A 62,761-nucleotide genomic window follows, 5' to 3' on the forward strand; every position below is an offset into this window, starting at 1 on the left:
TCCCCTCTTCCTTTTTTTTGATTTGGAAAGTTAAAAGGTTCCTAAAATAGAAGCTGAGAATTGGATTAAACATCTCTCTGTTAACTCTTAGCAGTGCTCCAAGTCTGCAATTATCATTTCTTAAGGTGCCTGGCTCCCATCTCTCTTAGACTTCCAGCTGCCACTTTTTTTATTTAAACAGCTGCTAAAATAACACCAAGGACCAGCTCATCTCTGGCACGGTGTGAAGAGGGAGCTTTGCTGAGAAAACTGGGAGAAAACCCAGGTTTGGCCCAATTTTGTGTGACTCCAAAATTGACCTGTGAAACTGGGGAAGGAGAAGGAGATTGCAGGAGCTGGGGAGCCCTAAATTGGGAGGAACCCCCCTGTGCTCCTCGTGACTCACCAGCATCCTTTGGCCAGAGGGGCAGAGGAACAGCAGGGCAGTGCCAAGTGCTTTGGCCTGGGCCATTTGGTACTCAAATATGTATCATGAGACCTGCAATGTTAACAGAGCAGAAAAACAGCTCAGCCAGTTCACTGCCAGGAAGGAACAGATACCTCACAGGCAGCTTTTCTGACCTAAATCTAGCTAGAAAGGGACATGAGGAATAAAAGGTGTAGTTATATCATATATGTAGAATATGTAGTTATTTAAGAAACCCTGTAATACTATGGAAACTTTTTCCCACCATTTCTCTGTTTTCCAAGATAAAGCTCAAAAGAGTGGCTTCCAACAGAAAGGTTGTGCAGGATCATAAAATCATAGAATTATTTAGGTTGGAAAAGACCTGTAAGATCATTGAGTCCAGCCATTAACCCAGCACTGCCAAGCCCCCACTAAACCATGTCCCCAAATGCCACATCCACACACCTTTTAAATTCTCCTGTTCTGAGTGACCCCTTCTTGTGCCGATGAAACATCTTGCAGTTGCTCCCAGTTTTGAACACAGAGCAAACAAAGCCCTGGGTTGCTACAGGAGGAAAGCCAGGTGGGATTTGTGAGTGTCTAAGGAATTTCAGCCACCCAAGAGAGCTGGAGATTGAGGGGGAGCTGTTTGTGACCTCTGGAAAGTATTTAGTGAGAGCAGCCCTCCTCGCAGAGGAGCCGGACAGGCTCTGAGCAGATGGATATGTTAGTCAGCTTGGCCACTATCTGCTTTAACAGAAAATTATATGCTAAATCAAGCACTGGGAAACAAATTGCACACTCAGCATGGCTGGAAGGCCAGCCTCTGGCACAGACAGCTGTTCTCAGCACAGGCACATCCACTCCTGCAGGACGTGGTGCCAGGATCTGCCTTTAGCAGCGCTGGACGGAGGGAGCAAAAGCTGGAGTCACAAGGGCAGCCTCAACACCTGAGTGATGGATCTGCTGACAAAGGGGGGGTGTTTTTCCAGGTTTTCCTCTAAAAGGAAAGTACATCGAGGGGCTGCCTGCTGGAAGCTTGGCTTGGGGTGGAAACAAAGCAGGGGGTTTGCCCAGGGAAGAACTGGAGTCTGCTTGACTAAAGGCCTTTGGGCAAACCAAGATGTTCCTGGAGAGATGAGATATGGATTCCAGGGGCAGCATCTCCTGCTCTCGAGCTGAAGGCAGGAAGGGCTAAAGCAGAAACTCACTTTAGCCTCTTAGCTGACAAAATCAGCAGTAACACCCCCCCTATTTGCACCTACTGTAATTCCTCCCCATGCTCTTGCAAGCCCAGTTAAATTTCCTTTCTAATCCTGTGCGTGTATCTGCAAATAGCTGATTACTCGTGCTGGGCCCTGCCAATAAATTGTGTGCTTATTTGTTTCCCTCCCTTCCAGAGTTGGTTTGCATTAAGCCCCACTGCAGCCTGTGGCAGGGGCTGAGGCAACGCCTCAGCGGCCACATAAAACAACTTCTTATTGAGCATGGCCCCCCCTTTCTCGCAAAATGAGCCCTCAGAAGACACAAGCAGCTGGAATATGGGTATTTTCACGGCCATGAAAACTTCATTTTACTTTTATTGCTACTGAAAAGCCCTCGATAGGTGCGTTTCTCATCCAGCGGATTAATCGGAGGTTCGAGGCTGCCACACCAACAATTACACAGATATGCACCTCTGGGTGTGTGAAGCAGTGTACCTCAACCTCTTTCCACGAGAAAATCAAAGGCAAAGTGTTGCTAGCATGGAGACACAAAGAATACCCTCTCTTTTTCATCTGAGGCTCCAGCACAGACTCGCTACACCCACTTAAGGCTCCTTTCAGCTCCCAGCGTGCCTCCGGGTTGCCTAGCAATCCTAACAATATTTTATGAGGCCTTATTCCAGAGGCACATTTTGCTAATGCTGAATTTTAGATAGAAGCTCCAGGAGAAGCACGGAGGAAGCCTGAGATAGTATCACTCCAATTTATTACAGCCAGGATACGGGGAGGGGGGGGTAAAATAAAATTATCATGCCAGGCATTTAGCAATAAGGTCTGGCACTGTGGCCTGTGAGTCAGTGCTGCCAGGGGTGGTCTCCGTGCCATGGGCTGGCTGCAGCAGCACAAATGTGTATCTGTGGCTGCTGAGGCTCCAAACAGGCCCATCCCAAAGGGAGTGGATGCTGGTGGCCAGCATGCCTGCTGCAGGCTTCTGAGCAAACATCTCACGGAAAGAAATGATGAGGGAAAACAACTTCTGGGTGAATGGGACAGAAGGGATTCAGTACAACCAGTTGTTGCCTTCCTAATACTGGGTGCCTGCAGGGGAAGGCTGCCTCCATCACCCAGGATCGTGTGCCAGGGTGACTGATGCTGGGAATTCAGTGGGCTGGAGGGACTGGGGGCTCCAGGATGGCTTGGAGAGCCTGGAGGGAGCTAAAACTCCCTGTCCCCTCCCTGCCTGGGCTGGCTGCACTACTCCACTCTGGTGAGGCCCTTGGTATATGCACAGCTCCCCAAAATCAGTGGGTTTGGGTTTCTGGGTGCACAGGTCCTGCAACAGCAGATGGAAAATGAAGGTACCAAAATACATAAATGTGTTTCAAATCACATTCCCTCCGTTTCTCCCTTTCCAACCCCAAGAAAATGTATAACCCAGGAATAACAAGCTCTTGGGGTTAGGATCAATGTTAGAGTCAATGTTTCTGAAGGCTACAGAGTTCCTATTTTTAACTTTTAGTTTGGCTAATGCAAACTTTGTTCAAAACCCAAACTTTCTGTAAGTTACTTTTCATGGTTGGGGTTTTTAAATCCTACCTTTAAAGAGAAAAACAACACCCTCAGTTTCATCAAAGATTGCTCCATCACAGTGATCTCTTGCTAACATAAACTGAATTCGATTTGACCATTAAACTCTCACATGATTATTATTTTGTTGATGAAAAATGACTTTTGGTTAAATTCAGCAACTGTTTCATTTCTGTAAAACATTTATTGAAAAAAAAAAAAAGCCCTTAATAGTCATGTTTTCATGCTTTTCTATTTCTTTCTCTCCCTGTTTTTGGAGAGGTTTTAATTTTTTTCAATTTCAAGGTGCACAGGTGGGTTTTTTTTAAGTAGGTAAACATGTCCTCTCCTGTCTGTAAAGCAAATTCATTAGCATGAGGGAACTTCTAAGTGAAAACTGCTCCAAACTGAAGTGAGACACATCTCATTGATTTTTTTTTTCCACTGGCCAAGCTGAAGGACAAGTAAATTGGATTTTTAAAATCCTTTCACTTTTAATACTGTATGGTATTATTAGCAATGTGAGTAAGTAAAACTGTTTATAGCAGATGTTTTTCTCCAGGTGACAGTGTGCCCTGAAAGTGATGCATGATGGTTGTAAATCCAGGGTTTTCCAGCACTTGCAGCAAATGTCCTTATTGCCCTAACATACCCAGCTAACACAACCGACCACAAAGGCGAGCACAGAATGGGAAAAGGAGAGAGTTTCACACTTAATCCAGGATTTTACTGGGAACCAGCATCAGTGCTGGGAATATAATCAAAGGTTGGCTTTGCTCAGTATTTTAGAGGTGTCTGCAGAACAGCAGGATATTTGTAGGAGAGTCCCTCCCACAGCATCTGCTCCCTGCTGAGAGGCTCCAGTGATCCCAAAAGATGCTCAGGTCCCACTGAAAGCAATTATGGTTTACAAGTGCCTTTGCTAGTCCCTACTTCAAGGATAATCTGTCGGCAACCAAAGCCAAGAATAGATCACAGCAACTTCAAATTTCCTCTGCTAGGCACTGGCTGAAGTCCAGGGCTGCTTCCACATGGATCCCTGGACACCTTGGTTGGGTCTGTGTCGGGGCACTGTGCCCTTCACCATATTTTCCTTATTTTCCTGGCATGGTTTGGCCCAGTGGGAGTTTTTTCCCATGTGAAAGGAAAGGTTTTGGTGTCCAGCAGGTTGATAGGTGATAGCTGATTAAAAGAGAAAAGGAGGCTTTTCATTTCTGATGGGGGAATTTGTTCAAGGAGCGCTTGCATGCAGCCATCTCCAATGTCTGGGATAATGTGGAGTTCACGCTGCTGGGTCATGACACGGAGGTGACATAGAAACAGCCCATTTACACACATAATATGCTGGTTATGGAACCGATTCCAGATTGCCCTGACCTTCCCTGTGTGGTTTGTGCCTGTGAAAATATAGGAAGGAAGTTGGGATCAGGCGTGACCGCCGCGGTTTCAGCAGCACGTTACGCTGGCTGCATGTCACGACAGATGCACCACCACGGGTGCGAATCATGACAGCAGCTTTGGGACAGCAAACACACAGATTCTGTGGCTTTTGTTTAAATGTTTTGTAACAATACAGGGCAAATTCTGCAGCTTTGCTGGCTCCTCTTGCTTCTCAGTCAGGTTGTAAAGCAAGATATTTAAGATCAGCTGCTTCCAACCCTCCAGACAATGCATGGAGCTTGTTTCCAGCAGCGACAGGCACTATATGATGCAGTTGCTCATAAAAGTCCAAAACCATATTCCTTTTGGGCTGAAATGCTTCGTGGTTGGTATCAGATTTTGTACTTACTGGTTCAGTTGTTTGTAGCTGTTGAAAAGTGTGTGGGTTTTTTTCCCCTCTGTTCGCGTCAATGGAAAGTGAGAAAATGAGATCATTCAAAAAGAACTAAAGCAAATAATTCAGACCTGGCTTGTATTATGCATTTCAACGAGGTCTAAGTTTCAAGCCAAAATGAAAGTTAAGTTAGCTAAGTGGGTTTAAAGCTCAAAGCACGCAGGCCAGGGTAAATTTTATGAACTATTTTAACTGCGACCCATGAAATGGTATTGCTTTTGTAAAATTATCTTGACAACAAATGGTCTTGTTCAAGGCTTTTCAAAATGGGCTATCATACATCAGACAGGCACTGGCTTGGATTCTAGAAAGGGAGAGCATTTCTGCATGGGAAATGAGCAGATCATATAATATCTTAGGGAATAACAGAGTCTGGGCATCAGATGTCCCTAGGTCCTTACTGTATTTCAGAGAACTTGCTGTGAAAATAGATTCTTGATAAGTGTGATTGGAAAAAAATCCCTGTGAAGCCTAAATAAACTGTGATAGAAACATTTCCAGCATGCTGGAGTTTACAGTAAACAGGATCACAGCTGATTTATAAATGAAAAAAAAAAAAAAAATCATTACTATAGAAAGCACAGTCTTTCCAGGCTGTGCTGCTCTTGGGAGGGAGCTAACAGACACAGCATCTCATTTAGCCCCATCTCCCCAGGCGCCAAGGCTGCTGCTCAGCACTCAGAATGAAGCACAGCACCTTGCAGGAGGCAGCCCTGGGCGAGCAAGGTTTGAGCAATGCCCCCATGCACTTGGTCCCACCATCTGCCTGCCTTTTTTTTTGTCTCTCATCCCTTCAGCTCCCTTCAGCTCAGCAACTTACTGGCGTTTGGAAAAAAAAAAAAAAAAAAAAGGTGGGTTTGTATCCTTTGTGAGCTTTCAGGACCGTGAGTGCTCCCACGACGTTTCTGACTCACTGGTGTTGTTTCCTTCAACCTTCTGCTGATTAGAAGCTGTGAGAGGAGAAGGAAGGATTTCTCTATCAATGGATCACCTCCTCCACAGGCCAACCCTTTTTTATCAGCCCATCTGGATTAAAACCTGGCTCAGAGTCACTGTGAAAGACTTGTAAAGCTATTCTGACTGAGGAGAGGTATTTATGGGTGTCACAGATGGGATTAAGGCACTGCCGTGCTCCCCAAACCCTCAGTGGCAGGTCACATCCTCGATGGCACTGCAAGCCTTGCAGGTGTCCCCCACCAGTCGGAGATCAATGTTGTGGATGCAGATTTAAAAGGCAGGCACATTTACATGGGTTGTCTCAGATCAGGCTTTACGGTCATCACTGAGAGACATAAGGATTGAGGTTAAAATCACAGATCCTGCAACAGAATTGAGAAAACAGGTAGAAATGCCTGGGGAGGCTGAGTTAGACACCATACAAACTTGTGTGTGCGTGTCAGACAGATACCATCGTGTGCCTGAATATATTTCAAAACAATGCATTTTATTTAACTTCTTGCAGTTGCTTGGTGAAGAAGAAAATCCCACCAGACACATGTAAGTGCAAACCCCTTTTTGCTCCTGTGTCACATCACAGTGATTTCCCTGAGACACAAAGCAGGATTAAAACCCAGCCAGCTGGAGAGGGAAGTGAGGCTGCTCCCGAGCGCAGGTGTGCTGGGGAAAGTAACTCCACAGATACAGGGCACACTGCTCATCACTTACACTGCTTCAAATCAGTTTGGACAAAAACCACAACAGCGTTTAAAAACCTACTCGATGGCTGAGGGAAGGGAAAGGGAGAAGGGTTGCGGGGAGCTGGGCAGGAATTTGAGGAAACACTGCCCTCTTCTTTTGTATGTTATTGAAGTGTTTGTGTGATGCAGGTCCTGAAGCCTCTGCTTGCTTGTTAATGATGCACACTTTGCATCAGTAGAAGCCCTGCTACCATTAACCCCATCAGATTGGCACCATGCTCAGGAGAAATGCTGGACTGGGCAAATGCGGGGACAGCAGAGCCTGTTTTCCTCAGAGTAATTGCTTTCCTTCACTCCTCTCCTCCTCCTTCCTGGGTCAGGGCCGTGCACATTAGGCTGGCTTTCATTGTGAGCACCACCGTGTTGTGTAGCTGCTGGGTAAGTACATCAAGAGGCTCACGCCCAGCGTGCAGCTCTCATCGTTCCTTTCTGTCGAAGCTGCTTTCCAATTACGCTTCGGTCTGGGGGTAGAACAGATTTCCTGCAGTGCTGAAGCCAGGCAGATTCTTTGCTGAACTGAGGCTTGATAAATGTGTATTCAGTCTCACGCACCGGAACAGTGAGCAACACCAATGTGAAATGCCATAGAAATGCAGCATTTCACTGAGAGAAACGCAGTGTTTTTAAGCAGACGCCGTCCAGCAGATAAATACAGAAATGTACCCTTTTATCACTGTTTCTGCAGGATTTGTGTTTGCCCAATGTGGTGGTATCTGGGTGACCATAACAACCCATTACATTCATTTGCCCACAATTGATAGCACAAAACAGACTCCTGCCGTGTGTCGCTGTACTGGGACAGTCAGCAATGACACACAGCCAAGCAAATATTTGACAAAGGACAGTTGGGTTTCTCACTGCTCTCTGAGTAACGCCGACTCTATCCCAGCTATTTTCTGCTCTCGCAGCTTCTTTGTTTGAATGTTTAATTTCTCCTCCTTCCTCTGTTGCACAGAGCGCTGGAGCAGCTCAAAATGGCTCAAGGTGTCTCTGCAAAGTGCCAGGAGGGATTATTTCTGCATGAGCACAGGCAGTCATTGCTTGCACAGGGTGTTGGCCTCACACCACACCTGTGGCTGAGCACAGTTCTGGTTGGAGTGGACCCACAGGTGACCAGTTTGCATGGCCAGGGATGGCCAAGGTGCCATTCCCATATCCACATCTCGGATGGCACAAGAACTATGCTCAGCTCCCCACAGCTCATGAAACCTGGCTGGCAGCTCCTGGCCATTTGAGTATTTTAGCAGGCAACTCGCAGAGTCAGGAAGTTTGGCCACACCTGCCGACACATCCTTGTAAAACCCTGCTGAGGAAAAGGCACCGCTGGGAAGTCAATCCAGCCATGAGGGATGAGATAAATTTAATTCAAACAATTTTGAGTGCGTTTACATCAGGCATTTACACCGGGGCAGTCAGCTTGGCTTTAAGCAGGATTAGCTGACTGGAGGAGCACAAAGCGTTTCCGAGGCTGAAGGGCCCTTGGTTTGATGCTGTTGCAGGCGGATTAGAGCCGAGCGAGCGTTGGAGGCTGCCGAGCACAGCGCTCTGTTCCTCACGGCACAAGAAGCTTAGGGAAAGGATGCCACAGGCAGATGAGCTGGTGAGACACGATGCTAAGCACAACCCATCAGGCAGCTCAGAGGAATCCTGTTTCTGAACACCACTTGATCACATTTTGCATGAAGCTGCGATTTATCTCAGCAGCGGTGCTGGCTTAAGCAGCAAATTCCACTCAGAAGAAATTTGCAGGTTTGAAAGGAAAAGAGCTGTAAGAAAAATCTCACCGATTGGTGCTGCAGGAGTGCCCCGGTGGCTGCAGAGTGACCGTGGCACGTGTGGATGTGCCCACTGACATCACCAGCTTCGCAGCCCTGGATGAGTGAGGCTGCACCAGCTCTGCCCTGGGGCTCTGAAGCAGGGTGAGGATCTTTGCAGCCAGCCTCACGTGTCAGCCCTGGGGTTATGCCCTGACTGGAGCTGCAGAAATCTGTAGCCTGTATCCAGTGAGGGAGCAGTAAACAGCCCTGGCAGTGACACATCTCTTGGCCCCACATCAGAAGAGCCACGTGGGTCCACGGGGCTCCCTGTAACTCCTGAGTTTGGAACCACCACCCTGCTCCTGCCCTGAGCCAGCCGGCCCACAAAATGTTTTCCCATGCCGCCACAGAAACATTTACTGACAACACCTGGTAATAGCCTCACCCTATTTCTGATCCTTTCAGGGCCCTCCAGGTCAAATGACACAATTTGAGGTTTTAGAAAATCTTTAGACGCCAACTAAAATCTCTCTGGTGCTGCTTTCTCTTTTATATTTTTTTGACAGGACTAAAGCTGCTTTGATATGAGGTCTCACCTTTCCTGCTCCCACTCACCTGCCTACCACCTTGGGTCCATCTTTAAGCAGAGTTACCAGCATGCTCATCCTGATGTGAAGGGTCTAAAGGCTTGAGCTAGTTCTCCCATCAGGCAGAGTGTTGTTCTGGCTCTCACCGACCCCACGGCCACATTTTTGCTTTCTAGCCGAGCACTTCGGGGCAGGAGAGGAGCTCAGGCAGGCAGGTGCGGGCAGTAAAGGTCCCCACTGGGGCTCAGGTTATGCCACTGCTGCATGTTGGGACCCCACTTAATTGCTCCTCACCACTTCGAGCAGTATTTCAGATGTAATGTAATTCCAGGCCTCCAGCGTGGCCACTTCTCGTGACCACCTCCCTCCTCCCCATGCCCCCTCCAGGGATGCCTTTCCTCCCTCTCCTGCAACCTTTTGCTGTGCTGGGCCTCACTGCAGAGCTGACACTGCTGTGAAGGAGGTGAGATTGGTGTTTTGTTAGTCAGGGCTTTTCTTTCTTCCTCTCGTTTGGTACTGAACTGCAGAGGCAAAGAGCACTCGCACTGAAGACGGTGTCTCGGGTGAGATGTCTAATGCAGTCCCAACTGCTCAGCAGTCATTAAACATCTCAGGGAAGATGTTTCAGGAACAGGGATGTTAACCTTGTGGTCCTGGACTGATTCCAGCTCGTTTAATTACAGTTTTCATCGCTGAAATTTGCTCTGCACTTTTGACCAGTTATGGGATTTTTTTTTTCCCCGTCTCCTCGAAGCTGTTGAGCAGCCTTGCTACGAGCTGCCCCATTACCCACACGACCTGAAGAAACATGCAATTACTGCTGCTCCCTCCCACAAGATTCTCAAATCCATTGTATTTTCTGGTTACTTAACAATTCAGGATTCTGCACAGTATCACCAGCTCACCTATATAGAAACATTTTACCTGTTTAACCTGGATAGATTGGATATATGTGCATAGCACAGACTATATACGAGGCAAATGCATGCCATTGATGCAAAGAACGTGTCCTTTATCATTAATATAAACATAGATAAAAACATCATATATAATCATATATATAGAAAGTAATCCAAAGCAAGTGATAATGTAATGCAAGCTAAACAACCTACATACTCCCTTATAATGAGAAATGGTGTAAAGCTATATGAGTATAAAAACACTATATGAGTATATACATTCATATATGAGTGTGTGTGTGTGTGTGTGTATATATATAAACTCTATAAAAATGAATTAAGCTGTTTTAAACCTTTGTGAATGTGGGATGAATCTCCCCCTTCAGCAAGCCTTGGCAAACAGTTCGGGGGTAATAAAGCTGTATTGCGATGGAATTCCCATCTCACAGCACGGTGGGACTTGGTGGGGTGTGATGACAACCTTAGAAGTGTTCAAGGACAGGCTGGACAGGGCTTGGAGCAACCCGGTCGCATGGAATATGTCCCTGTCCACAGTAGGGTGTTGGAACCCAAACCATACCACGGTTTTATGATTCCCCCAGCTTCAAACTGTCAGAGGACAGGGTTAGATGGGATATTGGGAAGAAATTCTTGGCTGTGAGGGTGGAGAAGCCCTGGCACAGGTTGCCCAGAGAAGCTGTGGCTGCCCCTGGAAGTGTCCAAGGCCAGGCTGGACAGGGTCTGGAGCAAAGTGGGATAGTGGAAGGTGTCCCTGCCCAGGGGTGGTCCCTTCCAACCCAAAATTCTGTGACTCTGTGGCGCGGCAGCAAAAGGCCCCCGAGCCCAGAGCCCCGCCGTGGGGTGGATGCTCCCCTGCCCCACAGAAAGCCCCGGAGCACATCGGTTTGAGGCGGGGGGGTTGGTGTTCCCGAGGTGACCCAGCGCTCGGACCCGGCACACGGAGCGGTTTAACCGCCGAGCTCCGGCCCCCCCCCAAGGCGGGACCGCTCCCTCACGCCGGGGCTGCGCTGCCCGCCCTGCCCCGCAGGCGGCGCCGCGCGGCCGCCGTTGCCGCCCCCGCCCCGCACCCCGGACCGCGGCGGGGCGGCCGCGCCCGACGGAGCGGCCGGGGGGGAGGCGGCGGCCGGCGCGGCTCCCGCCCCGCCCCGCGTCCCCGCCATCCCCGCCCCGCCGGCCCCGCCCCGGAGGCCGGTACGCTGGCTCGCTCGCTGCCGGGGAACATGGCCGAAGTCGGGGAGGACAGCAGCGGGGCGCGGGCTCTGCTGGCGCTGCGCTCGGCGCCCTGCAGCCCCGCCGCCGCGCCCCCTCCCGGGCCGCCGCCCCCGGCCGCGCCGCCCGCCGCCTGCGCCGGGCCGGTGCTGGCGCGGCTGCAGGGCCGCGAGTTCGAGTTCCTCATGCGGCAGCCGGCCGTCACCATAGGCCGCAACTCCTCGCAGGGGTCGGTGGACGTCAACATGGGGCACTCCAGCTTCATCTCGCGGCGGCACCTGCAGCTCAGCTTCCAGGAGCCGCACTTCTACCTGCGCTGCCTCGGCAAGAACGGCGTCTTCGTGGACGGCGCCTTCCAGCGCCGCGGCGGCCCGGCCCTGCAGCTCCCGCCGCAGTGAGTGCCGGGGGCGGCGGGGCCGGGCCCGCTCCGGGGGGCAGGGGCGGCCCGAGGGGCCGGACGGGGACCCTCCGCCCCGGGGAGGGGACGCGGGGCTGGGCGGAGAGGGGGCTCGCAGGAGGGGTGTGAGGGGTCCCTTGCCCCCACCGAGGGGCTGTGGAGGTGTCCCCGCGCAGGGGATGTGGGTCTGTCAGGGCCTGAGGTGACGGTGAGGGCCCACCGCTGATGAAGGAGACAGTAAAGGGTCCCCCTTGCCCACTAAGGGCCTGAGAGTCTACCTCTGAAGAAGTTGGGGGGCTTCAGGTGACGGTGAGGGGGCCACAGGTGATAAGGGGGCTGTGAGGGATCCCCCTGCTCACCCTCATGGTGAGGGTCCCCTCGCTTGAGGTTGGTCACAGTGGGTGAGGGACACTCAGCTGATGGACAGCCTGAGGTGGTGGTGAGGAATATCTGCCTGGAGACAGCCAGGGCATCCACCTCAACTTCAGCAGGGGTGTTCTCGCCTTTGCTGCCATCTATGACTGAGTAAGGGGATGATGTTCATTGGGCCTGGGGCTGCTCCCTCTGAGGGAACCATGTCTGGGCAAAAACTGTGAGCCCCTTACTGCAGGGTGTTGCCCAGGGTTATTATCCTCCATGCCCGCCTGCCAACAGACTCATGTTCAACTAGTGGACTCTAAGGGTTTTCAAAAAGACGAATCAGTGAAGAAGGATTGTTGTCAGTCGGCTAAAACGTGCTACACCCAGGCGTTGCCTTCCCTGGAAAAGATCTAGTGGAAAAAGTTGGAAACCACTTTGCCAGAGTGCTTATTTAAGGGTTGGCAAATTGAGTGTTGTTCCTGGTGTTTCTCTGAGGCAACAGAAAAATGAAGGAGTCAGGCCAGGCCAGGGGTGATGCTGCTCCCCAGGACACCTGGACAGCAGGTGCTCAAGGTGTCTTTCCCTCCTTGGGGAAGGGGAGAGGGCTGCAGAAGAGTTTCTCTGCTGGCAGGGAGGTGGTTGTCTTTGGTCTGTTTAACTCTCTTGCAGGAAGAAGAACAAGGTTGACATGCATTTCTTTCTTCCTCTGCAAACATTGTTTATGTTTGCTGAGCACTGTCCAGCGACTGCAGTGCTTCACCCCGGGGCAGCAGCGTGGTGGTGGTGGTGGGTGATGTAATTCCTGCCTGCATCTCTTCAGGTTGTACCAGGCAGACTGTGTCTAATGCCATCTCTGAGTGAAAAGGTGCTGAAAAGTCAGGAGATTGGGGTTTTGTTGTTTGTATAAAACAGCTGTTTTCGTCTGTCGCGTCTTGGTACTGTTTACCTCCAGCACCAGGGTCCTGGAGTTACCCCTCGCTCACCAGCCTGTAGCTCAGGGGAGGGTTTTTTAATTACTCATTTCCTCTGCAGGCTGCTTCATTTTGTACGTAGTAATTTAGTTATAACTCCCTAGCTGCTCGCTCTCTGAGGCGTTTTGGTTTGTAACGTGTTTCATTTTCTAAAAGAGATGTCCTTTAGTGTCTCTTTAATTAATCTGGCTGTGTAAAACAAGACCACCCAAAGCCCAGGGCATTTCTTGTTGTCGTTCCCTCTGGCTTTGGGTTTATCTGTGCAAGCTCTCTCCTCCCTGCCATTCTGTTTCTTCACTTGGTTAATCATAAGCATTGTGATAGAAAACTCTCTCGAGCAGCAACTTGGTTGTGTATTTCTCTCCCCTTTGCTCGTGACTTCTGGAGTGGGAATGGTAGTTTTCCTTCTTCATTGCTTTAAAAGGAGGAGTTTAATGTTCAGTTATGAACTCTGCACAATAAGACATCCTCTTAGTTTGACCGCTGTTTGAGCTACATAAATAAACTTGATGCTCCTCCCTTTCTGACTTCCAGAGTAGGAAAATGTTTTGCATCAATCTAAAGGAATTTGCCCCCTTGCTTCTAACAGGTAAACAACTCCTTACTGGCCAGTCAAGGGTTTGTAACCCAGACCAGGAAAAAGAAAATCCTGGTATACACAGTCTTGATTGAGGCTTTAAACTGTCTGCTGTTATCTCGTTATCTCCGCTCTTGAAAAATCAGACAATTCCCTCCCAGTCACCCTGCTACACACACACACAGACACACCAAAATCTCCCCTCCCCAGTAAACACGAAGTGCTGGCTGGTACCATTTCCTCTCTGTACGGAATCCTGGGTGCTTACTGCCAGCTCATATTGTCGAAAGGAGGACAGAGTGAGGACAGGTTGTAATACACAGACTTTGCAGAAGAAACTGTGGATTGTCCTGTATGTTATGGTGACACTTCTGCCCTGTTTGATACAGCCCCACCTTCTCGTGGGGGCAGAATGTACAGTTTATTTTATATTTCAGAAATTAATGGTCATTGCATTAATTTACAGGGAGGTCCTTGTGGGGAGCTCTTGCTGTAATATTTTAAGAACCAGTGGTTTTGGATGGTTGCCCGCCTTTCTTCCACCCCCCCACCTGCAAAGGATGGCAGAAATGTGCCAAGTCCTATTTCTTTTGGACCACTGCAGTCACTGCTGCTGTTATATTACATGCAGAGGAAATGCTTGTGCATCATGAGATCATGAATGGAAGCAGAGGGTTCCAGGAAAAAGTGCCTTTCAGCTGTAATTCATAGTATTTGTTAAAAAAATAGATTCTGAGCTCATAAGTTCTGTTTCTGAGGTTTCTTCTCGCTTCGCTGTTTCCGTGTAGAAGTTCTCTTTGTGAAGTTTTCTAAGTTTAGGAGTGGTTATTCCTGAAATGTGCAGAAGATTTTTGTCAGGAGGGGTGGGGAAGGGAGGAAAGAGGAAGAATTTGAGGCCTCTCTCTTGAAGACCCTACGTACCTCCTGTCTCAACAGACCTGTTCAAAATCAAGGGCCTTCGAAAAGCTTCCTATCACTTCCTCCATCAGCATCGTGTGTACATTTAATCTGCTGTACCCAGGATTTTACTGCTGGGCAGGAGTGTCATATTCCACAGCTGTGTTGTTAGGGGAGGCTGTATTTCACAGATGTGATGACATAACTATAAAGCATAATTAAAGAATAATGACCAACAAGGAGGGCTTCTCCTAGAGGTTAATGACAGTTAGGAGCAAAGTGGGTGGAAGAGTGGAGGGCCCAGGGTACAGCTGAAGACCCTTAATCAGTTTAATTAATAAGTGCCACACTGCAGCAGGCATTACAAATATAAATCAAGATGAAATTATGGAAGTACTCACATCAAAACCAAGTGCTTCAAATCAAATTAAGGATTGCTAGAAACTCTTTTCTTAGCTTGTGGTGGGTTTTTTAGCTGTGCTACTGGGAGCTGGAAATCAGTGGATAAATATCTCGGTATTTTTCTATAAAAAGGAGCGAAACTCAAAATTAGCAGGATATGCACTGGGTTTTAAAAACTGTTAATACCAGCGAAAGTATAAGAACAGGAACCCTTAGCTGGAGTACTTTTTTCTGTGGAAGACAGTAATTTCTTCAAATTTACAGTGTAACCAGATGTTTACAGGATCAGGTTAATGCTGAATTATTAATGTTGTTGTCTTCAAATGGGATTCAATTTTTAAAGTAAGTGACAATTACAAGTTAGAGACTTCCAGTAACTAAAATAAGCTATTTATTTATTTATTTATTTATTTATTTTTCTGTCTCGGTACCAAAGGAACTGATACAGTTGAAAGTTAAACTTGCTAACCTGAATTTTAAGCAGGTATGGGTCAGGTATTCAAATGCTCCTAAATACAAAAGTTCTATTGACTAAAACCTGCAAATATTGCTTGAGCACAGCCTGATAATGGCACTTGAGCTTTTCGAACTAGGAGCTCGATAGATTGGAAAATGGTGCTTGTCTGGGAATGCTTCATGGGATATTTGCTTATTGCTTCTGTGACCGTCTTGAATTTTTGCAGTAGCGCAATTAATGGAGCCTGAGGTTGGTGTTTTTCAGTGTAAATGGGTTCTTCCAGGATGAGATTTCAAAGCATAAAAACAGGTTTTTTAAACATGTAGTTCTTTTAGTGTTTAGGAAATGGAAGAAATAAATGGAGGAGCTTTTTTAGGTTGAGCGTAAATACAGGGGAAGTAAATATATGAACGCATGAAATAAAATTAAAACGTGGAGTTAAAATAAAAAAATTTATTATGTATATAAACCCCAGTATAAATTGAAAACTTACCATGCATGTGAAGTTTTATTAAGAGCATGCTGCTTTATTTATAATAGGGTTTTCCTAGGCACTCAATAAACTTGACAAAAATAAATAGCCCAGTACTCTCCACCACATATCAAGGTGCTGATCCTGCAGAATTTTACTCGTGCATTCATCTTTCTGTATTGGGAGTACACAAGTTCCCTTCAGCGTTTGGGCAGTGGGGGTGTCTCTGCAACTGGGCTTTAGTAACCCAGCAGAAAATGGAGAGTCACAGCCAGTTTCTAAGGGACACGACTGTACAGTCTGTTAGCCAGTAACTCGAGGCACTAATTCAAGCAAAAAAAAAACCAAAAAACCCAAAAAAACCACCAAACAACATATTCTAGAAAAATGGAGATATGCACAATTCCCCTCAGTGTTTTGGTGACCTCACCAGCCTCTCGCCCTCCGTTCTTGTGGTTTTGAGCGATGCCATCACGGTGGGCACGAGGCAGGGTGTCCTCACATCTCCGAGGGAGCTGCCCACCCTCCCTGCACACACCAAGGAAACGCCTTGACCACATCACCACCACTACAGAGCTGGTTGTTTCTGAAGTGCTGCATATGTATGTTGTCTCTGGTTAACTCCTCAGGTAGTTTGACTTCTTAAATATTGTGTAATCTGCATTTGCAACCATTTTTTTCGTTCTTTGTTTGAAACGCGTCGTTTGCTGTGCTGCAACTTGTGGATGGTGGTTTTGCTCTCGCTAGAAACTCTTCAAAGATTTGCTTTCTTAGTGCTTCGTCTTGTATTTTTCATGCTCTTACTTAATTTCAAAGACTGCCTTTGAGAACAGGTTTTTTTGTTGCACGGCAAGATGTGATAAAGGATTACTTGATTTTAATTATGGAATTCGTGTCAAGTAATAATTTTTGGCTAAGCAGCTCAATTTGTCATGAGTTATATTAAACGTTTAAGGAAAGTTTCTCTCATGTGAAACTGCTGCTCAATTTGTTGATTCAAAAATAGCTGTGCTGTAAAGTCAGGCTGTGAATATAAACTAAGGCTATGCAAAACTCAGTGCATGTCCTTATGGATTCTTTTAAACCAGGCTTGGTTCAGCTTAGCTGATGTGTTGATAATGAAAAGATTAATCTAACAAGAACATGCCACACTTGTCTTGTACATTTTTGTGCAGAGCCTCAACTATAAAGGCTTAAATGTTGTTTCAAGTTGTGCTGGTGTAACTTCTTTGTGTTTGCCAGCTCAGGTATCCTTAACTGACTGTGGGATCCTTCCAGTTGGTACTGTTGTGTTTTTATATAAATCTAGGGGATGAATGAGTTTGGAGGTTTTTTGCTTTTATGAAAATGCAAGTAAAAATGATGAAATCTGTAGTAATTCATATCTTAAGTTATTTTGGTGCCAGATGTGTCAGCATCTTCCCCGTAGAGCATCTGTTTTGACTTCTGGTGACAAATCAAAATAATGCTGTTTGCTTTTTTTTTTTTTTCCTCTCCCCCTCTAGAAAACGGGATAGGCAGCCTTGCACTGAATAACTGAAAGCAGAAATGACAACCAGATTAATGTGATTGTTTTCTTTGTAAGCAAGCTCCTGGTAACTGCTCCGAAAGCCATTTGGCGTCAGAGCTGTTCTGTGGGACGCCAAATTCTCTTGCTCGGTGTTGCAGTTTCCTGGAGGAGTAGATGTGGCAACAGGATGTTGGTAGAGAACAGGAAACTACTTGAATTTGCCACTTATGCCATGCAAATAAAGGCTCATTACTGGCCCAGGTGTGGTAATTAGTGTGTGTTATTGACAGGAGTTTGTGCAGATTGCGGAGTGATGAGCCTGGAGCTCGGGAAAAGTGTCTGGGGGGGCTGCTCTGTGACAGCGTGGGGTGACAGAGGGGACACAGGCTGGTGAGGTGCTTGTTAAACCACTCTGAGATCTGACAGCTCCAGCTGGCTTTCCTATTCAGGGTGGATCTCTTCTAGCACTCAGCTCCATATCAGCTCCTCTGACATGTGGTGATTTACTCGGAGCTCCCTGTAACTCTACTGAGTGTCGGGGTGTTCTGCTGTCAGAGCCAAGGGGCACCGTAGCCAGAAATGCTTCACAGACCAAGCTTCACCTTTCTGCTGCTTAGATGTGGATGAGCCAGCCTTCCCTCCCCAATCCCAGTGGAAATGTGGTTTAAAAAAAGAAAAATCATGTGCGCTTGAGCTGGTGATGTTAATGAAAAGGGAGAAAAATTCTCATTTGCTTTTAGCACGGATTCTTTCCTCTCCTTTTCCTTACTAGCAGTCCAGAGCACAGAGGCCTCTCTCACATGTAGCCATACTCAACACCAGCTTTTGTTTTATTTTCTTTGGTTCAGTCCCCGTGCATCTGGGAGTTTCCTGAGGTTGCAGACTCAAGGCTAGGATATCCACATTAAAAAAAAAACCCAAAGTGTGAAAGGTAAATGTGCTGTGGAGCTTGTGTATTCGGTGGTTAAGGTCTTTGAGGTATTTATTCTCTTAAACGTGCATATATTTTGTAGCAACTGTCTGAGCAGTCCACTGAGCTTGTGCATTGTTTTCTGACTGGTAAACTTATGTAAAAAAGTCAATTTGTGCATTTGAAAATGGCCGATCTGATGTAACAGACTGCAAGGCTGAAACCAAGAAAAATGTGGAGCTGAAGGTTTGGGTGTCATTTTGCAGTGATTTTTTTTTTTTTTTTTTTTGTACAAACCTGTAAGATGGAAAAAGTGAAGCATTTTTTTTGTCTCCTGAATGTGGGCTATAAAAAGACATCTTGATGTACTTCCAGACATGGTTAATCGACTAATTGTGAGTACAAATTATTGTCTGGTCTTAATGCATTCGCTTCAGTCAATAATTCAGTATTAATCACTGAACAGTTTTGTCAAGTATTTAGAAGTTTCCCTATTTCACTTGACTGCAGACTCCTCATAAAAGCAGATTGATGAGATGCTTATAGGGCAGATTAATTTCTTGCTTAAGTAAATGTGAGTGAAAATTTCCATCCAACAGCATATTCTTTGTTTTCATAGTACAAATACAATTTTCCTAATGTCTACTCACTCTTGTCCACAAATGTTTTTCGCTAGTAATTCTCATCTTGGGCTTCTTCAGAACAGCTCAGTAAATGCATGTGTGCATTCCCTCTGCATGGCACTTAAGTTTTATGAAATACATATTTTATTGGACAGTTAAACATTTAAGTATCTTAATGGCCTAATTAATACTCTGTATCCTCTTCTGTCATGTATTTTGCTTTTCATTATCCTACTGCTCCTTTTTTGCATGTCTTCGTGCATTTTTTAATCATAAAAATTTCAAGCAATCTTGAGAGAGCAGTCTATTAGGAGGCTGTTCTTTGAATATTCAGCGACTCTGAGATTTGATTGATAGTCCCTTCCCTCCCATCCCGTCTATTTTTAGTAATTTAAAAGCGAGTTTAATTTCTTGGGTTGTCGTTTGTTGTGTACGCGCAATTTACTTACGGTGGTTTTTCCTCCCTCCTTTAAATGTACCAGATATGTAATTTTCATGTTCTTTGAGGACATCTTGTCAGTTTGGGAGAAATAATGTAGACGTTAATTGGGAGCTCTGCCTTAGCTGAGGGAGCAAAGATGGACAGTCTTTGTCTGGATCTGTTAATCCATGCTGTGTGATTAGGACAGGAGGAGAAATGGAAGAAAACTTCAAGCACATTGTTACCAGTTATTATCCTGTTTCAAGAATCTTCTAGCATCACAGCCTGCTTTCATGTACAAGTACAATCCACTCCATTTTTTAGAACAGAATGAGGAGACAAAAAGCCTTGCAGAGGTGGTGCAAGCCCTGTGGACAAGGATGTCTCCTCCCTTTCTCTCTGCAATACAACATTGTAGCTGTACCCCTTTTTTCTGCTTCTTGCCACTTCAAGGAGAGCCTTGGGAAGTCTTCCCACACAATCTGTTTTAATCTTCCATCTCCCTTAAGGCCACATACAGAAGCCACCAACACTTTGTCTAAGCAGGACTGGACTCCCTGCAGAGCCAGTTTGTGCACTTGCTAAAGGAATTGTTCTTGAGCAACTTAAGGCCTTTCCTCTCTCGAGGGCATAAGAACTCTGGACTCTTACACACTCAGGATCCTGAGTGCGTGGGAGGAGAAAAGGACTAGACACAGAAAGCAAATTTTGTTTCCACCCGATGGGTAGACCAAAAATGACTTTGCTTTTCATATTCAGTTTGAGGCGTAGCCCAGACTAGCGAGGGCAGGCTCTTGGTGTGGGCGATGTGCCAACTGCTATTTATTTATTGATCTGGTTCCGTTTTTAATTGTCCCATGGCCGGTGTAACGTGGTGTACCTTGGGTTGGCCGCCTGCCCACCGTGCGTAAAGGGGTGTTGACTGTCAACAAGCCTGGCAATTGGGTGGCTTTGCCTCCTTCTGCCTCATCCATTCAGCTGGATAATTACTCCATCTCTTCCCATGTCTCCCTCAGACACCGTCTAACGAGACAAGCCGTAACGAAACTGTTTTAGCCCTGGGAGGGCCTGCAAAGGAAGTCAAAGGCTCTGCTGCTAATGTGAAGTTGTCTTCAGGCATAGCAATTCTTAGGAGAAAATTCCTGATGTGTCGTGGTTCCTAGCAGTTTTTTTTTTTTTTTCTCTGTGTGTTTTGTGTAAACAAGGCATATGCAAACTGGCTGCTGGAAATAGGCACAGCCAAGTAGTTTAGACTTGCACATCATCTGTTTACAGTTGAACGTCCCAGCTCAGCCTCACTGCAAACGGCCACGGGATGAACTCAGGAAACAACATTTGTTTTGATGGACAGTGATTCCGCATCTGAGCTCTCTTGTCACCAAGTGGGTGCATCCTCTTCTCCAGGCAGCTGTGGTTTCTTCTCGATTTCCTCCTGCCTTGTGCTCCACCAGACAGTATTGCAAATGTGAGAATTCCTGTTAAAAAAAAAAAAAACAGAGAATCCTCTCTCCCAAAAAGCTGATATTGCAAACTATGAAGTGCATATCTTCTAGGTAAGGTAGTATCTGAGGGATCTTCATCAGTTAAAGTAAAATGTTTCCCTGGTAACTGTCACTTATGTTGTTCTAACTCCTCTCAAGAAGAAACCCCTCAGCACACTCTCCTATGTGCTGGCAGGATTTAAAACCCCTTAGCAATCTTGGGATTGTTTTATATTGTTTGCAGTCTTAGCCAGGTCCTGCTGGGTGGCCTTTCACAAGCCAATCCAGTACATCATCATCTCCTGAATCACAGTAAAATCATTCTCTTTTCCTCTGCTTTAGTAGGAGGGACGTTTGTGCCTTTTCTAACCTTTATTTTCAGTGTCAGTATTTTGAAGGCTGCAGGTAAATGTCACTTTGTAGACATTTGTGTGAGAGGCTCTGTGCTGCCCCAAATGTTTATTTGCCTCCGAGTCTACAAGATGTCAGCTTTTAAAACATTCAAATTACCCTCAGAGCTGTTTTAAAACAGTAATCCTGGCTTCCTCTACTGGGTATTGAATGGATTGTGAAATGTCTTCCGAGGGAGTGGAACGGACTTGTGTGAACATTTTGCAAAGTCTAACTCCATATGGATCGGTTTTTATAATGTACATAAATAGTACATTAGCTCTTTCAAATCACTTTCTAAATGAACTGAACCAGCCTCAAAGGAAAATACATCACAGTCATGCTCTGTGTATTAGAGCCCTCTTAGAGAGTGTGATTGAATTCAAAGGTTAGTAGCATCCCACACACAAGCTTTTTCTGGCATACGTATGTGGAAATTAGGATCTTTTCCTGAGCTTTGCTGAGGTTATTTTGTTTTGCACAGCCTTTGCTAATGTCTTTATAGGTAGTTCCCTGGCTTTGGAAGGGTAAGTCTGCTAAATGACTTGTGAGACCTTTCAAGGAATTGGGCTGACTCCTTGAAAGCAAACCCTTCCATGATGAATGGCCCATTAGAAGAAAGTTGATGGCACTGTAAATGAGATTTTAAGTGAGAATCAAACTGCTCCAGTGTATCCAGCAAAGATGCTGAAGCAAGTGCCTCTTTCCGTGATGGTTATTAGAGGATTTTATGAACTGATATTTTCAAATGGTTACTTTCTCCTTCTTCTCCAGGGTATAAAAATTTCCAAGGATCCAGATACTTGTAGTAATAAAGAGTCCTCTCAAGAAGAATGGGACTTAGGGTGCAAATAGGGGTAAGAGCTGAAGTTGCTGCTTGCCTGAGGCCAGATTGTGTGGTGGAAGGGGCAGGATCTGCAGCCGGCTGGAATTTCCATGGCAGTTGAGCAAAGATTTAAAATTCTTGGTATTGAGTGAGGTATGGAAATAAATAACCAGTGCTACTTGCAGAGGCCAGCTGTGGCTCTGCAGTTAGTTCCATACTGTCACTACATATTTAATTCTTGGTGTACTGCTCGATTTCTTATTGAAAACAGAGCTCTTTGTAGAAGCTGGTATAGGGAAGTTCCTCAGAGCGTGGGTGCAGGTGGGGCTTTTCTTTGGCACAGAGGTAGGTGTTATTTGTGGTTTATGACTGAGGCAGAAACATAGCTGAGTGCTTCTGCCAAGATGAGCAAAGAAGGAAAATAGTTAATATTGACCTTTTTCATTTTAACGAAGATCAGTGGGATCAACAGAGGCTTGGAAAGCCTCTCAGAAGGGCTCTTGAATTTCACAGAAGCAGGGAAGGAGTGAGAGATGCTGGCGGTGGCCACACTCTGCTGAGTCATTTCTTGTGGTCTCTGCTGTGGCAGAATGGAAGCCAGACTTAGGCTCTTATCGTAAGGTTTGTCTTGGAGAAGGGAAAAATTGAGTGTGAATGGGGGCCAGGCAGCCCTTTCTGGTGCAGAAACGCTGTGGGTAAATATGTGTGTGTGTTGCAGAGCTGGTGTTCACCATTTCAGTGACATCTCTGGAAAACAATGTCAGTCTGACTACTCACTGCCTGCTCCTGGCCACAGTCCAGGAGCCTTGAAGCAGCTGGGGCTACGTGTTGTCAGTGGGGCTGGGAGCTGTGGTTTGGCAGGACTTCCCTAGGACTGGGGGAAAGTGGGATGTGAGAAATCCTACAGGAAGGTGAGGCACATCATAGCTCTGAGCCCTTGCAAGGCCTGAGCAAAACTTACTCCTGGTCCAAGACTGTGCAGTGTGTGCCGTTCCAGTCTTACAGTGTAGAATATGGTACCTGATGAAGGGTTGGTGGAGGACAAGGGTGGGAAGAGCAGAATATAGAATTAAATACCATCCTGCTTTGTTTCATATGAGATGCACTTGAATTAACTTAGTGGGACAGCCAGTTAGCAGGGGGTGGATGGACTAACCTTGTTTGTCACTGTACTGTGTTTTTCCAATACCATGAAACCTTGGCTGCTGTCAAGCACATGCTTGAAGAATATTTATCTCCACAGAGTGCTTTTCTCTTATGAGCTTCTGTTCCACTCCGTAGTTCAGCCAATTTCATCTGTATTTTCGCTTTGTTTAGTGGGTGTTATCTGATAGGGTTGGGATTTTGTTTTGGTTTAGTTTTTTTCCCTTGAAACATCTCATCAGGACCTAAAATGGAGCTGCTTTAGAATTGAACACTGGGATATGTGTGTATTTTTTATACCAGTGCTGTCAGAGTGACAACCAAATAAATGGATCTCTGTGTTCTCTGAATATGCCCCAAACTTTTGGGCATGAAGAGTCCTCCAAGGCTCTGTGGAGATGCTGGCTTAAGACACATTTTAGCTCTCTGTCAAAGCAGGAATAACAAGTATGATGTTGATTTTTCTAAGATGGACACTGGCTTAACAGGACTGAAATTCCCATTTTCATGCAGCCCATTTTACAGAGGTCTGTAGAGGCCAATAATGACTAGAAGGTGTTCAGAAGTGTTTTAGTGTAAGATCTACTTGTTCTGTTGCCCACTCTAAACAGCTATCCAGCCCCATGATAAATGTGATCAAAATCCCAGGAGAGATCCTGTAGTTCCTAAATGCACATTTACCATATAAGCAAGGTGGGCTGCACTTGTGGAGAGAAACAATCGATCCTGCTGCCCCTGTGTTGATTTTTGTGGCTCCAGCATGTGTGGTAAGCAAGAGAAGAGGTAATTTTAGCTTGATTAGCAACACAGAAGGGAATCGAGATGACTGTTGTAAATGGCAGTGGGATGAGATCAATGAGGGTAGTTTATTTCCATGCATCTAAGTGGGTGTTCTGAGCAATTTAATTTTTCTTTTTTGTTTGTTTTTAGGAGAACCCAAGAATGTTAATGCATTTAGTCCTTGAAATCCTTCCGGATACTTTAATGTTGTTGCGTGGCCACTGTTTTAAATGATTACCAGGTGCTTGTGTTCTGGTCCTTAGCAGTTCCTTGTTTCTCTGCTCTCTGTTACCTGGTTCAGCAGCAAGTGGTGAGCGATTCTCGGGACTGGACTCTCCATTTTTCTCCTACTCACCTTTGTTTATATTCTGGAGCATGTTCCGAACTGTTTATGATTAAACACTGCTCAAACAGGCAGGTTAAGATTTATTGACACAAAGGAGGCTGGGAGGAGGGAGTGGCTGGCTGGTCATCTGTGTCTACTTGCAGCTGATAGTGATGTTATTGGAGCTGTACACGTGTCTATGCAACGGCTGGGGGGTGTCAGAGATGCTGCCAGGGGACTGATCCCTGTCAGCACCGCCTGTTTTGCTTTGTGTGACACAGGAAAAGCTCAAGCAAGGGATTCTGTGTAGGTGATGCACTCCTTCCCCTTGAGCTCGGTGTCCTGGGAGCATCCTGAGGCTCTTGAGCAGGGGACAGCTGTTTATCTCGTGGTGGGAGAGGGTGGCACATCTCCAGGGAGAGAGAGAGATCAGGCTTTGAAACGTGGTAATAGGGTTGTGACCTACAGGAGTTTTAAGCAGTGATCCGTTTAAAAAAGACACACGCAGCTTAAAAGACAATGCTGTTCTGTGGGAGGCAGGGAGGTTCAAAATGGAAGATTGGAAGGTGAGCATTATTTAGGAAAATAAATTTAACTTAAAATACAGAAATATCAGAGTTAAAAAGAGACTGAGTTTCTTTTAAAAAGTCTTTCCTGAAGCTGAAACAACTTGTTTCCTGGCCCCTCTTAGCCATGTGCAGACCAGAGTTGTTAAATAGCCACTTAGCTTTTAAAGGTGTCTATATGTAGCATTTTACATATACATCAGTCCCATACAGCATTTACATCAGTCCCAAATACTGATAATTTTCATGCTTTAGGAAAAAAACTTAAAATGCAGTGTTGACAATATACTAAAAAAAAAATTAACAGATTGATCAGCCTAACATGGAAAGGCATTTTGCACTTACAAGATTTGATGCTGTGAAATACACACACATGTTGCACGTAATTTACGTTTTCTCTGAAGATCAAATGTTTCTTGGCTGGGACAGGAATGGTTTCGATAGGATCTCGACCTCCACAGGCTGGAATACCTGATTAGAGCAGCCGTGGTACACAGGCTGTTGTGTGTTATACAGAGTCTCTTAACTCTGTTATTTTTATGTATACAACCACACACTCAACAAAATAACATAATAGGCTTGCTGTGTGTTACAGATGGTATCAGGCATCTGCAGTGCTGATAGCAAGACTTTCTGGTGCTGCCAGCCAACCTCATTTCAATAAAAGCATTGCTGCTCTCTCTGCCTGCCCACTTCTTCGGTGGCAAACTCTCCTACCTGGTTTTTGATGTCAGGCCGCTCGTTCTGACACATGAAACACCTCCCTGTTCCCAAGCTTCAAAATAAACAGTAGCTTTATGGCTAATTTTAGCCTTTAAGGACATCTTAGTGAATTTTCTCTGCTCATCTGTTAACATCCTTGGGAATGCAACTGCAGGGCTTTTCAGCACTGTCACTGTACTGAGGGGCAGGATAAATGAGATAGACTCGAACTGACTGGCAGAGTGGTGCTGGGTGAAGATGTGGCTTTCCATATGACACACGGGGAAAAAAAACCTCACTGTAACTTAACTGTGCTCTGAGACATGAAGTTGTTTATAGTAAGGACTAGACAGGAACAGAGCAGCTTCTGTAATGGTGTGGTGGAAGTGGGGCCAGAATTTATCCTCGGGAACCTTTAATAAAAAGCTCAAACAAAACCCCCACCCAGCACTGATTGAAAGGTAGATGTCACTGATGCTGCAAATCAATTTATATTGACATAAAATCCCATCTGATCTTTGTGGGTGTAGGTAAGACCTTCCAGGCTCATACATTGAACGCTTTGGCAGGCTTGAGTTGAGATCTTGCGATGCTCCAGCCTGGCTGTGCTCCATGAAATGTGCCCTACGTGCTGCTAAACTGCATCCTGCTGGTGTGGGAAGGAATAGGAGCACTTGGGAAGGGAGGAGGAATTTGTCTTCTGATAGGGAGCCCTGTGCCCAGCGCTCCTGGTCTGGAGTGAATGGCATATTTTGAAGGTGACTCCAATGTTTTGAAATGTGAAGCTGGGTGAGGTACAATTACAGCACCACCTCTTTGTTTCTCTGTGCCCGTGGATGGGCACCAAGTAACGACCATGTTCTAGTGCAGTAGTGTTTAAAAGCTGGTCCTTGTGGTGGGCTTAACAGAGACCCTCACTGATGTACCAAAACTCTCCCTTAATGGTATTTGTCATAAAAGCCAATTAATTATATTCATTTGATTATACCAAGGCTTGATTTCTGAGGTCATCTTCCTTATCATTTGTCTGGAAGTAATTGTCAGGATTTTTCTGGATTAATTTCAAACGTGAGTTTTTATGCCTGACATTTTTCATGTTTAAAATAGATAAGTGAATTAATTCCTAGTCAGGTATTGGGGTTGTAAATAGCTGGTGAGAATATCCTTCAGTGTTTTGCAGGCATTGCAGTGACTGGAAAGACACTCCGAGCTGCCTTACTGTGGTTTCTGCTGCAAAAGTTTCAGGAAGGTGACTTTTGAAATTGCACATTCCTGACCCTTTGCACTCTGATGGCTTTCTGGAGGAGATTGGAGCAGCTTCTGGTAGTGGGGGATTTGGTATTGGACTGAGCAGGATTAATATAAAACCCATCCTGCAAAGCTGGGAGAAGACCTGTCAATAATGGTAATTTCCCAGGCAGGGTGGCAACTTCAGAGGGAGCCTCCTGCTATTCCCTCTGGCTCCCCATTAGCTGGTTGAAACACCCTTCTCAGCAGTTTTAGCAGTTTCTTTCCTGTTCTTCTACAAAATGCTCTTTTGATACTCCATGAATTTATTCCCTGACCTTCCTGTGGTATTTCATTATACTGAAAAAATGGCAACTGCAATATTTTACCTGGTTTCTTTTTTTTTTTTCCTTTTTTTGCACTGTGCGTTCCCCTTACTCAAAGGGGAGAATCTAGAAGTGAAACTGTGCTTGATGTCTCAAATAATTTTCAAAGAGTAAAATCAGAACATCATTAAAGAGATGTCAAGAATGTAAAAATAAAAATACAGCTCTCTGTTCTTCACTGCTAATTCCACAGTGTGAAACAGCCTTGAATGTTCTCACTTGTATGAAAAATTAACTGTGCTTGCAGTGGTTTGCCTCAATTTATCAGCTTGCTCTGTGACAGCAATTAAAAGGTTTGCTAAGAAAGATAAGAAATTGTGGGGAAGACATGTAGAATAAAAGGATTGTTGAAATTTCACAGCATGGGGAAGGTTTTGCTTTTGACATCCAGTTGTTGGAGCCTGAAGTCCAAATGCTCGTCTTCTCCTTTTAAAGAAGATATATTTGAACCAAACCAGCATTTTGAAGTTCTTTGGGCTGGGTTTCTGGTACCTCTTTTCCTTTTTAACCTTCCTGCTCAGCCTGGGGGTGTTTCTGCTCTTCCCCCTGCACCACCTGCTTGGCTCAGTTTCCCTGGCAGCCCTTTCCCGGGATGGGCAGTGGCCGAGAGCTCGCTGTTCTCCCAGCTCTGCGAGGTGGGATGTCTGCAGAGACTGCAGGAACACAGATATTTTTTGTGCACATCTGTGTGTGCCTGGTGCTGGCAGGGAGGAGAATCCCAGAGCTTGGCCAAACTTTGCTGTCTTCAAAGGAGTTTGTTAAAATACCTTCTTGAAAATCTGCCTGTGTGTGGAAGTGCATCTCGATGTGTTTGAACCTTGATGGAATGGCATAAAGGGAAGCCCTGTGCAACTGTGCTCAATAGAAACATTCATTACAGCTAATTTACTTGGTGCTTTTAAGAGACATAGGTATTCATAAGTTGTGGTTTTGCCTGATGCTGCTGGTAGTATTTGTTTTAAATAGATGCACTTGCCTGCACACGCTCTTTACCCATCTGAAATCTTGTCTGGCTGTGTTGGAACCCTCATTTTAAACATGGTGATGTGCAGCGTTAGGCAAATCCCAGGGTAACCTGGGGTCCCTTCTTATTAAGGGGAAAAAAATCCTTTATCGTGTATCAGGTTCCAAACAGTAACAAGGAGCGTGAGGGAAAGGTCTCGCCTGTGACAGATAAATGGCAATTTTGAATTTTCCTGAAGCATTGTCCTTGTTCAGCCATCTCAGTGCTCTCGCTTTCTCAAGGCCATTCAGTGAATAAACTCTGGGAGCACAAAGGTACTACAAAGCATTGATTTTGCAGCATTCAGAGCCTGCGTGTCCCATCTGAGATGACCCCAGACCCACTCCTGCAGACGTGACCAGCCGGTTGCCATGGGAGGATTGCCGTGGCAGAATTGCCATGGGTACCCGGCCACTGGAAGCACTTGCTGGAATGCAGAAAACATTTCTGGGCTTTGTTTGGTCCTCTTGCACACAGCTGAGTGACTTTGGGTTTGAAATAATTAGGCTGAATAAAAAAAAAAAAAAAAAAAAAAAAAAATTTGTGACTGCTCTGATTCAGGAAGTTCTGAAAATTTCCAGCCTGAGAGTATCAGCATGTGGCTGATGTGATTTGCCTGATAAAGACCAGACCTTTTCTCAAAATGAATGAATTTCAGTTTGTTTTCTGAAAGGAGAATGCGGTGTTTGGATCATGTGATGCTTCAATCGGAGTCTGTGGTTACATGCTCTGGGTTTTTTTTTATATAATCTATTATAAATCTGCAACATTTCTGCTGGTACCTCCTTCTTTCCTTCCACTGTTTGATGCTTTTCCGGTCCAGCTCCTTTGCGTTGGTATTGCCGTGTGGAGGGCAAGCTGGGGGATCTGATCTGCCTGGCAACTTAATCCTAGCAAAAAAAAAAAAAAAAAAAAAGAGAAATGACTAATTATTTCAGGTACATGATTTGCTGTGCAGGGGTATGGAAGGTGCTGATGGCACAAGGGTGCCACTGAGTGGAAATGGCTGAGGGGAAGGAATGGTTGGGGGAGTGAAGGAAATGCCTCTTACAGCAGAGAACTGGATTTAGATTGTGTTAAAATAAATCTGCATGAGGTTGAGTGACACAGTTGATATCTCTTTGGGAAGGTTGCTTTTAAGGCAGAGGAAACCGGTGGGCCATCCATGTGAGGCACAGAATTTACCCAGTTGCCCTGTTACTCATCCCAACAAATCCAGGGTGACCATGGAAAGAGGAGGATTTCCAACTAACTCAGATGCATTTCAGGGGAAGGACAGAAAATCCTTCCAGTAATTTGGAATTACAGGGTAGTCAATAATAATTCCATTGGGTTGAGTATGAGGAATTCCTGGTTACTTCAGTGAAAGTGTGCCTTTACTAAAACCAGATTTACATCAGCTCTGGTACAGGGATGATGCCTGAGGAATGGATAATGCCGGGACTGCAGGATGAGCTGCCATTGAGCTACTTGTGCTTCTGGTGTAACAGCACAATGAGAATAGTTGCTGGAACTTTTTCTGGAAAAAGTTCCCAACAGATGAAAATTAAAATTCATGAAGTAGAAGTAAGACCACTGTCTTTTGAATTCAACTGATTATTTCAAACCTGAGCTCACTCACACACACACACACACACACACAGAGTCAGTTTTGGTTCAGTCCTGGCTGACAGATGAACTCTTTGTGTATCTGCAGTGTTAAGCATGACAGAATATATAAAATACAGTGAGTGTGTTACAAAGCACACAAGGCAAGTGATTTGTGAGCTGAGGGTATCTGTGAGGTTGGGAACCAGTCCCCCAGATCCAAACTCGTGTGGTGACTTATGGAATAATGACCAAACATTTCAGTGGGTTGCTCTGTCATTTCAGCAGTGACAAAGAGGGCCGTACTCCTTTATTTGCAGATGATCTCAGTACTTCTAAAATCTAGTTTTCCCTCGGTTTTGTTACAAACTGACAGTTTGACTGCAAGTAGTGGTCATTTTTCTAGCTTTTCCTCTGACTGAACAATAGTGGATAATACCAGAGGCATTTTTGCAGGGAGCTCTGCAGTTTATTTCCTTGTCCTGCTGCTGTCTGGCAACGTGCTTGCCTTGCTTGTCTTCAGATTGACTTGATTCATTACAGGAAGAACAAATGTGGTTTCACCATTTACTTACAGACCCCTTGCTTATCTCTCCCTGAATGCAACAAATTATTGTACTGACCACCATGTCACAGGTATTTCTCTATGTGTTTGATAAAAGACTCTATGAGCAGGTCTTCAATAGAATTTCTGAGTTAAAACTCGTCAGAGCAATAGAGCAATTGAAAGGGAAATAGCAAATGATGAAAATGTTTTATTTTTATACATCAGTAACCTCCCAAATGAACCAAGCACTCTTAAAAACCGTGGCAGTTACACTGCCTGTGTCCCCTAGCCTAAAGAGATGTGTAAAGAAAAGCATTATAATGACTCTTAAATTGCCATGGTGATAGGGACATGCCTGTTTTATAATGTGTATTTAGACCTCAGAGAATAAAGTGTATTTGTCTTCGTTCCTCCAGAACTCTTTCTGTAGTCTCAGTGCATTTAACTTTCTCGTTTGGAATGCAGATAGCACTAGCCAAGTGGATGATATAACTGATTTCTTACTGGTATTGCTTACAAAGTGCTTTTTAGGGGAAAAAAGTTCTAGAGTAGGGAGTGGAACAGGAAATGTTGGATGGTTTTATTATTATTATTTGATTACAAAGGAGGGGTGAATAATACCTAACATCCGGTGACGGCTCAGACAGCTTTCAGAGTTTGTTGGATGGTTTTATGACATTCATTCCAACTAATATTCATTTTAATTCATTTCTGATTGAAAGGTGGTTTTGGCACTCATGATTTTGCCCACCTTGCTGCTTCAGACAGCTCAGTTCCAGCAAAATAATCATTTTAACACAATACTTCTGATGATTACTCCTGTTGGGGTATAAGAGTCGAGTTTACTTTTGTGAGGATGGAGAACACTGATTTGGTTATTTTGGTCGCTGAAACGGGAGAAATCCTTCTAAATCCTTTGCAGTTGAAGTGTTTGTGCTGGGTGAGGCAGGGAGGTTTGCTGCAGGGAAGGTGAAGTTTCTGTCCCTGGGCAGAGAGCAGCATCACAAAGCAACCAGTCTGAGTCAATAAATGTTCCCAGCTCAGCTGTTTTGCAGCGGTCACAGCAATTCTCAGGGCCTTGTTTTTGAAGGAATGTGAATCTCAGGTAATTCTTGTCTCAGTTTGCTTATCTCTCCATGGGCAGACCTTCAGGGCTTAGAGTTTTCATTAAGTGAAGAAAACTCGTATCTTTTTCTAAGCAGTTTAGTTTCATTTTCAGTGCACTGGTGCTTAAACCTTCCCAGTGAGTCTTTTATGTTGTCCAAGGCACCTCCTTTCTGACGTCTTCAAAGGATTCTGCGAATAGGGAGTGGATTTATGATTTTCATAGGTGCTGGCTTGTGGTTCTTTCCTTAGCTGGTTACCAAAGGTGAAGAAATTTGATTCCAGGAGGTAATGGGGCAATTATGTGTAATGGCTGCTTGGTACAGCACCTGCACACTGAGCATGGCCTCAAATTTTGGTATTTATGATACACATTCACTGAAAGGGTGAGAAGTATCCACCTTGCCCTCTGGTAGAATCCTGTCAGGTGCTTTGAAATAGCTGGTAATGGTAATAGCCTGACAAAGGCGACTGACACCAAATTCTCACTTGTGCTGAGAAACCCAACATGATTTTGGACTTTTGTGCCTGGAAATAATAGCATATTCTTTTGGGTGAACCATGTGTAATTGGCACAAAACAAGTAGTTTTCAGAGAAGTTACAGGGGACAGAGAAACAACTGTTTTGTGGGGCTTGTTTAGGATTTTGTCTCTCTTAGAAGGGTTTTTGTGGGCATTCTTGGTCAAACTTTAGCTAGTTCTGTTTCATCATGGTATGTGCTGCTGTGATTAGAGCTCTGGCTGCCACTTCTGCTGAGTCCAAGGTGTTTACTGATTATAGAGATTACTGCCTCATCTTTAGGAGTTGGACTACTGTCCCTTCACATCACAGAATTGTTTAGGTTGGAAAGGACCTTTAAGATCACAGAGTCCAACCATTAACTCAGCACTGCCAAGCTTCCACTAAACTGTGTCTCCAATTAATCTCTTTTAAATCCCTCCAGGGATGGTGACTCCACCACTGCCCTGGGCAGCTGTGCCAGTGCTTGGCAACCCTTTAAGTGAAGAAATTGTTCCTAAAATCCAACTTAAACTTTCCCTGGCACAACTTGAGGCTTTTTTTCTTGTCCTGGTGTTTGCTACTAGGGAGCACAGCCTGACCCTCACCTGGCTCCACTCTCCTTGCAGGGAGTTGTAGAGAGTGAGAAGGTCCCCCCGACCCTCCTTTTCTCCAGGCTTAGCCCCATCAGCTGCCCCTCATCAGATTTGTGCTCCAGGCCCTTCCCCAGCTCTGTTGCCCTTCTCTGGACACGCTCCAGCCCCTCAATGTCCTTCCTGAACTGAGAGGCCCAGGACTGGACACAGAATTCGAGGTGTGAACCTCACCAGTGCCACGAACAGGGGGACAATCCCTGCCCTGCTCCTTCTGCCACACTATGGCCGATAAAAAATCAGAGTGGTGGAGGGAAAGGGGCAGATACTGAGAGTCAGTGCTGCGGTTACAGGATCTGCATGTTTAAATAGTGGCAGTTGCAGCCAAGATCATGCTTAACCAGGTCTTTTGAATGAAAGCTGGGGCCTATGGTACCGTTCTGATTCAAATTGCAAAAAGTGTTATTTTTAACAAAGCACCTCCTGCGATGTTTCTCGCTCGACCTGCATCTCAGCACTGTAGCACAGATGCTACTGGTGCAGTTATACCCACAACATTCAGGAATAACAGGATTTCGTAAATTATGGCAAGATTAAGTAGACAAAGTTGGTACTGACTTGCCGATGACAACGCATGTGTAACATTCTTCCAGCTCACTTTTCTGGTTATTCCCTTTTGCATGATGAACTGGAATGATGTTTATATATAACATAACACACTGTATTGTGTTTATATATATATTACATAATATATAAATATCGTTCCATGTTTTATATATACATTATATATATTTTATATATAGGTTTCACCTTGGCCTTCTCATGATTTGTCTTCTCCTTTTTGTCGTTCTGCTTTTTCACAGTGTAAATGTAAAAGCACAAATCCAGCACAGTTTCCTATCTCCTTTTAAAATCTTTAAATAGCCTTTTCTTGCTGTCATGCAGCACATCTTAGCAGAAGTTATTTGGTGTTAACAGCACTCAAGGTACTCTAACAAAGAAATCAGTGACTGTAATAGCTTCTATTAAACCTGGTACTGTGTTTTGGTAAATGTATCTCCCTTTCCTTTGCATCTGTGACTAAAAGGTGCTTTGAGGAGGAGGACAATGTGTGCTTTTTATAGAGCCATGCAGGGTATGGATTCATTTTGTTGGGTTTTTCCTTAACCGTCTTTCCCAAAGTCTGCTTTAGGGTGACTGTTTATGTAAAGTCTAGTGTTTCCTAGTGCTATATTTTCAGACTTTATGCAGATGAAATGCTTGTGGTCACTGTCACTGGTTCACCACATGAAGGATGCCTAATAGCATGGGAGCTGTGTTGTCAGGGGGAGGAGCTCGTCCAGGAAACTTTTGGAAAATCTGTCTTGTTTAAAACAAACAAACAAAACTCTAGCAACATCTTTTACATGACTGTAACCATGTGTGGTATGTGCACTCCCTCCCTTCTCCTTGTCTCCAGTGTATATATAACTTGCATTCAGCCAGTGCTGTGGAGTCTGTGCACTCCAACTTGCAGCAGGGAGCCAGCAATCCATTTTCTGTGACTCTCCCCTGCCTGTAATCTAAGAAGGCAAGAATTGTTTCTATGCAGTTTATGGAGGTTGGGGAGGGTCTTTGTGTGGTTTTAACACAAACTAAAAAAAAACAAAACAAAAAAAAAAAAAAAAAAAAAAAAAAAAAAAAAAAAAAAAAAAAAAAAAAAAAAGCTTTCTATTTTCACTGTCTTGCAAGGCATCCTAGAGAAACTGGAATCCTTTCCCACAAGGGAAAATCTGAGTACAGTACGTATGGTTTATATGGCCAGGGATTGATTACAGGATGTACCTGTCTGTAGCAGGTTATCGAGCAAAACTCAGCAGATCTGGAACTGAAGCAGGCTGCTTCCTGCGTCCAGGAGATTTTGCAGACCATTAATTTATCCCTCTAATCAGCTGGAAATTTCAGAGGTGCTTAAAAGAGTTGCCTCTTGGGCACCCTTGGAAATACCAGTTAACTTCGTTATGCTTTTTATGTTGAGTCTAATCTGTGCTTGCAGATTGATCTTTTTCTCATGATGGAAGTGCAGTAGTAGTAGTAATTGCTGTTGCATCTTTGATAGGAATCATGCAACATGAATCAAATAGTATAACTCATTTAAAATAACATTAAATATATACAGTGATCCTAAGGAATGCATGCTCAGTTCTGCTTAGGCTGTCTGTCTTGTCCTGCTTATCTTCTGTAGAGGTATAATTCTCATAGGCTTAAATCCTGTGCTAATGTGTCTCACTCCTAAATAGGACTACCTGATACAATTTGAGTTTATCCTGTTGGTTGGAAAGAGGTTAATTAAGGGAACAATTAGAAAAGCTCATTAAAACTGCATTCAGGTTCAGTGTAATGAAAAGTGCATTTCCTGTGACAAGATGATTCCAAAATCGTGCTCTTTTGATTTCCCCCTGACACGGTTCCCCAGCACTAGTCCGTGTGTGCTGGTTTGAAGCAGTGTCTTGGGCTGTGCTGCTGTCCTTGTTTGCATTACTGTGGTGGTTGTGATAGAGACTGGAACAATAACCTTAATCCCAGGCACCTTCTCACCCCTGAGGGAAGGGAGGGGTTCTGCAGGAATTTACAATCTGCTTTGCATTGCGTTTCCATTTCTTGGGTCTCAGGTTTTTACAGCAGGGAAAGCATAAATTCGGATAGATTACCCCCACCTTGGCTTTGCAGACAGTGTCAATACTGAAGGCAGCCCAGACCTGGCTGCAGGAGCCTTCTGCAGCTGTGAGCACCCCTGCATAAATCCTTTCTCTAGCTTTTCTGGAACTAGTTCCTCCCAAAATGGCCATGTACGTGCTAGTTTAGCATAGTCTGCGAAAGCCAGTTCTGTGTCCTGGGTTCTGCTTCAGTGGACTGGGATTGTCTGTCTAAAAACAAAATCACAACAGCCAAGGAATTGTTTGCTTGTGTAGTCAGCCCAGCCTCTGTTTCTCGTCCCTGATTCCAGTCTGAGATTGCGAGTAAGTCACGTGGCTGGATTGGACAGTCTGGGGAGGCTCGCAGGGAAAGGCAGTGTTAGATGGGCCTGTTCAGCACTGGGCTGGTTCAGACTTCAAAAGTCAGGTGGACTCATGATTTTGGAAAAATAACAGATTTTCTTGAGATTGCCTGTACTCACAGAATGGTGGGGCGGCCTCTCACAAGGGTTTGGGTGCAGGTATCACCTTTTACCCAATGTTGTTACAGCATCAGTAAGGGTAGCAGAGTTGGGGAGTTTGGCATTAGTGGGTCATTCCTGGGGAAGACTTAAGTGGCAGTGGGATAGAGCTCCTTTCTGGTGTGAGACTGCAGTGGGGGATCTTCTGGCCTCAACTCTGCTGCAAAACTGCCTCAAGGGCTCTGTGCAGCTAGGCCTGTTGATCAGCAGCAAGTTGGGATTGCACTGAATACTGTTGAGCAGAGACTGATTTGTCCTTGACTCAGATGTTGAAAAATGCTGAGCAGTTGGTGTTACAGCAGAGAATTCCATCACTCAAAACAAAATCTCAGCTTTTCCCCGATAAGGACTTGAGAAATGATGAAGCTTTGCACATCCTGGTTTTGAGCCTCAGTCCATGTGATGCCCATTGCAGATGTATGTGCTTTCAGCTTTTTTTTTTTTTTTTCTGTAAGCTAAGCCATGTACCAGTGTGAAGCTTAAAATCCAGAGCAGTGGTTCAACATCCTTGTTTCAGGTTCATCTCAGTAGGGTGGTACCTGCTGCTGGCAGACACTGCAGGGCACGGACACCGCTGCTCTGAACTGTGCCTTCGTGTTGAGTCTGCGGGGAAACCTGTTTAGAAGGGTTAGATAAACACAATTAGGCTGCATTGCCAGCAATGATGTTTTTATTTAATGCATTAATGAGTGCAGGTGGCAGAACCTCTGAAGTGAATTAAATGCAGTGCAAACTCGTGCTGTACTAGCAGAGCCATTGTGAGCCACTGAATGCTGAGCCAGCTCGTTTGAGAGATGAGGTGGGAGACGGGAATGAGCTTCCCATGCCTCAATGATAATTTTGAGCATTACCTTACAGCACAACCAGCTTGTGCCAAAGAACCAAGAGCAAGAGAGTGTGTGTTTTAGAGCTGCATTTCTATCAATAACAGCATTAAGATAAGGTGGTCACAAAAACAGATTTACTTGCTCGTCACCTTATTCTGTTACCTGGTAGGATTCGATAATGCAGTGGTTAAAAGAATTCTGTTCAGCCCTCAGCAGCACTTACAGTGCTAGAACACCACCACCCTCGTTTCCTTCCATAGGCAGGATGCTGGAATCCAGCACAACTGCTGTGCTCTGCTGGCCTTTCCCACAGTGAAACCTGGGGTTTATTTCCTTGAAGCTTGGTATCAGTGAAATGATCCTTGGAAAGCTTGTATTGATTGCTCATGATTGTCTAATTAAAGTGCAGTAACAAGGATTTCAGAACGCTCGCTCTCACAGCCCTGTGCTTTTATTGTAGACACTGTAAATTAGAAAGCTTTCTGTTCAAATGTGGAAAATGTCAGCACTTATTTCCTTTTGAATTTCCCAGCAACTCCTGAAGGCTGCACTTGTAGATGTGTCATTATTTTTTTTCCTAGAAAAGCAATAGGAAAGAAGTGTTACTTAGAGGAGAAATGAGGCCCTGTAGGCTTGCAGGGGCCCTGCTCTGACCCTGCTAGCTGTTACCCATGTTGTCTGAAGGGAAGCACTTCTAAATGAATGTATTTTGCTCTGAAATCTGCTAAGATGATCCTTTTTGAGCATCATGTGCAGAGATGGGTATTAATTATACAATATATAGATGCCAGTCTTTAAATAGTGCTCTCTGGTCTTACCTGGAGGCTGTTTGTTGATCCATCTGGACTTTATGGCTGTTTTGCTCCCTGTTGCTTGTGGTCTCATACTTTCTGGTAACTTGGATCTTCCTGAGATGTGTGCAAGGCAAATCCTAGTCCTCGATACGTACCAGGAACCAAAGAGTTTGTCATCACAGGTCTGCATCTTGCTTAGCCACTGATTGAATTGGTGGCCTTGGGGAAAATCACTGAACTTACCCAAACCTTCTGCTTGCATCTAATCACTGGGTGATCCCTGATTCACTGTGATACATTTACAGAGCTTTAGGAATGATCAGTAATTCTGCCCAGGATGCTGAGCAGAAAGATGCTATAGAGTGTGGTGGACTTTGAATTAATGAATGATTCACCAGTTGCACACAAACCCCCTTTAAATATGTTCGGCCTCGTGTGTGGAACTGACTTTTCCCTTTCTTCCTCTTCCAGATGTACTTTCCGATTCCCCAGCACGGTTATAAAGATCCAGTTCACATCTTTATACCATAAAGAGGAAGTAAAAGAGGAAACCTCATCGCCTCCCCCTCGGCCACTTTACCCTCAAATATCACCTCTGAAGATCCACATCCCGGAGCCGGATCTCCGGAGCGTGGTCAGTCCCCTCCCATCCCCCACAGGCACTATCAGGTAAGTTGTTAATTATCCACAGTGTGTTCTCTGACATCAGTCTGTCAGCCCTGTTTTGTTTGGTATCCTTGGTGCAAGAAAAGCCTCATTGAAAATAACTAGTTAAATACCTGATGTTCAGGATTCTGGGAGACAGCTAAAAACTGTGTTATGGTGGCTGGAAGAAGGGCACAAGGATTGTGCTTAAGAGCTCAAAGGGCTCAAGGGGAAACATAAAGTAGTCTGATATCTATAGTTTCATAGCTATAGAGTTACTAGTCTATCTTTGGAAGTGGAATTAGAAATATTTATTGAGAGCTACCTATATGCATGGAAAAAAGAAAGCAGGCAAATACTTTCTATCTTAGGGCTGCCTGTTTTATTTTTATCTCGGTAATATTCTGTTGTTGCTGGGTGGTGCTGCTTTATCTGAAGTGAGGGACAAGGGTGGCCATTGGCACGTGGTTTCCTGGGAATGGAAGGCAATGGGGGTAGGATGCTGACCATGTACTGAGGGGCTGTAGCAATCTGAACGTGCATCTGTGTCAGTATCCTGTTTTGTACACCATCTGATTTGTGGATGTGCAGTACAAATAACCTGAAAATCAAGCTACTGTCTGGAATATTTTCCTTATTTCTCAGCGAAGAGTTGATGTTACAGAGTTTCAGTGAAATCTTTCAATGTTACATCTTTTACTTGAAGTAGAATAAGTTTTATAAAGTAAAGGAGACTCATGGTATAGGATGATGTATTAGAATTTTAAAACAGGTGGGCATCAGAATAGCAGGAGTGAGCCTGGTAACAGCAATAGCCTTTGGGTTGTTTTCACGTCTGCACGTTTGTAAAAAGGTAAATTACGCAAATCTCTCCTGACAGTTACCACTAATTCAGTGAGTAGTATTCAAATTTAGGTGGCTGAGAGTGACTTCAGTGTCACAATGAAGCCAGTTTGGTTTTGCATAGATCTGGAGGCTCTCACTTGTTTGGGTTTTTCCACGGGTCTTGCAGAGCTGCACAGATGTGCAGTGCAGATATGCTAGAAAGAGGGGGCTGGAGGTAGCTGTGGTTTTAGCCCTCTGTTCAGGCACTGCTTTTAGTTTATATTTAACCTTCTCTTTTTAGATGAAGCTTGTTGCTGGGAGGGGAGGGGGATGGTTCCTTTGCCAACATATGGTAGTTAGTTTCCATTCAGTCATCTTGTGCAGAGCAGCTCGGTGTGGTTTGTGTTACTAACAGAGGCTGTATCTTTTGACTCCGGCATATGCCTGCAACTGATATTTGATTCCCTGAGAATGTTTCTTTTGCATAAGGAGAAAGTGGAAATGGTAGTGTTGAATTGTGCTCAGCCCCTAACGCAGTGTTTACTGAGGATGATTAATGGTTGCATCCGTTTGTCTCGAGCAGAAGCTAATCCAGCCAAGTCTTCAGAAAACCTCAAAAGACATCTGAGGTTTCGCTTGCCAAACCCCTTTCGTTTCCGAGTTCCTCTTACAGAGGAGGGGCTGACACGTTTGTAAACATCCCTGCTCAGCCCTTTCAACCTCCCCCTCTCCCCCAGCAGGGTCTCGCAGCTCTGCCCTGTGGGCCAAGGTTTGGAAAGTCATTTGGGGTGTTTCTGCCTGAGAAAGGGAATGCTCTTTGGGGACAAAGTAGCTCTGCATTCTGGCCCATCTGGCTTTCAGGGCAGCTCTCTGCTGCTTTCTCGGTGGGATCACAGTGGTGGCTGAGGCTGGCACAGTGTCCTCTCTTCCTTCCCAAGGGCAGGTCTGGGAGGGGTGGCGAGGGCTCAGCGTGGGACCTGCACTCCTCTCCCATCGCTGGCTTTGGGAGGTGGTTGCCTGAGCTGGGTTCTCCTCCTCCTTCCTCTCCCCCTTCTAGTATTTACTTTCCTAATTTGGTGAGTTTGCCTTGCTCCTCCCTGATTGGCCCATGGAAAATTATTGCAGTTTGGAAATCCTGGGCAGGGTGAAATTTCCTTTTTGGAAAGTGGCTCCTGGCCCCCTTTTCCTGCCTCCACCCTGGTGCAGGGCAGGGGCTGTACCTGCACTCCAAGATCCAGCTCTGCCCTCCTGACCCCCAACCCTGCTCTGCCTCCCTGTTTACACTGCAACTTGCTTCCCTGCAGGTTCTCCCCTGCAAGCTTCTGGGGTTTTTTTCCAGCCTGTTTATTTTCCCTCTGCAAAGTGCAGCGCCTGGAGAAGGGAATGAGCTTTAGTTAAACAAAACCAAACCTGCCACCCTCAGCAGCTTTGCAAAGCAAGATTCCTGCTTGCTCCTAGGGAGAAATGTGCTCACTGTTTTCACAGCTAGGTATTTTATCTCCAGGAGGGGCTGTGTGTGGATGTGTTTTGAATGCTGTTGTACAGCTTTAAGGGAAAATGTTGGTTGGTAGCATGCTGTGAGAGTTACACACAGGCTGGGCTTATTTCTTCCTGCTTTGAGTTCAAAATGCCTTTTTAAAAAAAGTCAGACTTGCATGTTCCAGAAAGGAACGGGCCACTGTGGTTGTAATAAATTGGTAGAAGCAGCCTGCCATTTTATACAGTAGAGGAGCACCAAATCTCCTCTCAGTAAGTTCAAGGCATTGAAAAGCTGTGTGAAAACCATGAGCAGTTTGGTTAAATTCACCTCTGCCTTTTGAGAGATACAGCATGTCAGGGTCTGCAGCTTGTCTGTGGAGAATCCTCTTTGGATGACACTGATAAGAAGTTTCTCACCTATGCTGCAAACTCTTAGCTTTGCCTGCTTTTGTGATAAATCCACAATATCTGCATGAATGTGACTCCATGTGTGTTGCAATCCAAGCTTGTGCTAGGATTATAAGCAGATCCACAGAGACAAGGTGTGATGTAGGAGCCTATTACTGGTCTTGAAGTCGTGCTGAGTTGGAGATAAGATTTACAGTGTTTAGGTTTCCTTTTATTATTGTCCAGTTTGTGTTAATGGCCCTGTAGTTGTAACTTAACTGTTTTTCAAATGGCATCTCTCTGCAGCACTACCCCTCAGAGTTAGGGTGGTTTTAGTATTTATGAAAATTAAATTCTCTCTCTGTACATGCTTCCCTATTCTAAACAGCAATTGTGATCTCACTGATATAAAGATAGATATGGATATATATGTATAAACTACAGTAAAGAAATACTAAATGCTGTACTGTGGAGGTCAGTGCCATTATTCATATTTTACAACTACAGCTTCTGGCTTATCTCTGCACTGAAATGACTGTGGGCTTGGATACTTTGTCTTGTTTGGGTTTTTTCATGGAAAGGGCATGGATAGTTAGCTCACATACACAGCCTTTATCAGTAAAAAGAATTCTTTGACATGTAGGAGTAAGAGTCGTCAGAGCCCTGTGAGAACCGCTGCTTGGGAAGTGTCTGGTGAGGTTCTGTGCTCTAATAGCTAAGCTGGTACATATTTGTGTGTGGACTCAAATCTGTATTTTAACTGTTAGTACTTAATGTGCCTGCCCATGTCTGACTGTTACTGGAAGGGCTGGTAACTAGTTTTCAATTAAATTAATGGTATGAATAATGAGAGATCAGCATCTTTCATTCTGTAAGCTTGATTAGTAAACCAGAAGATGTGAGTGAATTGCCATGGTTTCATAAGCTACAGTCCCTTTTTTCACCAGGCAAAATTAGTTCAGTAACACGTTACGTGCTCTGATAGCGAATTACTCAGAGGTAGCTGCAATTATCTTGACTTAGCCACCAACTTGTTTTGTGGCCTTTAACAGGTCATTTAAATTCATTGTGTAATTACTGCTTTACAAGTGTGTGTAGTAGATAAATTATGTATTGACCTTCTACTCTGTAAAGCATGACAAGAGTGTGTGTGAGCCATGGTACAGCAGACCTGCTAATGCTGGCTTGTGCTTTGATCCAGACTTGGCCTGGATAAAGGGGGAGCTTTTAAACAGGCTCTGGGATAGCCACGTACCGCTGTTTCAGAACACCTGGGATTTAATGTGAGCTTGCACATTGACTCTAAAGGTGTGCAGTGGGACTCTGAATGAACCCTGCCTTGAGTGGATGCATTCACTCACTGGAATGGGGTGCATAAATATTGCCTGCTCCGTTTCATTCAGTCTTTCCTTCTTCCCAGAGCACCGTGAGCCACTGAACTGAAACGCCGCTCAAGAGCTCCAAGGCAGGTTTTTTTGCAGGCTCTTTTGCATTGTCTCAGTTATATATTACTTCCTGCATTCAGGCAGAATATGCAGCTCAGGCAACTCCCACAGTTGGACAGACCGGTGATTATTTTTAATCACCCCAGTCTCCAAACCACAAGCCAAGGAGTGTGATGCATATACATCGTGTAAGAGAAGCATCAGTCTGTGCTGGGCTTGGGAGCTCTACTCATGTTTATTTCAGATAATGGACCATGTGCTGGAGGAGACGTGCCAAGCCATGTGCTGGAGGAGAGGTTGCAGATGTCACCAGCTACAGGAGCACTTCCTCTTCCCCAGTCAGTATAAAATTTTAGTTCACTGAATCCACAACTGCAGTGAGGTCACTTCCTTTCAGAGAGGGGAACCACTGGAGCACCAACAAGTAACAAGAATTTGAACTTTTGTGGATAGCTCACTTTCTCTCATTGTGGCTTGTTCGACAGCTTTGTTTCTCTTCAGCGTTAAGCAGGCAGGGTAGCTCTCAGATTTCTCATTTCACATCAAAATCCAGCTTGGTTTGGCAGTCTCACCACTTGTGATTATTTCTGAAACCTGTCTGAAACAGGCAACGTGCAAGGACTTGCCTTTCTTTGAGTTACGATTTTGGGGCTAGGCCGGGGAAGGTGAGAGCAGCGGAGGATTCTCACCCGTTCCTGCTGATTGGTGTATCGTGGAAAGGCTTGTTTCGCAAGTCCAAGGGCTGTACTTTGACCTGATTCTTGCTTATTGCACGTAAAAAGCGTCCCTGTATCTTCGTGCCCCTTTTTTTGCAGGCTCAGGAAATGGAATATTGGGGTAGTCTGAGGTTTGTGGCATTTCTCTAACTAGAGTCCTTGAGCAGAGGGCAACACGCCTCTGATTTGCATTTGGGGAAGAGAATGGGGAGAATTTTAAGAGATGGTGATTCTTCCTTTGTGCTCAACAGGGGCTTAAAAAATGCCTATCCAGACAGGAATCTGTATATTGGCAGTGTTGCCTAGGCTGTAACTCTTATCTCTGCTGTGTCTCTAGACCTACTTCACAAATGTACACTCAAGCATTTCTCGAAGGCACTGCCTTCATATCCTAAACCACCAAGCTGGACATGGTTTTATTCTTTAGCAATGCAGATTCCCAGTCTGGTGTACAATTTTGTGTGGGATCCCAGGTAATCTTTCCTCTTTGCCATAGGTGCTTTTTTTCCATACACCTGGCTGAAACGAAGCCTCTGTAGCTTGATCCCTACAGACACCTTTATTGTAGAAAAGAATGAAATTGAGTAATAAGGCAACTCTCCTGCATTCTAGTACTGCCTCTCCTTCTGGGGAAATTGGCACTGAGGTTTGGGAGTGCTTCAGTTTCCAGATTGTTCACAGACTTGTAATGTGACCATAAATAAATCATTTAAGCACTTGTTGCTTCGTTTTTATTTTTATTACCCCCGGTCTGTAAAATGTGCATAGTATTGAGAGAGCGTGGAGATTTTTACATGGGAATCTCAGTGTGCTCAGGGAACAGATCCCTGTAGCCCAGTGTTCTGCCTCTGACATGGGTATCTTGGGGGTCATATAAGAGCACAGAAAACAGAGTAATGCTGACTTAGGTGCAGTTTGCCTCCATTTTCTTGGAGCAGAGACTGTCTTGGAGCAGGGACTTCCTGACCATCTGTCTTAGAAAGCCCCTGATGGCTTCCTTGTCTTCCTCCTTTCCCCAAGAATTTGTATCCTGGCCTTTTCAATTCATGTAGACTTTTATCATCAGCCCTGCCTTACAGCATGTCATTCCACATGCAGCTGCAGACACAGAAGCACTTTCTTTTGTTTTGGAAGGGCTGCTTAGTTTCTTTTTGTGCTCACCCGCTCTTCTGTTGCAAGAGGCCAGAAGCTGAACACCTCCCCTTGGCTTTATTTTTGTAGGCTCTTTCACCTTGCACCTCAGCTTCTGTCTTAAACTGGCTTTTTCCTGTATGAAATCCATTCCGTATCTCTGATCATCTTAATTATCCCTGTCAGTACCTTCTCTGGATCTGCTTTATCCTTTTTTTTTTTTTTTCCTAAATGAGAGTAGAGAAGCAAAACAGTGTCCTGGTGTGAATATACCATGCACACGGTGCTACATCCTATTTTTGCAACTGATTCTTTCCTTGAAGCAACCTGATTTTGAACATTCCAGCAGAAATGCAGCACTCTCCAGGTACACACTCTCCAGGAGCTCGTGCTTAGTTAATTGTTGCTGTGAACTTACAGGCTGGGTTCTGGTTGGCAGGAGTTGAAAGTCGTGGTGCTACAAAGATTTAGAACGTTCAAGCCCCGTGTTTGAGGGGCCGTCTGCCGGTTCCAGGGGTGAATGTACAGCAGACACTGCCCTCATGTCTCTGGCCTTCCTGCTGAGGGTTAAGTCTGAAATGGAAAACATGCTGCAGAGGACCAGTGTGATTCAGCACGTGGTTGCAGTCTCATTCTGAAGCTGAGTCTCAGTGTGGTATTTAGGGAAGTGTGGCTCAGTGGCCGCCTGCAGTCAATGTTCCAGGTTCGGATGCTGAACCCTTCAGTGGATATCAAAGATTTCTGGCACTTGGGGCATTAACCATGGTATCATGGGATTAAGACTGTGGGTTACTGCAGCTGGTTTACTTACGTGCCCTGTGTGTCTTTCAGTGCTATAAAACGCTTGTTCCCTCTCCAAAACACTCCCTTCCATAACAGACAAGTTTAACCCGAATTAGCTTGGATTGCTGTAAACTAAGATTGCCAGCATGGACAGCAAGCATGGATCACAGCAGTAAGTTAGGATGTCAGAGCAGGGTGAAACTGTAGACCTAGCTGTGCTTTTCTCAGTCGAAGGTTATAGTATCAACATGGATCAAGTTATGGTTGAGTATTGGTGCAGTATTAATACCAACAAATCATAATCACTGTCCTTGCACTTGATTTTTGTTTTATAGCACAAACAGGTGGTTGTAGGGAAAGCTCTTTGTTTCATAATATTTTTAAAGGGGGTGTGAGTGCATGCAAGCATCCCCAGCCAGCCCCCGGCTCTGGGTGGTGAGGAGAATTCCAGGAACTCCAGGAAACTGATGTCACTGCATTGTGTTTGCTTGTTTTCTTTTGACTGCACTAATGTTTAATTTTAACTTAACCCTCAGAGGGGTATTTTTAGTAAAACTGTTTCTTCACTCCTCCTGTCCCATGTTGGGAGGGCAACAGATTGTGTCTCTTTGTTTTTTCCAGTAGTCGGCTCTTTCTGCCTTCCCTCTGAAGAGCTCTCTGATGACTGACTGAGAGCTTGAGCACTCAGCAGCATGTCCTGTCTGTGCATGGAGTGGCTGAAAGTTGGTGGGTTTTGTGTCTCTCTTGATTTGATCATTGATCCAGGCTGAAGGGAAGCAGATCTACCTGGACAAAAGGACTCCATTCTGGTAAAAGATTACTACATCTTCCAAGTCTTTGGCACTGCTGTGGCTGTCCTAAGGGGCAGCTGCTTTTGATGTTCTTCAGGGACTATGTACTGGGAGAGGCTGGATTTTCTAGAATTTAACACTGCAGGTTGGAGGGGCTTTGTCAACACTCAAGGGAAACCCTGCAGGGGATGGGTTTCTCCCTTTGGTTTTTTTGCTTGCTTGGTTTTTAAGCAAGAGATCACACTTAAAATTCATGAGCCCCAGAAACCAGAGTTTGAATAGCAAAAACTGGACTTGCTCTGCTGATCTCGAAGAAAGGAATAAATTCTTGTATCTAGTTTTATATATTTATTAATTAAAAATAAAATAAAATAAAAAAAAAGGCAAGAAACACAACTCTGTGCAGAGCACGGATTTAGTGGAGAACTTTCTCTCTTCCATATCTTTGTCCTAAGTTTTGGCTGCTGTTTCTGTGGTTTGATGTTTGTGTATTTCTGCAGCCAAAGAACAAAATCAGAAAACTCTTGTTTCATCCTATTCCATTCCCAGTCTGTGTGTTACAATAATTGCTCGGGTGCCAAACGCAAAGATAAAAAGAATTGCTGTGTTTTTGGTTTGTCATTGTTTCATGTATGAAAATGGCTTTCATTTGTAATTATCTGCACATTATAAGAAGTGTGTATGTGGAGAAGCTATTGAAAAATGACAGTGGAATAATTAAATTCACACCAGCTCCTCATGTGAGTACGAAGGCATCAAGAGTGTCTTCTGTGGTTTAGCTTGGAGTAGCAAACTTTGATTCATTTTCCTGCACAAACAGGTCTCTGCTCTTTGAAAGGCTGGGTAAGAAACGCCTTTATCTCTGGCAAAGGGAGATCTATAAGTATGGGCTCATCAACTTCATATACCTTGCACCTCCTGAAAGCTTTACCTCCTGCTGCACTCCTGAACAGCATCACCCAGCAGTGCCAAGGGCTGTTGGTGGGCACTGAAAGGGGTACCAGGTGCTGTGCAGCACTTTGCAAGGCTTGTTGTTGATGGGAGAAGGGTGAGCTTGGGTTCCCTATTGCAAGGGTTTGTTGTGCCTGGATGTTTCTGTTGCCTGTTCTCTCTCCCCTGGCCCCCCCCATCCTGTAATTCACTTTTTAAAAGAAACCAGTTTGGGTTGTGCTGAGCTCAGCACTGCAGCCATTTGCAGACACACCACAAGGAGAAGCAGCACTTCTCAGTTTACAGGCTGGACTGTGGTAGGAAACAGTCATTCCTTACACTGACAGATTGCTTATGCACCCAAGGTATTGCCCACTGAGCAAACAAGGGCTGCCTCGCTGCTTCCTTTCCAGCCCCATATGTACATGTGTGTGTGTGGGAAGTCAGTCACCTTTTTGAGGGAGGAAGCATGTTCTGTGTTTTCTTGTGCAGCATTTAACCCAGAGCTCTGATGGGTGTCAGTTGACTGTATTTGTTTGTGTCAGTTATTGGGCATTTCGCTGGTAAGAGGATTGTTTATTCCATCTTTACTGAATTCTGGGTCCCAGCTGTGGGCTTCAATTTGCGTATTTTCATAACATTTAGACTGCTTGTTTTGCTGTGTAAATCTTCTGTGTATTGGTTTGCTTTCCTGTTTACTGTTTCTCTGTACCTAGAAGATGTGTAATCCTGGGATGTGGCTGTGCATCCTGCTGTTCTGGCTTTGCACTCCTCGATTCTGGACAGCACAGGGCAGGGGAGAGACAGAAAAAGGGAATTTCAGTTTCCCAAACTCATCCATCTCCTCCCATCCTTCAAGGCCCGGTTGGATAGGGCTTGGAGCAGCCTGATCCAGTGGAAGGTGTCCCTGCCAGTGGTAGGGGGGATCACAAATCGAGGATGCGTGATCCCTAGACAAGCCTTTCTAGTTAGTTCTCGCCTTGTAACACTCATTTCTGTGTGCCTGAGTGGTGTTGCAATTTACAGCCCCCTTTCCTGTGTTTGTAGCGTTTTCATCAGCTTTCTCGTGCCTGTCCTGCTCTGTCGCTGTTCCTGTAATGCCATCTTGTGGTGGCACCAGATGTGTCTTTTCTAGCCAAAACCGAGCTGCCTCTGTGTGTACGCAGTGATTGCAGCTCCCCTTTGTCGGCTGCATGACTGTGCTGGTGGATCAAGGAAATCCCTGTCTCCAGCTGTGTGGTATCAGGGCGTGATCTTCTGAAGCTCAGGTGTTGTGTTAAGGACCATCGTGGCTGATACCTGCTCTGGGTGACACTTTAGTCTGACACTGTAGAAGAACATATCTATTATCTGTTAGGAGGATTGATTAAATATCACCTGTGTAATAAGGAGAGTGGTGTGTTGTTCATTCACAAGTCCTAATAACAAGCTATTCGTTTATTTAGGTATTCATCCCTGATACGCTGTGTGTTGTTTGAAGTCCTGCGTTGTTTTAAGTGCTCCTGAACACAGAGGAGTTGTTTAATGCTTTGAAACACTGCTCTCTTGTGATTGCAGGAAGTGTGTGTGGCGGGGAGTGTCAGGAATTTGTAGAAATTCCAGTTTTATCTCTAATGTGTTTTTTTTCTCAACCTGTTTGGGCTTTGAATAAACCACAGGGGCAAAAGTACGTCCATTGCATCTGCTTCCCCGTGACCTGAGAGCTTTACTGCACCTTGGAGAGTAACCACTGTGTGCCTTGTTAATAAATGAAATAACAAAGAACTGTATTTCCTTTTGTGCCTCCCCAGTGTTCCCAACTCTTGCCCGGCCAGTCCACGTGGTGCTGGATCCTCAGGATACCGTTTTGTCCACAACATTACCTCGGATCTGCAGCTGGCAGCAGAGTATGCGGCAAAAGCGGCATCGGAGCAGCAGGCAGATGCATCTGGCGGGGACAGCCCAAAGGTTCACAGAGACGTTACTTACCCAGCAGTGCTCCTTGGGAGGCTTGTTAAAACCTGGTGCTTTATGGCTGGTCCTGGTTGTGGTTAAAAGAGGGCTAAGAATACCCTGGCCATAGGGGTGCTGTGTACAGTATCCTCCAGGGGTTCGAGACCTTGCCTTTAAACCAGCATTTTATTAGTGGTAGCTGATGAATCTACTTGCTTAGCTGCCAGAAATGCATTCCAATAATCCACTAAAATGATTAAGCAATAAGATTTTTTTTTTTTTTACTTATTTGATAAATGAAAAACCCGTGAGGAAGAAGTGCAATAAAATTAAAAGTCTTGTTTTCTCCTTTTAATTAATGGTATTTTGCAAAACACAGTTGGAGAAAGCAGAAGCAGGGGGAGGAAAGCAGATCCTCGCCATGAGAAGTCTGTAGTCAGACTTTAAAACAAACATGAAGGCCTGACAGGCATTAAATGAGGAGAGTAGCAAGTGGAATTTAGATTAAAAAATAACTTAGTTATATGTATATTAGAATGATAAAATTTCATTTTGGTGAGCTGATCTTCAGATCAAAGTTAAAGGTCTGGATTCAAAACCACCTGATTTGGGGTTGGGTGGAGGAGCACGGTACTAGATGGCTCTTTTTGTAGAATTAATTCTCCCTTGAGACAAGGAGGGTTGTTCTTGATGGAGTAATATGAAGAGTTGGGAATATGAGATCTGGCAAACAAATTAAAGTACCTAGAATGAAACAAATCCTGCTGGAGAAGGGAAGGGATGGATGGGATCAGGTTTCATGTTGGACTTGTTGCTGGGAGGAGGGCTGATAGCACACTGCGTGAAACCTTTCTGAGGAAGTGTAGCTGTAGCTGGGCAGATTTGAATGCTGTGGTTTCATGAACAAGAAAGCAGTGAATGTATCCTACACCCTCTAACTCTTGATTCCAGTTGCTTGTCCTGACCCTGCTCCTTGTGCTGATGTAAGCACATGTGGGAAGTTCAGTGGGGAGTTGAATGAGATTAAAGTGAACTTTTTAGTGTGTGTTTGATGGGAAGGGGGAAGGGGACACTTTCATCTGGCTCAGCCCTATAGTTCTGTTTGCACACAAATGCTTGTGCTAAATTGGGTGGTGACAGTATAAAACAGGAGTGAAATGGGAGAGGGTGATGCTCTCTTGGCTGCCCCTCCTGCTCTCTTAATATCTGTGCTTTTTCAGTTTGGGTTGTGGTACACTGTAGTGTAAGAATTCTTTGTTAGTAACTAAATTTCTGTTTATTTGGTGTTTTTTTTCTTCCTTAGGATGAGTCCAAGCCACCCTATTCTTATGCTCAGCTAATTGTGCAGGCTATATCTTCAGCACAGGACAGGCAATTAACACTAAGTGGGATCTATGCCCACATTACCAAGCATTATCCATATTACAGGACTGCTGACAAAGGCTGGCAGGTGAGTTCTTGACACTAACAAGCTTTTAAACTACTTTGACAGGGCTTATCTGCTTTGAATTGCATTTATTAAAGATTTGGGGCACTGGGAATAGAGCTGCTTTGACTGTTCCCAGAGTGAATTTGTTTAACACAAGCTGACTAGTTTGTTTGTGGGTGATTAGTTTTTTTGGAATACTTTGTAGGGCAATGTAGTGTGTTTCTCTTTTATTACTGTACTCATGTGTCTTTAATTCTTGTCTGTATTTTATTTTCCTACATCCTTGTTATCAGTTACTGCTCTGCTCAGATACTTGCTTAATCCTTCACCTTGTCTTTATTTGGCATGATCTGTCCAAGCAGAGGATATCCAGCCTAAAAGTGAGGTTCCAGTTTTTAATCACAGCACGTTAAAACATTACAGATGTTTTGTTTTCCCAGTGTATCAACTGCACTGCCTAAGTCACAATTTGCAAGTGTTGAATCTGAGTGAGAACTTGGGAAACTGTGAGTCTGGGTGCTCCTTGTGGTATTAAAGGAAACCTGACCAGCTTCATAGGAGAGTTGAAATGTAGTTAACACATGCTAAATCAAGGTTCAGTGTTCACTTCAGGGCTGCTTTCAAAGTTCCAGGAACCTCAGCTCCACCTGCTTTCAGACTTTTTCTTGGCATCACACTTCTGAAATGGGTGTTGTCATTCGAATATAACACACCAGTGCAGCTGGAAAGGCTCTTGCAGCTGCTGATTTCATTGTGGTCTGCTGGCAGGAGCAGAACTGCTTGTGCACTTTGAGTACAGTTGGAATAAATACATTTCTGCCTCCCTGCAGTTCTAATTAATTGTGGAATTCACTTCCTGCCCTAACCTGCTCAGCAGAGTTGTGCTTTGCAAACCAGTTGCTGCCTCCTGCTTGAGAGAGCTGCATCTCAGGGGAAGGTGAAGTTGCCTTTTTTCCCTCCCCTCCAGTGGCACTGGAAGGCTTTACTTGTGAGGAGGTTGTCTAAACCTGCTATGAAAGCTCTTGTTTTGTTTTGGAAATGGAAGAGGGATGAGTTTGTGCACACCTGGCTTTGCTGAGACCCTCCCCAAGCCCAAAAGCCAGCACTGCACCCAGCAAGAGGTGGGCTGTTGCACTGGAAAGGATGAATAGTCCTGTCAGCATCTAGAGAGCTGCACAGTGCTAGCCTAGTGCCACACAGGTAATGGATTCCTCCCAGAGCCAGCTGTCTGAGGGCATGTTGGCTGGCTTACGTTATGATTACTGTGAGATGCACTGTCCTCTAGGGCATGTTTGGGCACCCTGGTAATCGTTTGGCAGGTGAGCAGTCAGCACAGGCTCAGGCAGTTCTTTTCCGCTTGCCTAGAATAAAACCTGTCTTCTGAGGGAGTTCTGATGTGGTTTCCAGTGATTTCCCCCTGCCTCAGCAAAAGCTCTGCTTTCCTTGCTTTCCACAGAGAAGTCACTGCGCTGCCTGGCTCCAGATGTGTTCAAGTGATGGTTAGTACCAAGCAAACCCAGCTTTCAGGCTCATTAGCAGGAACTCCTAACACTTTTCCCCAGGTTTTCTCTTGCACTTCTCCGGTGATTTCAGAGCTGTATGAGCTGGGTGACTTGTTTCTGTCTTCAACACTGATTCTGGCAGCGTGAGCTTTATTTTTCCAAGCTGTGTGGTGAAACTCATTTGTCTTTGTTACATGCTTTCTCATGGCAAAATAATCACCTCGTTCCTCTGCTTCCTGCAGAATTCCATTCGGCACAACCTCTCCTTGAACCGCTACTTTATTAAAGTCCCACGCTCCCAAGAAGAGCCTGGAAAGGGCTCCTTTTGGCGAATTGACCCTGCCTCTGAAGCCAAACTAGTAGAACAAGCATTTAGAAAACGAAGGCAAAGAGGAGTGTCCTGCTTCCGAACACCTTTTGGGCCTCTCTCCTCCAGGTAACTTGAATTTCCTCTAATCTCTGTGCCAGACTCATTATAAAGAAAACAAACTAAAACTTCTCCTAAAGTACAGTGAGTAAAGTTCACTTCTGTTTATAGTTTGAGAGGTGATGTAGTCTTGAGGCATAATCTGAAAATTGTTCTGACTTCTTAAGTGTTTAACAAAAAAAAAAAAAAAAAGCAGAACCAAAGTGCAAAAATGCATCAAATAACATATCTGTTTTTGGCATCATTTCAAAGCAGTTATCGCTGGGGTAAGTGTTTTCAGATGCCAATCTCTGATTTCAGGAAAGCTGTGTTTAGATGTGGATTAGATCATAGTGGGAATAACTTCTGTGGTATTTAAAACACTCTCCTGTAGTGAAGATCAGGTTGGTCGCGGTTGTCAGCAGTGCAGCAACCACAGGGGGTTCTGTGTAGCTGCTCCAGTCAGCTCCTCTGCCTTGTGCAATGACAGCTTCTCTGAGCCCTGTAGCTGTGAGGATGAGACTTGCAATTCAGCACTAGCTGGAGCAGTTTCGTGTAACATTCCTCCCACACCTCCTCTTTTCTGTCAACTAAAATAGGGGGTAAGCAGGAGGAGTTTAGAAAAAAGCTCTTCAGCTTTTCTATTTGGTTTGTCATTAGAGGAATGTGCAACTCCTCATGTGTTTGGTGGCTATGTGGTACCAGAGGTGGGAACCGAGTGGTTGGGGAGGGTGGCAAATGGGGAGAAGGGGAGCAGCTGCTCTGTAAGCGTATGCAGGGCCAGACACTTGGGCTCTGCATTCCATCTTTCTTCCTCTCCCTGTCACTCTCAAACACTGACCAAGGTGCTTTGAGAACGGTCTGAAGTTATAAAACTGATCTGAACATGAATCACTTAAGGCTTCTGTCAGCAGTGAAATGTTAAGAGTAGTCTGAAGGGTCCAGTTTCCTTCAGCAAGGCATAATATGACAGTATTTGGTGCAAGAGCATTTGTGAGGTTACTGTGCACCTTTCAGCTCTTCCAGCAGACTGCAGTGGGTAGTGTGGAAGAAAGGCTGTCCTTCTGCTAGAGGATCCTCTACTGGAGAAAACTCTTGGTCTCTGCTGCTGTCTTGTGGCCAAAATGCATCTACACTTGCCAACACTGCGTTTTGTGTTTCAGGAGTGCTCCTGCCTCCCCTACTCACCCTGGCCTGCTGTCCCCTCACTCTAGTGGCCTACAGACTCCAGAGTGCCTGTCACGGGAGGGCTCACCCATTCCACATGATCACGACTTTGGGTCAAAGTTAGCCTCGGTTCCGGAATACCGCTATTCCCAGAGTGCACCTGGTGAGTAGCTCTTGTTCCACAGAGGGTGACTGTTCAGCTGCACCATGTGCCATGCTGAGGACACAGCAGGGAGGCTTCTGCAGTGTGTTACAGGAGGATCTAGGGGTGTCTCTCTTCACTTCATTGAGAGACTGATGATACATGTGCCACTTCAGACCGTTTTTCTTACAAGTCTCTGGATGAGGGGGCAGGAGGTGGAATGTGTGGAAACACCTCAGCTAACCTTGAGCTAGGTGGCTGTAAAGAACTGACAGCAGAGTAGCCATGGCAGTGCACAGCTCACTCTCACTAATTTACCAGCCTCTAGATAAGATCAGCTTGGCTACACAGAGCTCTGGTGCTGTGGCCAGAGCCTGGTAAGTACCTGTTTGTCAGCTGTGCTGTAGCTGGCCTGGAGTGTAGGGTGAAGCTGGAAGGCAAAGCCCATAAAGTAAAGCTTCTTTTGAGGGGGATGTGTTATATTTATTGTGGTTTTTGTTCACAGAAATGTGCTCAGGTGAAAAGTAAGGTTTTTGTATGTTAGAAAAGAGAAGTTTGAAGGCGGTATTTTTTGAAGCCTTGATTTTTTTTTTTTCTTTTTCCATTCCTGCCAATGCTGAAGGGTTGAGTATTGCAGACTAGAACTACATAGATTAAATGAAAGAAGGTCTTTCTGCCTCTCCTGTTAACATGTGCTTCTCTCTTCTGTTCAGGGTCTCCAGTGAGTGCCCAGCCAGTGATTATGGCTGTTCCTCCCCGACCATCTACCCTGGTGGCAAAGCCAGTGGCGTATATGCCAGCATCAATAGTGACTTCTCAGCAGCCTTCCTGTCATGCAATTCACGTAGTTCAACAAGCTCCCACTGTTACCATGGTCCGAGTTGTGACCTCCTCTGCAAACTCTGCAAACGGATACATCCTCACAAACCAGGGCACAGCAGGAGGAGCTCATGAAGCTGCAGGAGCAGTGTTGGACTTAGCTGGTGACCATCGAGGTAGCCTTTCACCCCCCTTGCTACTCTGCTTATAAGTCTTGAGCAGGCTTGGAGGGGGGAGAGTGGTTGAACAGTTCCACTCACTGGGCACTTAGCCCTTAAAAAAACATGTTTCTCCAGGTATAACATAAACCAAATGGGAGCTCGTCCATTTGTTGTCTCCACCAGAGAGCAATGACAGCTGTGCTCCCTTGTCTCCTGTGGGGAACAACACTAACAGATTTTGGAGCCTGAAAAAACATGCACTGCTTAAAATTTGTTTATTATTGTAGAATCATAGAACTATTTGGTTTGGAAGGCACCATAAAGGTCATCTCATTCTAAGCCCCTGCCATGAGCAGGGACACCTCCCACTAGGCCAGGTTGCTCAGAGCTCTATCTAGCCTGGACTTGGACACTTCCAGGGGATGGAGCATCCACAGCTTCTCTGGACAACCTGTGCCAGGGCCTCCCCACCCTCACAGGGAAGAATTTCTATTAATATCTAATCTAAACCTACTCTCTTTCAGTTTGAAGCCATTCCCCCTGGTCGTGTCACTACGTGCTCTTGTAATTATCCCCAGTATTGACAATATGCCTGTATATTGATCAGCTGGACGTGCTGTGGAAGTGTTTTCCAGCCAAAAGAGATGGCCTGGGAAAGGCTGAAACTCTGCTTCAGGATGGCCTTGTAAATGAATGATTGAGCCCTTCTTTTTCACAGACCTGGAATCCTAGAGGAAAGCACGTGCTTCTGGAAGTGCAGGCCGTGCCCCATTAAAGCAATCTTCAGAAACCAGTTACAACAAAGGCCTCTTTTGTTTCTAAGTTGGAAATTCCAACCTTGGGGGATTTAGTGAGTTAAATGTTCTCTTGCTGTGATCTAGACAACACCTTGTCTGCTCCCCGTTTGGGAAGGTCTTAGTACTACAAGGTAGATGTGTGTTGTACAATGAGCAAGGCTGGTTTCTCTGACTGCTTTTATGTGGGCAGTGGGACAATGGTTCTTTTTCCATTGCAGGGAAAAAATAACAAAGACCTTCCCCTACTGCAGTACCAAGACCACTGGCATTTTTAGTTCAGCACTGCTTATCTTGCAGGAGTTTCACTTACATTCTCTAGAAATTCCTGTCTGGATCCCATACATGTTCCTGAAGTGCTGACAGTTACAGCTGCCTGTCACCTGCTCCCTTCTTTCATTCACTAGTTCTTGCTGTTGTTTGTTCTTTCCCCCTACTTGTCCCACTCTTATTCCCACTTGTATCCTTTTCTGATCTCTACTTTCCCTGAGTGCTGCACTTTCCTTCCCGATCTCTCTGCCTTTCTTGCCTTTTCTCTCCCCACTTCCCATCAGCTTGCCTGCAGGTTTCAGCTCAGTGCTCACGTCTCATCTAACTCAGCTCTTGTTTTTCTGCTAATGTTAAAATGGGAGAGGTGTTTTCCTACAGGACTAAGAGGTTGTGCTTCCTGCCCTCCCTGCTTTGAGACCCACGGAGCCCCTGGAAGAAAAGAGTGGTACTCCTCTGCTTTCCTGCATGCCCAGCAGGATGCTGTATCTGTTACATACCTGCTGAACTGACCCCTAACTTATCCTGGGAAGTGAGAAAAGTTGCTTGAGTGCTCTCAAGCAGTTTCCTTTGTCCAGGAACTCAGCCCTACTTTTTATTTTTTTATTTTTCCTCCCTCCTGGTTTCTTCCTATACTTCCATAGCAAAAGCTTGCAATTTTGGGAAGACCTCCTCGTGAATCAAGCTGCAGTTCAGGCCTGACAGCAAGCTGCTGCAGACTTTTGGCTCCAGGCATTGTTTAAGATCTTAATGCCTTCTCCTGCTGTGTGGCATTGAAAGTCAGGCCAATTTGTTTGAAATTACAAAGTAAGCTCTGAAATTTGCAGAGACTGCTGTCCATATCACAGCTATGATGTGCCAGTAAGGGAGGTGATGCCCTTTTAGAGCAAAATATCAAATTGATAGTCTGGAATATTTATTTTTTGTTAAAGTTTTCCCTTTTTGCTGAGTGGCTTGTGCTATAAGAAAATTGTTCTTAATATTGATAGGATAAATGTGCAGTAGAGAATATTTTAGTGTTTCCAAATACTCACCCCTGGCCTTCAGTGGTGCTGAGGTACTGTCACACCTGTAAGCCTGGGGTATGTACCACTGCTAGGCTGTTAATGAGAACACAGCCAGCTCCTAAGCCAGGCTGGTGAGTGATTGTGGCCTCCTCTGCTCCTCAACAGGCATGGATGAAAAGCCAACGATTGCGTTTGCCGCCATCCCCACAGCCAGCCGTGTCATCCAGACAGTGGCCAGTCAGATGGCCCAGGCTGTCCCTGGGCAGACAGTCACGATCCTCCAGCAGGCAGCTCCGGTGGCCATCGGGCAGCACCAGCTGCCGGTGCGGGCGGTCACCCAGAACGGCAAACACGCTGTGCCCACCAACAGCATCGCCGGCAACGCCTACGGTAGGCTCTGCTCTCCTACCTTTGGGGTTGGGCTGCTCCCTGGGCTCAGCAGGCAGTCAAGCTGTAAGCCTTTTCTCTTCTTGATTAGTATATATCCAGTTATTCCATGTGTCCTCTTCAGAGGTTTTCCAGTTCTTCAGCTTCTGCGGCTGTAAATGTCATTGATAGATATCCTCGTATCCACCTCTCCTCCCTTTCCTGGTGGAAAAGTCCTGCGTTGCTACTGAAAACCCAGTGTCCTTCCTTTGCCCTTGGCTATGCAGTTCTTACTACTTAGACTCTCTACCTTTTGAGGGTTGCTTGTTAAAAGTGTCAGTGATTCTTGTGGAGAGCCTGTTTTCATTTATTTTCTTTCTGACCAGCAGCCTTTGCCTGCAGCGTGCCAAATGATAAAATTTCCATGATGCTTCTTAGATCTTGCGAAACTGGACTCCGTAGAGTACTAAGAAAATAAAATACTTTCCCATCTTAAGCTCTTAGAGCCTGAGAGAAATAAGATATGTTCCACCAGGTGAATGACTGTAGGATTTTTGTATACACAGGATGTGTTCTAGTAATCTGTCAAGCCTGATTTTTTTTTTTTTGAATTCCATATGAGCCACGTTTTAGCAGCCTCCTCATCTTGCTTGCTCAGCACCTCAGGTTTTGTTCAGTTAGGGATGATAATATCCAGGTGTCTTACAGCCCTTTTCAATGAGATGCCAAGCACCTCTGCTGCCCTAGGCTAGTGCTTTTGGGGAGTTTGAAGTGAAGGGCACTGGTGGGATTTGGATGGCTTTCATGAAGGTGGCAATGTTTCTACAGAATTTTCTGCCGTGTCTCTTCACAGTTATCACCACTTGAATTGCAAGAATCTTATGGGAGCAATGAAAAAAATGGTAATGGTTTTTATGCAAGTAGGATATTAAGATATTTATAGATCAGGTAGTCTGAGCTTCTACTACCCAGCAGTAGGGTTTGTCTAGTATAGAATCAGACAGCTTTTTATATAACATTTTTATGTTAAGATATTTTAATCTCACCAAAATTTTTCTAACTGTTGTCAAACTGGGAAGTATTCCAGCTGCATCTGAGTTCTTTTGGTAAGTGGCAGTGAGTTTTCTAGTTCAGAAAACAAAGCCTGAGTCTCCTTGACTCTCATCTGTACAAAGTTAACTTCTCTTCAGCTGCGTGGTTTAGGTTCTCTGAGTCACTGAACTGTAATTGGTGACTGCCCTCATCATTACCCTGGTTTTTTTTCCATTCATCCTCTCAATACTCTACAGCCTCCTTCCCATGCCTTGGTAGAAGTTGCTGGGCTTTGAGGGCCTTTGTTCTGTTTGCTTTGTTTATTTATCCTAGGGCTCCTTTTTTGATGCATTTAGCAGTGAACACAGCGCTAATGTTCTGTGATTCCATCCTTTGCAAATCAGTCTGAAGGGCAGAGGATGTTCTGTCTCCTGAGTCCCCTTTGGCTGCCTCTCTGATTGAAGCAGAGTCCAAAAACTGCATGTGTTTTGTTTTCCAAGCGGTGCTGTGTGCCAAAGCCAGTGTGTAAGCACATTCTCTGTCTGGAACTAGGGATTGTAGACATTTTTACGGAGGGTTGCTACTTAAATCGCCTCTTTTCTCACCACTTTTATTAATGGAAGGGTGAGATCTTGTGTTCATATTGAAATACAAGACTGAAAGCCAGAAATTCCTATGTCCCGATCCCAGATCTGATGGGAACACATGTCATTGTATAGGGTAAGCTCTTTCCTGCCCCTTTTACAAGTGAGACATCAGTACACTCAACATTTGGATACTAATCTAGTTTCCCAGCAGCCTGTCTGTTCTTCCTGTGTGAGCAGAGCTCAAGGGAGCCCCTAAACCTCCCAAGTGAAGGCCCAGCACAAAGATGTTGTACCTTGCAAAGGAGTTCTGATTGTGGGTGATCAGAGAACCACCTCTCAAAGAGGAGGTGTGCTCTGGTTTTTAACCAGGACTTGATCCTCCCCTACTGGAGATCAATGCTTAGCTAGCAATGCCTTGTTTGACAATGAATAGGAAGAAGGAAATTCTTCTATGAACAGGGTTTTTCCTGGTTTGGTAAACTTGCACAAAGCTGGGGTTGTGAGTGGAGAGGGAGAGACGAGGCGAACGAGCCTTTCAAAATGGGCTAAAAAACACTTGACTGCGTGCCAGCTGTCGCACTTGATCCGTGGCCTTTTGTTTTCTTGCTTTCTGGAATAGCAAACACTTGTGCTGGTTCATCACACTAAATCTCTTTCTCATCCTCCTTCCCAGCTCTTACAAACCCACTGCAGCTCCTTGCAGCCCAGGCCAGCTCATCCACTCCCGTTGTAGTCAGCCGGGTCTGCGAGACGGGGACCGAGGAGACGGCGGCACCCTCTGCCAGTGAACCTGAAGTGAAAAGAGCCCGGATAGAAGAGCCCAGCGGAGCAGTCCCAGCCCAGACTGGAGTCATCACATCTGCAATGCCACAAGGACAGGCAACCAGTGAATGAAGAACCGGTGGGAGGAGCTGGAGTGATGTGGGGTGGGCATGATGGGATGGCAGGAATCCTAAAGCAGCTTTCACAGGAAACAAACCACAACTGTAACAGCTCAAAACATAGCTGATAAACAGCTCCTTTTAAAGTCAGATTTTTAAATGGGAGGACAACAGCTGTTAGAGTCACAAGGTGCCAAAAAGAATGGAAAACCCCTCCCAAGAACCCATATCTGGAACTCTGTTCTGTCTTTACCTATGGGATATTTTTTCCTTTTTTTTTTTTTCCTTTTTTTTTAAAGATTCAAAAAAAAAGTACAGACAACTGATTGTATGACTGCTGGGATATTTTTAACTGTCTTTTCCCCTTTTGGCTCCAAGGGGATGGGATTTTGCAGTTCAGCATCTAAAGGAATGTAATACAAATACAGTCTGCTCCCTGGAAAGAAAACTCCTCACATTCTATGCCTTAATACCACACTTCTGAGAGCTTTGAACCATAGGACCATTTCAGTAAGGTCACCTAAGGCAATCAAATGCTGAAAAAGATGGGTGCAGTATCTCACAACAACATTAAAGAAACATGGTACCAAGCTTAAAGAAAAAGGCAAATGATTCTGTTTTTTTTAAACAGAAAAATTCTGAATACGAATGCTTATTTATGTGGGGGTTCAGGAGGAAGAGTTAAAGGGCTCAGCCACCTGGATTTCCAGATGCAATTTCTCTCCATTCCCTCTGAGGGAGAATAAGATGATAGAGGAACTGTATTAACTTGGTTCCTGTAAAGATATTAAAAACACAAAGGGGTTTGTACCTTCACTGATTTCTTACAATTATTCCTCACTTGCTTTGGACAACAGCCAAAGTGTCTTGATGCCTGAGGATCACATGGGGAAGGGTGTCTCCACAGGTTCTGTGTGCATTTGATTGATCCCATCTTGTGCTGGAGCTTTGATTCACAATAGCGCTGTAGGTGAAGGCACGGCCACTATCTCTGTGAACTTTAGAAAATATTGGTTGATCCTCTGCACTAAAAGCAGTCACCCCCAGCTCCCCTTGGTGGTGTGCTCCTCAGCTCCATGGCCCATGGGCAGGAGGCTGTGCTGCCCCTCTGCCATGGCAAACACCAAAGCTCCTGTGTTACTCTTCAGAGAGGGAAGCTGAGGGCTGGCATGAGAGGCAGCAGAAGCCATACAGTGTTTCACACAAATTCTGTAAGGGTGTAGAGACCAAGGCAAAAGACTTCCCTTTTATTTTCCATGTGGCAAAAGCCACTGGAGCTCTTAAACAGTTTTTCCCAAAGGAATTTGGAGGTTTCCTTGCGTTGCTTGGCTCCCTTTCCCATCTCTTCTGCCTTGAGAACCTTCACCAGCAGGAGGAGGCTTTTACTCAAACTGTATTCCAGGCTCCTCATGTAGTACAAGGATGTCTTATCAGGAAAGCAGATTTGACTCAACTTCAGCCACGAGGAACAGTGGGTGCATGTGATACCTTGTGACTGGCAAAGAAATCAACCCCTGCCTGTAGCCTCCAGCAAACCCCTTTGGTTTTATACCCGTTTGCAGTCCCCTTGGCTAACATGTCTTCTGGCAGCACAGCAGAGATCTTTTAATTTAGCAAATGTTATGGCTTTGGTAATGGCCAAAGAGACTTAAGAGGGATGGGCTGTAGCTCTGGTGGGTTATCCCCCATCTGTACTGATTTGTTGTCCAGTTGCTGTCCTGTACATTCTGACAGTGCTATCACAGAGCAGAGAGGCAAACCCACTGCAGGAACACTGCAAAAAGCTTTTCCCAATGTGCAGTAAATGATAACTGGCAGCATGTTCCGTGGGGATTAGGGGGTAAGGCACAGCCTCCCAGTGTCTGCTGGAATCTGGGGAGGGGGAGGAAATCCACAAGGTAACAGCTGGCATCACTTCTTCCCTTCTAGGTTTCCTTTGTCTTTGCCAAATCCTATTCAACAGCCAAGTCCCACTGCTTGAATAAAACCCAGACATGTTTTATTCTCAAGTCCTTTGTTTTGTGAGAAATATTTCTAAAAGAAGGAAAGAATTTCTCAGTCTCGTGATTTGCAGTTTCTTTCTGCGGATAAAGGCACATTAAATATTCAGGACAGATCATTTATCTCAGCCTGGCTTTCAGAATTTAGGTGTGTGCCTTAAGTGACAAGTTGTTAGATTGGATTTTAGTACTTTAAAATGGTTTTGTGAAGGAGGATTGTTACAGACCACAAGGTAATTGAAGCAGGCTGGCCTCCAGCTGCCCCTTCTCTCTAGGTGTGGCGTAGCGGAAAAGCACATGGATTAGCTCTGTTTTCTGTAGCCTTTCCAAAGCCAGAACTCAATAAAATGAACTTCAAGGAAGAATGCACAAGTGAGAGTGCAGCACAGTTTATCTGTGATTAATCGTTACTTTCGGGTGACTGCTGGTTTAGATACAGGCACGCCTCTGAAACAGCCCTGGGGCTCGGGAGCTTTCCGGAAGCACAGGAGTCCTTGGGTTTCCAGAATGCTGTGTGAGTCAGACAGAGCAAGATGAAAAACCATCAGAATACTGTGCAGGATGTGTTGTTCAGCTGCCAAAGTTTGCAGATTTTTCTTCGCTGCTGCTTTTCTCTGGGAGGGTCTAAATAATTAGGCCCTGAACTTCTGTAAACTAGTCCAGCACTGTAGAAATACATCAGCTGAATTCAGTGTTTTCATCCACCAGCTGCTGCTTTATAGATACCTCTTGAAAGTCCATCCTCGGATTGCATGTGTAGATTTGCCTCCTAAGTATTTAGAGCAGAATAACACTTTCTTCCTTTTGTGGCTCACGCTGCCTGCTGGTTCAAGTGGGAGTTGAGGATAAGCAAATATCTTTGTTCTGTTCCCCCTCTCTGCTTGACGTGTCTGGAACTTGTCAGTTCATCCTGTCAGGGAGTTTTTTGCTTTATCACTCTGCTGCATCCCCCTGCTACTGTAAGAAACAGCCATACCACTTGCAGATAGTTTTGTAGGTTTGCCTAAATGTTGCCTGATACTGGATAAAGTAACTGTTCCTGCTAAATCCTTTTGAGAGCAGTGGAAAAATGTGGTTCTCATCTGGAACATGCGAGATGGAGGCCTCTTGTTTCAGACCTCCAGATTAATTCTTTCATCACACTGCTCAGTCTGGAAGACAGCACTATTCTTTTTACATACCAATCCTGATTCCCTGGGCTGCAGAAAATTAATGTGATGGTGGAATTAAGTCTTCAGCTAGAGAGAAAATGTTTACCTTAATGGTTCTATGCAGTACTCGGATTATTTTGAATTGATCATCCAGCTTGGGTTTTGTCTAAAAAGTTGCATCTTATCCTCAATTAATTATATTAACTGAGGAAGGTTTGAGGGGAAGAGAAGGAGGAGGCTTTACAAGAGCTGGATGCAGCTGTTCTTGGGTTTATTCCACTGGAATTCCTTAGTTGTTGTTCATCTTGACCTTGGCTCTTGTGATACAGAAAGCTTTTTGCAGTAAGATCAATTTAATCTGATTTAGTGATAACACAACACAGTGCTGAGCACAAAATTGAAGTTCATGATTAGCTCATATATTCTTTTCAGCTCTTTTTCCTTCCCATATTCTTCCCTCCCCCACACCATTTACCCTGTCCCCTGTAGCATATCCAGTCATTTTTATCCACTGACCTGAGCAGCACCTTGCATTAAGCTCTGCCCAGAGACTCAAGGATGAAAATACCTGTGGAATACATGTTGCTTCAGAGCAGCTTGAGAAAGGTCAGTTTGGTCACCCTGTATTAATTTTCATTCTGTGTTTTAGACACGTTAGTGTTGGGTATAGCTTATTCAAGGGTGTGTTTTCAGAGACATATTAAAGCTTTGTAAGAGGAAAGAATTTGTTCAATAACAGCAGAAGCCTTTACAGTTCTTCTGCAATCAATGTCATGGTCTGGTTTCAGGTTTTGGAGGGAATAAACTTGGATTTGCATGTCTTAGAGAGCTGTCTTTCAGAGTTAATTTC

General features: G+C 45.0%; 1 protein-coding gene across 1 annotated transcript; it reads left to right on the forward strand.

The window, feature by feature from the left end:
* Window positions 1-11,075: 11,075 nt before the first annotated feature.
* On the forward strand, window positions 11,076-60,477 carry FOXK1 (forkhead box K1). The gene is made up of 9 exons (XM_027889450.1): window positions 11,076-11,557; window positions 37,608-37,805; window positions 48,059-48,215; window positions 49,504-49,650; window positions 51,374-51,567; window positions 52,701-52,867; window positions 53,560-53,841; window positions 56,060-56,284; window positions 58,553-60,477. The coding sequence occupies exons 1-9, from the start codon at window positions 11,175-11,177 to the stop codon at window positions 58,771-58,773; spliced, it is 1,974 nt and encodes a 657-aa protein (XP_027745251.1). The 5' UTR covers window positions 11,076-11,174; the 3' UTR covers window positions 58,774-60,477.
* Window positions 60,478-62,761: the final 2,284 nt, after the last annotated feature.

Source organism: Empidonax traillii, unplaced genomic scaffold (genome assembly GCF_003031625.1).
Source record: "Empidonax traillii isolate 1590-97213 ecotype Southwest subspecies unplaced genomic scaffold, ASM303162v1 scaffold263:size1499331, whole genome shotgun sequence".
Classification (NCBI taxonomy): domain Eukaryota; kingdom Metazoa; phylum Chordata; class Aves; order Passeriformes; family Tyrannidae; genus Empidonax; species Empidonax traillii.

Bases quoted from the DNA above. Each gene is read 5' to 3' on its own strand.
- FOXK1 (XM_027889450.1), top strand. From the start codon at position 11,175: ATGGCCGAAGTCGGGGAGGACAGCAGCGGGGCGCGGGCTCTGCTGGCG. The intron at 37,806-48,058 runs GTAAGTTGTTAA...GTGCCTCCCCAG, and splicing joins TCCCCCACAGGCACTATCAG to TGTTCCCAACTCTTGCCCGG. The intron at 53,842-56,059 runs GTAGCCTTTCAC...GCTCCTCAACAG, and splicing joins CTTAGCTGGTGACCATCGAG to GCATGGATGAAAAGCCAACG.